This window comes from Dipodomys spectabilis, unplaced genomic scaffold, assembly GCF_019054845.1.
Source record: "Dipodomys spectabilis isolate Male_0828 unplaced genomic scaffold, ASM1905484v1 ptg000141l, whole genome shotgun sequence".
Taxonomy (NCBI): Eukaryota; Metazoa; Chordata; class Mammalia; order Rodentia; family Heteromyidae; genus Dipodomys; species Dipodomys spectabilis.
In genome coordinates this window covers 3203744-3264691 of record NW_024870818.1, presented here as the reverse complement: position 1 = coordinate 3264691, position 60948 = coordinate 3203744, and the positions used below count along the sequence as shown (strand labels likewise).

The 60948-nt window shown below is 37.1% G+C and overlaps 1 protein-coding gene across 3 annotated transcripts; it reads right to left on the bottom strand.

Moving 5' to 3' along the window:
- Positions 1-945: 945 nt before the first annotated feature.
- On the bottom strand, positions 946-54385 carry Peli1 (pellino E3 ubiquitin protein ligase 1). Of its 3 annotated transcripts, none has more exons than XM_042691219.1 (7): positions 54058-54385; positions 17535-17674; positions 13128-13257; positions 9491-9592; positions 6300-6497; positions 6021-6209; positions 946-4792 (listed from the first exon to the last, which is right to left on the bottom strand). In XM_042691219.1, the coding sequence occupies exons 2-7, from the start codon at positions 17603-17605 to the stop codon at positions 4226-4228; spliced, it is 1257 nt and encodes a 418-aa protein (XP_042547153.1). In that variant the 5' UTR covers positions 17606-17674; positions 54058-54385; the 3' UTR covers positions 946-4225. The 3 variants fall into 3 exon arrangements, with proteins under 3 accessions (XP_042547153.1, XP_042547156.1, XP_042547154.1); XM_042691222.1 differs by lacking the exon at positions 54058-54385 and adding an exon at positions 53364-53382; XM_042691220.1 differs by lacking the exon at positions 54058-54385 and adding an exon at positions 42805-42936.
- Positions 54386-60948: the final 6563 nt, after the last annotated feature.

The following is a 60948-nucleotide window of genomic DNA, read 5'->3' as shown; positions in this document are numbered from 1 at the left end:
ATTTTTTTGTTATAATTGGTATTCCTTTTCCATGTAATCCTTTTTGTTTTTTTCTGGTACTATCTATGGGCTTTCTCTTGTTGCCCTGATGAACTACTATACAGTCAGAACTACTGTATAGATCTTTCTTTGCCCCACCCCATCTTGTCCCTTGTTTAGCCAGGGGAAAGCACATTTTCTACTACAACAACTAGCTATGTCACCTTCATTTTTTTTGAACACTCAGGGTTTTGGAAGCTTAAAGTTTGAATTTTCAGTTTTCTCTCTGATCATATAAGAAAGTTTGCAAGCATCTACCTTGTGGCTCAGAAAGAAAGTCTGATGTGACATGATACATAGTATCATAGTCACAAGTACTAGTTACAACAATTACTAGGAAAACTTTTGATCTTATTTATTCCATTTCCTATTAATAATTGAGAGGCATGCTTCCTTCAGAGAAACCATATTATTATTTTTGCCAGCCCTGGGTCCTGAACTCAGGGCTGGGACACTGTCCCTGAGCTTCTTTTTGCTCAAGGCTAGTGCTCTACCACCTGAGCCACAGCACCACTTCTGGCTTTTTCTGTGCATGTGGTACTAAGGAATTGAACCTAGGGCTTCATGCATGCTAGGCGAGCACTCTACCACTGAACCACATTCCTAGCTAGAAACCAAATTATAAAAATGTACTTTTATTTTATAAGTACAAGAACTGTCGGGCGCCGGTGGCTCACACCTGTAATCCTAGCTACTCAGGAGGCTGAGATCTGAGGATCACAGTTCAAAGCCAGTCTGGGCAGGAAAGTCTGTGAGTCTCTGATCTCCAATAAACCACTACAAAACCGGAAGTGGTGCTGTAGCTAAAGCAGTAGAGTGCTTGCCTTGAGCTGAAGAGCTGAGGGACAGTGCCCAAGCCCAGAGTTCAAGCCCGACAACCGACAAAAATACCCAAAAAACAAAAACTGTTTTTCATAAGCATTTTAATATTTTAAAAATGTAAAGGAAAAGCATCCCTTGACCTAGCAGAGTTATCACTATTAAGAAGAATTTGAAACAGCAAATGATTAACATTCAAGAAAACTGAGGATTATTAATTTTTAAAAGTAGGAGCTGAATTAAAAAGTGTACTTGGGTACAGAGGAAGAAATACTGTGAAAATATTTTGGCTAAAGGAAGTTAACTGCAGTTGAAAACACAACTTCCTCAGACAGAAACTTGAAAGCCAAATAACAAAAAAGCAAGATCATCCTGCTTTTGGCAAAAATCTTGTCTGACATAGGACTCTTGGTGTGATATCCAAGTTATGGTCCACCAGTACACCCATCTCTGTTCTTTCCACGATGTCTATTTCAATAACTGGCAACTCTAGCCTTCCAGTTGCTGTGGGTGACTAAGCAGTCTTTTTGCTTTACTTTTGGTGCTGGGAATTGAACCCAAGGCCTTGCACTCTACCACTTTCCTTTGCTTTGCACACTTCTCTCTTCCCGATTAGAATACAAATTCCATGAGGGCAAGGATGTTTTTGTACTGCTGGATTACCCAGTGCTTAGAATGGTTTGGTGCACACCAGGGATTTGTACAAGCTACAAGAAGAATCAGTAGGTAACATTTGAGGACGAGGCACTTATATGAATAATTCTGAAAGTGCAGGTGTGGTGTGAGATTGTATAAAAGAAGTATGTTATGATCTGACTTGTTGCAAGGTTAATACTTACAGCATAAAGAGAAAGGAATGTATTCTATGTTGCCAAATATGACAATTTGAAGAGACAATGTTAGAATTGCTTATCTTATAAAGGAATAACGGAGGACAGTTTTTCACTGATATTCTCAGTATGTGTCAGATCCTGCATCACTCAAGGTTCTTGAGATATCTTGAAGAAAAAAAGTGGAGTACTCAAATGCTAGATTTAATTATACATCTGTATCAGAATGAGTTATTCCTACCCTGCTTTACATAAACCAGGGGACTTTTTTTTTTTGAGTGAAGTAAGCAATTGCAGCTTGAAGAGGGTAACTTGGTAAAGGATTCCTATGTCTCAGTGTTTGTCCTTCATGTTGTTATGTTTTATGACTAATATTGTAGATGAGAGGGAATTGAATTCCCTATACAAATTAAGGAACTTGTATATATGAAGATGGCTTTGATAAGAGTTAAGCCATAAAAATTACCTTTCTTGATGGTGCTTTTGGAGACACTACTTAAATAGCCTTGTATGCAATCTGTAAAGAACCAACTCTCTAAAAAAGGTCCTATAATATTGAGCTCCTAACAACTTCTTTTATTAATGAGATGATTTCCAAAGATAGATAGATGAAAGTGTGACATTAAGTACAAACTTCTTGTGTAATGTAAATGGATATTTTAAAGTGTAGTTTTCACTTCTGGTTTCCCATTCTCAGTTATGCAAAAAGGAACTCACAGAGGCAAATTCAAATATCTATTTTGAAAAGTATTTACTTAGTTTGAATAAATTAATTGCAAATAAAAATTAAGCTACAATATATAGCCTGAATAGAAATGACTAGAACAAACACAACACAGGACTTAATTTCCTTGCATTAGTCACAAATCATGTGACAATCTAAAAAACTTCAAAATCAATTATATTTCTTTGAAAAGGGTAACAGCAGTTACTGATACATCACAACTAATAAACTTATAGTACAAGTTTCCTGACATGCATTTCCTGAGTGAACCCAAATGATCATTTTTTTCAAACAAGGAATTTTGACACAGTAAAATAAAATAGTTCATGGCTTCTAAGCAACAATTTTTTTTAAAGAAAGAAAAAAAAGTGATGTAATAGAATAAAGTTATGCTACCATACAAAATTTTGCTATAGTCAATTAAGTATGATACAGTTTTTCAAACTAAAGGAAATCAAAAGACTAAAACTAAAAATGATTTGTCTAATCTAAAAGTGTACTGATTTCTACAAGTATCGAAAGGGTCTGATGTAGTGCAACTGTCTCTTCTTGTGGAGCATTTTAAAAAAGGTTGGAGAGGAACAGAAACATTTTCTTGCTTCTGAAAGCAAAGGATATCCTGGGGTTCAAGAATAAACAGACCTTGCAAGTTTGTTCCTTCCCTTTGCTGTCACTGATGCTCATCTGACAACCAAGCACTAAGCACTCATTTAAATCATACCACAGCAACTTTCCTTAGGATTCAATTCCACAGTTAAGGCTGGTCTGCTTTAATGGGGGGAGGGATGGCTCTATTGTCATCCAACCCTTTATGTCTCTATATTTTCTAATGCCTGGATAAAGCCAAATATAGAATTAACTAAGCATTTCTGTTTCTAAAAACAAATATTCACTATCTTTCCTTATTTGATGCTTTTTTACCATAGAAATGGTTTTTTTTTTCTAGAAACAGTGAACAGATGAGAACCATAGTTTATATCCAAAAAATAAACTTGCCAAATGTTGCTGATACTAAAAACAGATTAGTCATCATGGGAGAAAAATAGATAATCTAGATTAGATTGCATATTCAAAGGAGTATATAAAATGTTTTTAGCATTAAGTTTTTGTTATAGTACTACACTTGAGAGAAACATTAAGGAAAAAAATCTTCCTGATTAACTTCATTGTGTTAAAAACAAATACCTTTTAGACAATGGTAATTAATATGAATTCAGTATTACAAAGTATTTTAATTCACCAAATTCCATATTTAACAGGGTGAGGAGAGAGGCTCTCTTGTCCTTAGCTTTGCAAATCCTTGAGCTATGTGCTCACTACACTACCATTCACACTGAGAGTGTGACACCATCATTACCATGCTACTCTACCAAAAACATTCTAATATACTTTCTATCATAAAGATAAATAGAAAAAAGTTAATATACATGTTGCTATATTTTACAATGTTTGCAACAAACTGTAAACTAACATAGTTTGAACCAACAGTACCCTCAGTTATACAAAACAATTTCTCAACACTGAGGATGGGTGATTCAAAACACTAAAATGAAGGCATCAAATTAGACTATGTCTTTTTTCCTCAAAATATATTTTCAAAACTCAGAATTCAGAAGTCTGGTACTTTCAAAAATCCCTTTGCTTGAGTTTCCCAGATTTTTGCTCAGAAATTGCTACTATTTATTATAAATGTTTAAAAAAATTCTTCATCTTAATGCAAATGACCAGAGCAGAGAAACTGATGTGGACAACAGGTTGAAAAACCCAACTCACTTAGCTTATAAATTTATAATGTAGTCCTGGAGGACAACTGTTAGTCTAGAGGTCCTTGGAAAATAAGTCTGATGTAGCCTTGTTCACCAGCCAACTGATGTGCACAAAAGGGACAGGCTGCATGAAAAGTGTGAGTACCATGAGGAAGTGGGATCTGGGACCAATAGGCCGTTGTCTTTTCTGAACACACATGCCCACAGGGGCTAAACGCATGGGTTGGAGGGCCGGCGTCCACATAAAATCCAGCTTCACATCCAAGCCACAGAGGGACATAGGGACCAACAGACCTACACATAGGACATTCACGATCTTTTCCATCACGTTCTTCTTTGTTTCCCCAGTTATGATAGCCATGTACATGGCCGCAGTTTAGATAGACCCATGGTTGTTTTTCATCTACAACATCTTTCCTCTTCATACTAGGAAAGGCTAGTGTGTTGAACCCTACAGGGCACTGAGGTCTTGCTGCATTGATTTCCTGTCTTAAAGCTTCTAAATGCTTCACAGTTGGGGTGTGGGAAAGGCCTTCTGCAGTACGCCACAGCAATGTTGCACCACAGAGATCAATAAGTGAGCCATCTTGTAACTGATTGGTTTCAATTTCCACCTGGAAGAGACGAGAATCAAAAGACACATTGGTTTGGAGTTTACATCGGTTTTGGGGATTTCTCATAAACATCTCCTAGATTTCCTAGGATTACTAAGAAAGTCAAGAAACTAAAAGCCATCAGGAAAAGTTTGAAAATCAAAGATAAAATACTCAACACCAACATGTCTCTATTTTAGCCTAAAGACAACTCGTGACTTAAACACTAACCAAATTATAAACTAGTTTTTAATTTTAAACAAAAACAAACAGAAAGGTAAAAATGTGGTTAAATCTAGAAAGGCTTAAGCTTTTAAATATATGAACATAATGTGACAAAAATGTTTATTACAGACTTTTCCTAATTGAAATATTAAGAGCTCAGAGTAGTGGCTTATGTTTGTAATTCTAACTATTAAGGAGGTGAAGATCAGGATGATCACTGTTTGTGGCCAGCCCAAGCAAAAGTACAGATGTGAGAGATAGACAGGAAGATCCTAAGTTTGAGGGCTGCTTGGGCTACAAAGCTATATCTAGTTTCAGAAAAACAAAAATAATACAAAGAAGGAGGCAACAATGCTTGACAAGAAATGTACTCATGGCTGTGCACCAGCGGCTCACGCCTGTAATCCTACCTATACTCAGGAGGCTGAGATCTGAGGATCAAAGTTCAAAGGCAGCCCAGGCAGGAAAGTCTGTGAGACTCTTATCTCCAATAAACCACTAGAGAACAGGAAGTAGCACTGTGGCTCAAGTGGTAGAGCGCTTGCCTTGAGCTGAAGAGCACAGAGCCCAAGCCCAGAGTTCAAGCCCACTGACACCAACAAACAAAAACAAAAGCTATTATGGTCTTCTAGTATAGTATTTCTCAGTATCTGATAATCAAGTCAGGCTTAGTTCCCTTTGTTGGTGATATACTTAAGAGGCTTTATTTTGTTGTTTGTTTTAAAAATAAAACATATAATGATATGCTGGGTACCAGTGGTTCATGCCTGCGAACCTACCTACAAGGAGGAAAGTCCAAGAGACCTTATCTCCAATTAACCATAGAAAGCACTGGGAAAGGAGCTCCAGTGGTAAAGCACTAGTCTTGGGCAAAAATGTTCAGGGACAGTGCCCAGACCCTGAGTTCAAGCCCTAGGAACTCCTCCCCTAACCCCCAAAGCATATATATAATAATAATGCATTTAGTCCAATTTATCTCACATGTTCACTATAGTTAAATAAAAAGCTACACTTCAATAGTTACCATTTTCCCTCTCTGCTGAGCTGACCGGGTTTCACGCAGGCTAAATACATTTCCACACACTGATATTTCTCTCCATATTCCAGGCTTGGAGTCTTCGGTGAACCCATTGCGTGGATGCATCACAAGAACACCATTAGTGGTCAAGCCATCCATCTGCCCATCAGATGTCTTCCACTTGGCAGCTTTCTCCTATCAAGAGAATAATGTACTGCCATTTAGGTATAACTTGGAAATAGAAGCTGATGAAAGAATATATTGTTTAGGAAGAAAGTTTTTTACCCCAAGAAAGATATTTTTTGATGAATCAAATCCTGCAGCATAAATCCGTGCTGTATAGGGAGGATTCCGTTCACATATGATTCTACAGGCAAATCTTGATATAGTGCTCTGAACTGACTGTGTATCAGAATTACTTTGACTTCCAGGAACTGTGTCGGTTACTACGAAATCAATAGGGCTTTCAGTCGACCGACCAATCTAAAGAAAAAAGAAATATATATATAAACCTATTCAAACAACACAGTGCTAAAATCCAATCAAGAAAGGCATAATGAGATAAGAACATTAAGCTCCTGAAATTTCTAAAGCTCATATGTATCGTACTTAACTTTAGGACATCTATACCCTTGAAAACTAATCTATCAGAGTTTTTGATATACTAGTCATTTTGTGCATAGAATGAACTGGGAAATTCTGACAGAATTCATGGAACCCTTAGGGAATAAAAAATTCAGGATAGTTGAGATTTCTAGATGGCTATAAACTAACCCTTTCAGGTGTAAATATAACTACTATTTATAATTCTACCTGGATTGTTCCACAAAAAGAATTTACAATGAGTAAACGTTATACTCAATGCCATTTATATAAAGCTGAATGAAATGCAATGATGTATTTAGTTGCAGTGAAAGATATACACAAATACTGGTCTTAAGGGGTTGCATTGAGGTCTAATGTGCACTTCACAGATTTCTCTATTTGAATCTAGTAACAAGCCTTTAATTCTGGTATGAGTTGAGAAATCAAATAATCAACTAACTTCAAAGAATAGTTTCAAAAGGTTCTAGGCCTAAGAATTCTTGAGGAAGCAGAGAAAAGCCATTTTAATGTGTGGATTCTGTGGCATTTATTTTGTACACCTAGAGGTCTTCCTGAAACATCTTCCTGAGACCATTTATAACTATCAAGAGACATAAACTAAAATGTTTGTACAGGCTCTTAAGGAATCATTTTTATGGGGTTGGATGAAAGTGATGTGAAAGCCAATTAGAGAATTAGCATTAAAGAAACTCTTAACATGAATCATACTGTGCTATCTAATGACATTTGTGTAGGTTTTTTTTCTCTTTATAATACTTAGAACTTTTTTCTTTCTTCTAGCTCATATTTTTGTGAGACAGGTTTCTGGATGGGTGAGGTTATCAGAGAATTAACACCTTCAGGTGTACTAAACAGTAATTAAGTTACTTTCAGTTTGGGAATTGAAAAGAAAAAGGCAGACAGTGGAAGAAGTCACAGAGGTTAAAGTAAATATAACTATTAGTTTGTTAATGTATTTGTTACAAATTACTATCATAAAATTGAAGGATGTAGATACTAGGGGGGGGGGGAGGGAACCCCAGAATCTACAAAGATGATGCTTTTTCCTAGATAGGGAACCAATCAATGAGTACTGCCTTAGCCTACCAAATGGTATGATTAGGGGCTCATATTCTCCATGCTTTCCCAAAGATAATTCTTAAAAAGTAACTGCTTGCACTCAGGCACCAGATTACACAGGCCTTTGAAACTGAAATTATTAAAAAAAAAAAAAAAAAGATGTTCTTAGAGATGGCTTTTTTTTTTTAGAGCTAAATTTAGTTGCTTGTTGGTAAAATAAAATGTGGGAGAACATTCTAATTCTTTGAGTTAGGTTTTTGGTGAGATGCAACCTTTATCTTCATTATGTATTTAGATTTAGTAAAAGCAAGAAGACAAACACACACTCATTGTAAATCAGCTGTGGAGACACTATTCAAAAAATTCGACATCTCATTTAAAAGGGCTGAGAAAAACAAGTCCAAAGAAGTACTTTTGCTATTAAAATTAAAATTAATTTAGAAAGGTCTTTCAACTTTACTTAATATTAAAACTAGAGAAAAATGGTAAATTAACTAGAACAATAATTGTAAGAGCAACATTATCAGGCAGTTTATGTTCTAGCTTATTTTTAAGTGACCTAATATTAAGGGAGAAGAACCACAAATTTTACTAAACCTTGGGCCTAATTCTTTTATAATCTATTGGTTTATAAAAACATAAGCACTAGCCCTGTAAAAAAAAATGAGGAACTCTTTTTTTTTTTTTTTGTCGGTCATGGGACTTGAACTCTGGGCTTGGGCGCTGTCCCTCAGCTCTTCAGCTCAAGGCAGCGCTCTACCGCTTGAGCCACAGCACCACTTCCGGTTTTCGAGGGGTTTATTGGAAATAAAAGTCTCACGGACTTTCCTGCCCGGGCTGGCTTTGAAATGCGATCCTCAGATCTCAACCTCCTGAGTAGCTAGGATTACAGGCGTGAGCCACCGGCACCCACTGGCGCCCAGCAGGAACTCTTTTTTGTACCAGTAGCTTTGAGTAAAGTATGTGCTGAAAAACAGTTTTAGAATTTGTTTGTAGTTTTTGTAGTGTAGAGAAGGTGAGGTAATATTCTCCATGTCCCTCCCTTACAAAAAATTTGTAAATGTACACAGAATACTTCTGGTTTCTTTTTCTGAATATTCATACTAACATTTCCTAAGAGTTTTTAATAGGTAGCTGGCACAAATCTGAGCATTTTTCACATACAAACTCATTTAATCTTCCTAACTGTCCTGATGGAGATTCTGTTATCCTTAAAGGACACTGAGGCGTGCAGCAGCAGAGTCCATATCTTAACATGCCACAATGACTTTTATATATAAGGTTTAGAAAACAATAGTTTTGCAAGATTACGATATGGTATCCTTAATCTGAGCACAGCTAAAGTCACTGACAAGTTTTAACTGAAATGATTTTATAGTGCTTTATTTTGTTCTGTTTTTAAGAATGGTCTTTCAGAGATTCAGTGAAAAGATGAATGGCATGAGGACTAACAGGGTCAGGAGCAGTTGAGCATCTAGCAATGCAGACAGAACAAATAGAACAAGATCAACCATGTTGATAATTGAAGCCAGGTGAAGAGAAATATTTTGTACTATACTAGATTCTCTTCCTTTGGTGGTTTTTGAAGTTTCCCATAATAAAAATGCATTTTTAAAGACAACTACATAGCTAAGTCTACTTAGCAAAACATAAAAAGCTAAATATAAACACTTTATTAGAAAAATTTCAAATTTGCCACTTGCAAATTTGAAAGATTAAGAAAACATAATAACTTACAGGAAGTATGAGGATTTTGTTGGTACAGTATTGAAAACAGATTAACTTTTTTTTCAAAATTCATATTATAATACCTGAAACATATCTGTGTTGCTGTCATGAGTGTATTCAACCACAACTGTCTGGGCCCGAGACAAAGTATATGATATACTATGCTGATCCTTGTTGCTTATTGCCTGTAAATAAAAAGGTTAATAGTAAAATTATGTAGTCAATGTTTAGTAGAAAATCTTTTCACAAAAGAAGGTAAAAATATCTGTCATACATAAGACACACTATAAACATTAGAGGCTGGTGTTTTCTAGGGACTGGGTATACAGAATACTTTGAGGCAGTTATAGAATAAGAACGTAACGTAAAAAAAAAATCAAAATGACATAAAAGTTTGTGTTACCTTATAAGTATTTTTTATCAAGTGATCAAAATCAAATGCCATGGAGAAAGAAATCAATACTCAGTACCCCCTCTGATACAGAAATACAAAAATCTTATTTCTAAATAGGAATCTTATTTTTCAAGTTACCTAAATAATTATAAAGTGGTAGCAATACTCAGAAATATTTGTTTCTCTAACCATTATGTGATATAGATGACAAATCTGCCATATACTGGGCTACATACAGAAAAATTCATAGAAATGGATATAATGCTTATATTTGTACTTTTGACCTATTCCAAACTAAAAACATTTCTAAAAAGAAATTTTCAGTTTTGTTTTCAAGCATTTTCTATGTAAATGAGTTGAAGATAATATCAGAGGGGAAAAAACCTAGTCATGTACAAAGGAAGTGGAAACAGATTGTGTAAAAGGAAAACAGACACAAAGAGTGATTACACAAAGCAAAGAAGCTAAAGAAAAAAAAGTTTCTAATTAGAAGTTTGGCTTTATAAAAGTTTTTGTCTAAGGCTGCAATGCTTGGTAAGAAATGTATGCATTATCCTGCCCATGTAATTGTAACCCCTCTGTACAGTATGTTCTCAAATAAAATAAAATTAAATTAAAAAAAAATAAAAGTTTTTGTCTAGTTTTAGTTTTTAGCTAATTGGTGGTAGATAAAAGCTTTAAAGTAATAGCTTTCAGAATAAGAAAATTAATTTTCAAACCCAAAGATAATAAACAAATATTTGGGGTGCTATACTAACTAGCTGGTTTTGTCAAAGCTTATCAATGCTCCTTTTGCTTCTCACCTGTTTCTTTTAAGGAAATCACACTTTATAGACATACCTGTATCTGCCCATTTGGCTCTCTCTATTTGCCTTTCTCTAGAGGTTTATGTATTAATATATTCAACGGCACTATATATCATTATTACACAGATTTAAAAATTGATACTTGACACAACATTAATAAACAAATTTTCAAATTAATTGCTATTTTGAATTTTTTGTTTTTTGGTGGTGGAGGGCAGGGTCTTGCCATATAGCCCAGGCTGGCCTCAAACTATTGATCTTTCTGCCTCAATTGTCCAGAGTGCCATCAACGAGGCCTGAAAGTTGACTCTTAATGGCAAGCCAATTTAATTTTTTAAAAAATTAAGTGGACTTTGAGACTGAAATCTTTTCTTAGCTATTAAGCTCACTCTTAGATTGGGAATAAGAACTATGAAAAGATAAATTTGAGTTTCAGTGGATTAGAAGGCAAGATATGAATCCTTTAATCCAGATGACTGGCAGAAATTTTTTTTACAGGCTCTCACTGATATATTCATTTAAAAATTAAAAAAATTACTTTTGTTTATCTCTGATTCCTAAGGTTCTTTTTGCCTAATAAAGATGAAAAAAGCCGAGATAATGATTCCATAAAGGACTAAAAAGTATAAAAAAATGGGAAGATGGATATAAAATAGAATTTTAGAGCTGGGTGTTGGTGGCTCACACCTGTAGGAAGCTGAGATCTGAGGATCATGGTTCAAAGCCAGCCCAGGCAGGATAAGTCCATGAGACTCTGATCTCCAATTAAATACCAAACATAAACGCTGGAATGGAGCTATAGCTCAGGTAGTAGAATGCTAACCTAGAGTAAAAAAGTTTCAGGGACAATGCCCAGGCCCTGAGTTCAAGCCCCAGGACTAGCTCTACTAACTAAATACATAAAAGTTTAAAAAACAGGGGCTGGGAAGGTGACTCAGTGGTAAGAGCGCTTGCTTTGCATGCCTGAGGCCCTGGGTTCGATTCCCAGCACCACAGAAGCAAAAAGAAAAAAGCCGGAAGTGGCGCTGTGGCTCAAGTGGTAGAGCGCTAGCCTTGAGCTGAAGAGCTGAGGGACAGCGCCCAGGCCCAGAGTTCAGGCCCCACGACCGGAACCAAAAAAAAAAAAAAAAAAAAAAAAAAAGTTTAAAAAACAGAATATTTTACAAATAAGGTTAAATATTTTTCCCTGATAGTAGTTCAAAACCAGAGGTAGTATTTGCTATTTAAGGGCATTTGAAAATATGGGAATGTATTTTTTGGCTCTCTCAAGGATGTGAGGGCTCAAAAGGTACTTAGTGGGTGGGAGAAAAATATTAAATGTCTCATGTTATGGTGGAATGTCCTGCAGAAGGACTGGAACACCCAAAATGCCAAGGACACTCTTGTAAGGAAATATTTAAGAAGCTCCTCCAATTGAGATGAATAAGCTATTTACTTCTACTACCTTCTAAGCATATCCCTTATTGTAAAGGAGCAAGATGAAAAACCTTAAAAATTTCCCAAATAGTAACAAAGGAAGACTTGTCAAGGTTTGAGGCCTCTATTTTGCACCCCAAACTATATATATGAAACAAGGCTGAAAATCCTATTAATTTTGAAGACTGGACTATTATTTAAAACAGGGCAGCATATGTCAGCTTTACAGTCTCATTTATTAAATGTACAAAGACATACTCCAGATACTGCAATACTAATGGCACATCTCAGGGCTATATAGCTATACTTCAGAAGTCAAAGAACTCTAGTTTATAAAATTTGCTCATCTATAGTATCAAATTTGGCTGATCATATAATTTAGAGGACAGATAAAGATCTGAAATTCCCTCTTGTTTATCATTTTAGGAAAGTACAAGTATCCTGAAATGATGGGCAAATTTCTGGAAATTTTGGCAAAGAAAGGCAAAGAGACTAGAAGTGTGTGTGTGTGTGGGGGGGTGTGGTATTTGGAGGGGATGGGGCTATACTGTGGATATGGCTATTTGCTTCCATTGCTTTGATTCAATGTAATGATGAGGCCTACTTCATACAAGTGCAGCGAGTGGTAGAAACTCTCAAAGTTACAAAACACAAAAAGATAAATAAATAAAAACAAGAGCGTCCACAGAAACACCAATTAAAAACCTTCAGTGAAGAAATGACTTCATCTGAATGGCTTCTAAAACCTAAATGTTACATATTATAAGCCACATTCCACCATGTCAAGGGGAGGCCCTTATGGTAAAGTAGGGTGGATGGCTGTAACAAAGTAAGCCTTGGCTCTACCTCTACCTCTCTTAACAGGGAATGGGAATGGTTCCTTCTAATTTCTATCCACTGATTCTAATTTGTCATTTTTAAGTTCAGTTCCCTTTCCACACTACAGCCTGAAATATACTGTTTCCAAAGTTTCTGCTCCAATCCAAACAAAAAGAACGTTCTCAAATAGAAATGTGAGGGAAATGCTAGCAAATATAAACACATAAAAATCTTTCAGTTTCTGTTACTTATTTAGTTTTAAACTTTTTTATTTTTATTTTTTACCTTTGCGGCCTGAGGAGTACATGCAATATGCACAGTGCTGGGCTTCACCCCATTTGCCTTAGGTCTTTTAAACAAAGCAAACCTACTTTTCCTTCTTCCTCTATCGCCATTTGGGAGAGACCCATTATACCTGATGGGAGAAGAAAAAAATGTTTAGGTGATTTCTTTTAAGAATCACACAAGTATAAAATAAATGTTTTACTTTGTAGAATCAATTCTCAGTTAATTATCTATTAGCACATGTTAACCATTCGCAATTGATGACCTCTAGACCAATTGTTTTAGTGTGAAACAAAATGAGATTCTTCCTTATTATGATAGAAGTACCTTTTGTATTTCTTTTATTGAAGAACTGAGTAAGGCCTATCTGACTCTTTTTTTTTTTTAGGGTGAATGTTCTTGTGTGTGTTAATACGACCTCTAAATGTAGTGGATGTATTGTTTAAAGTAGAATCTCCAGCCAGTTACCCCAGCTCACACCTGTAAGAAGCTGAGATCTATGAGCATGGTTCTTTCAGCCATGGCAGGAAAGTCAATGAGATTTTTAATCTCCAATTAACTACCAAAAAAGAAAAAGGAAAAGGAAAAAAAGAAAGTGGAGCTGTGGCTCAAGTGGTAGAATGCTAGCCTTAGACAAAACAAACAAACAAACCCTCAGGGACAGTATCCAGGCTCTGATTTCAAGCCCTGAAACTGGTGCGTGTGTGCACGCGTGCACGCACATACACACACACTAGATTCTTTTTTTTTTTTTTGGTCTGGCCATGGGGCCTGAACTCTGGGCCTGGGCGCTGTCCCTCATCTCTTCAGATCAAGGCTAGCGCTCTACCACTTGAGCCACAGCGCCACTTCCGGCTTCTTTCTTTTTGCTTATGTGGTGCTGAGGAATCGAACCCAGGGCCTCATGCGTGCAAGGCAAGTGCTCTACCACTGAGCCATCTTCCCAGCCCTGAAAGTATGTTTTATGGTAATTTCTCCATGATCTCTCTCTCTCTCTCTAACAAGGACTGAAATAACACAGGAAAAGTTAAAAACAAACCCAGACAAGTACTATACACCAAGCACTACTGAGTTGTATTCAAATACAGCATTTCACTTAATCTTGCCTTGTAAAAACTGCCGAATTGGCATCACTGTCCACATTTTCTTTCTTTTTTTTTTTTTTCTGGTCAGTCCTGAGAATTCAGGGTCTGGGCACTGTCCCTGAGCTTCCTTTGCTCAAGGCTAGCAGTCTGCCACTTGAGTTATAGCACCACTTCCAGCTTTTTCTGTTTATGTGGTACTGAGGAATTGAACCCAAGGCTTCATGCCTGCTAGGCAAGTACTTTTACCACTAAGCCACATTCCCAGCCCAACCGTTCACGTTTTTACAAGTTAGGAAAAACGAATTATTTCGGAATGTCACAAACACGACACTGGCAAAACTAGAAAATAATTTCAAGGGTTTTTTTTGGTCATTTTTTACTTTTTCACTGAGGCATAAAGAGTAATTTAATAATAACTACTTATTGCTCCCTGTCCCTGACAAAGTTTTTGATTCTCCTATGTAGTCGGTCCATCTGAGCAGGAATGAAGCAGGGATTAGGGATGGATTTGAGGTTGGAAGAAAAAGCAATTGAAAATGGCCAGCAAATAGTTTACAAGAATGAATCATGTTTTAAAGATGAAAAGAGTTTACTCAATGATTGCCATGTATAGAAATTATACTAACCCAATATAAAACAAAGCATTACAAGGTGAGAGCTCCTGCTAATCTTGTTGGTCTTGTTCCAAGGGCAAATAGAGCTCCCCTTCATTTATACTTTAATTTTGCTATTCTGGACTATGTGTGGCCATCAGCCTTATGGTGAGCTCCTTACAGACCCTTGGCTACTGTCTTCTAAAAGTCCCTGACTCATGCTTTTTCTGGATCTGTGCTCTCAAGTTCCTAGTTTATGTTCCTAAATTCAATCCTCTTGTCTAAGCAATAGCAGGAAATAGATAACTATATCTGGTTTTACTCTTAGACTTATTGCATTTTAGGTCATTAAATATCAGATATATAGTTAATTACTACTGCTAATGATTAACTGGGAAATCTTTAGGCTAAATGAGACAGTTTAAAACTATCCGGTTCTTCAAAAATCCTTGAATTCCTTGAGGCTATACCTCCAGCCTGGTTTTTACAGGTTAGTTGGGAGAATCTTTAGGTTTTTCTGCCTGGTCTGGCTTCAAATTGATTTTTCCAGGTCTTAGCCTCTTAAGTAGCTAGGATTATAGGAGTGAGCCAACACTGCCTAGATAAAATCTTTGCTAAAAAAATTAACTCATCAGCATAGTTGTTTTTTTCTTCTTCTGGTAGTTAAAAAAGCTGTTTGTCATTAATACTATTAACAGCGATATGACCTGAAGTTATAATATTGCAATTACTAAATACTTTGATTTTTTTGGGTGGTACCAGAGTTTGAACTCAGGACCTTGCACTTGAGTCATACTCCTAAACCTTTTTTCGCTATGTTTGTTTTTAGTTGGGGTCTTGCATTATTGTCTGGGATCAGACTCTAACTTCCACACTCATATTTATCCCATTCTACTCTTATCTCCTGCCTAGCTAGGATTAGAGCCCAGATTATATGGCCATCACACCAGTCTTGTTAACTTTCTTCCAGGCCTGGTATCAAACTGTGATTTTCCAAATCTCTGCCTCCTAAGTAGCTTGGTTTACAATTGTACACCACCATGCCCATCCCAAGTTTATGATATTTAAGGGTGTTTTTTTTTTGGGGGGGGTGTATATGTATGTGTGTGTATGTGTGAGAGAGAGAGAGAGTCCTGGCGCTTGAACTGCTGTCCCTAAAGGCTAGCACTAAACCGCTTGAGCCACAGCTCCACTCCTGGCTTTTTGGTGGTTAATGAGTCAAGAGTATCACAAACTTTCCTACCCAGGTTGGCTTCCAAGGACAATCCTCAAAACTCAGCCCCTTTTATGTCTGCTTAGGAGACACCACCTTCCTTCCCCCAACCCAAATACAACGCTGAAGCCCCCAAACCTGTAACTACCTGTAACTGTTAACCACCTGTCAATCACCTGACTGGGCATCAGCAAAAAGGTCCCAGGCTCTGAGATCACTTCCACATCTGCTGAGGCCCCACCTTTCCCTATATAATCTCTCTCCACCATTAGTTAAGCTGCTACTTGCTACCTGCTACATTCCAGATGCTATTCTACAACCTGCTCGAGTCCAGCCTGGTAGTTTAGCTCTCCCAAATAAACTCTCTTCTGCCTGAACCGTGCGGTAGCAACTCTCACACTGAGTAACTACAATTATAGGCATGAGCCACTGGCACCCAGCTATCAGTTTGCTTTTTAAGATTAAAAAAAAAATGCGTTTTCAAAAGGTCTTAGAAAATGGAATCAGAGAACTTTTTTTGTTAGGCTTGTGACAGATGGGGCAGAATGATGGAAGGGGTGACACTGGTCAAGATATACTATACTCATAAAATGACATGTTGAATTGAAACTCCTTTGGACAATTACTTAAAAATTAAAAAAAGAAAAGAAAAAGAAAGAAAAAAGTCCTTAGATGATCTTGTTTAATTGTCACTGTACAGCCTATATGGTGGACTTGCCTAAGACCATACAGTTAGCTATGCTGGAATAAGCACCAGAATCTAGGATTTTCTGCTTCCAGTAAAGCTCAGTAATTTTTTCTCTCTTACCTTCTGAAACAACAGATTCTCACTTAAACAGTATCCATCTAATTCTCAAACTTACTGCAATCTCTACAGTTATTTTTTATACATAATCAGAGAAACAACAGGTGGAAAGGATATTTTGCAATTTTAGCTTTTAGGATCTCCAGTTTAGACTGCTTCCATTTTGACAGTTACAACATGTTTGGACTGAATAAACTGAAGTACTAGAGTTATCTAGTCTTCAATCCACAGCCTATTTTTCTAGGAATTAAATGAAAGAGAATACTGTGCAAGCAAGTAGCTTAGTTCTAGGCTTCTCCATCATCCTACTGTTTTTATACACCTACATACCTTTTTTTGACTAGAAATAATAGAAATATCTTAAACACAAACCAACAACTACTTCAGAGGGACAAAACAACATATAAACAGCAAGTGACAAAAAATAACTCAGAGGAGGAAAAGAATGGGGGCTTTTGGGATAGTGGGCTGAATGGTAGAAGAAAGCTTTCTAAAAGATGGGATAAAGAAAGCAAACTTTGTTCTTTTATGCATTGTTTGTGCTGTAATTAAGCCCAAATAAAATAGCACAAATGTGAAAACTCAGTTTCTTAATATGATAACATTAACCTGTAACTTTAGATTTGGGGGAGGAGGGAGTAGAAAAGACATAAATTCTAAAAGTAAGAGGATTTCTATCTCTTAATGTCCCATGAGATATAAAAATCTTACCCTAGGACAATGAGTTCTCCATATTTTACTGGTGCTTTGGAAGGATGATTTTCTTGATCAGGAGAAAACATGAGCTTGGTTGTCTTTCTCAAATCTTTGGTCACTGGTCAAGAGCCTTGGGACACTTTTTGCATTATTTCCTGTAGGGGAAAAGTTTTCATTAGTAATGTGAACAATGAATTTCAGTTTAAATATATTATTTTCCAGCAGTCCTCTGGAGCACAGTATTATGCAAATCATCACATGATATACAAAGTATGTGACATTTTCCCCATCAATGCTTATATATTTGACACAACTGGATCAAAATATAAATTAGATACAGACCAACTGAGTAGATGTACTTTTCCCTGTTATTTCTTTTTTGTTGTTGTTGGTGGTGGTGGTCATAGGTTTGAACTCTGGGCCTGAGCACTGTCCCTGAGCTCTTCAGCTCAAGGTGAGTATTCTACCACTTGAGCCACAGCATCAGTTCTGGTTTCTGGTAGTTAATTAGAGATGAGAGTCTCATGGACTTTCCTGCCTGGGCTGGCTCTGAACTTTGATTCTCAGATCTCAGCCTCCTGAGTATCTAGTTTCACAGGCATGAGCTATCAGTGTCTGGCTTTTTTCCTATTACTTCTACAGGGTACAACTAAAAACTATGGACATAAGTTTGCTGTGTTTTCCTTTTGTTCATTGTGGTGGTGGGGTTGAACATAGGGCCTTTCCATACCATACAAATGCTCTACCACTGAACTACTCCTCAGCTCTGCTTACTGGCTTGCCAGACCTAGCAAGCCAAACCTAGCAAGCCAGACCTAGCAAGCCAGCAAGCAAGCAAAGGGCCTCATGCTTGCTTGATTTTCTTGCTCATAGATGGCAATCTACTACTACTTGAGCTACACCTTTAGCCCTGCTTTTTTGTTTAAGTGGAGATAACAATCTCATGGACTTCTCTGCCTAGGCTGGCTCTGCATGGAGATCCTCTAGGTCTCAGCCTCCTGAGTAGCTAGGATGACAATTGTAAACCACCAATGCCTGGCTTTTTTTGACCAATACATCCCTAAAGAAGGCAGCAGCGTGGAAATGTCAACTAATACCATCAGTAAATCAAATAATAAATCAAACAAATAAGTAAAATGCTACAACAAAAGCTTGCTTTCTGGTTAAAGAAACATTAAAATGCCTAGAAAGATATAAAAATCTCTTTTTCTTAGTTTTGACTTTTTGGGGTTTTTTTGAGACAAAATCTCACTATGGAGCCAGGCTACCCAGGAATTAACAATTCTTCTGTCCCTGCTTCCCAAGTTGTTGATTACCACACCCAGGTTACACAGAAAACTTTTGATAGCTGTTTTACTTTAGCTCAAGACTAGAGAAACACTGCAAGTGCTAAGTGGTAAGCCCCTTGAAACACAATGAGGAAGGTAGTGTCAATGTAGGCCTAGTGGAAGCTACCACTGGTTTCAAATTTCCAGTACCAATAGACAGTTTTGGCAAAGAAATAGAAAATATAAAGAAGGGTATTAGAGGTAGAAAATATATAAGCCAAATTGAAAAGCTTACTAATCAGCTCAACTATAAAATAGAATGGACTTAATAAAGAATCAGGAAACTAGAATGATAGATATCAAATTTGAACAAAAGCGAAAAATTTGGAAGTGGGATTCTGTGAGACTAGAGGAAAAAAAAAGGTAACTTTTGTTTCATTGGAATCTCAAGGAGAGAAGAGCTAAAGAAATAAAGGCTGAAAACAAATTTGAAAAGAGAAATAATAGTAAGAAACTGCTCAAACTCCACTCAGATATTCATGTAAAGAGATTTAAAGTTCTGAAATCTAAAGGCAAAGAAAGTAGAGAAAAATCTATCCTTTACCTATGGGAGGGTAGCGGGGGTGGAAGGTGTAGTAAAGACCAGTTACAGTTAAACTGGTAGTGCAATGGTAGCAGTTTTCTCATTAGAAACAATGAGTGACAAAAAATAATGGTTTAATAACTTCTTGGTTCTAAAAAAATGTCAACAAAGAATTTTATAGCCAATAAAAATAGAGGGATAATCAAGACATTCTCAGATGGGAAAACACTAAAAGAATTTTCCAGCAGATAAAAACAGAATGGCTAGAGAAAATTCTGCAAACAGAAATGATAACATGGTAGCAAGAATATAGGGAAATGTAATAAACTTTTTTATTTTCTAAATTATACTTGATCAAAGTGAAAGCGTGACACTACCTAATCCGGATACCTTTATAAACATACACAAAGGACGTGTATGTGTGTGCAGGTCCTTGGGACTTGAACTCAGGGCCTGAGTGCTGTTCCTGAGCTTTTTATTTTTTTGGTCCGGCCATGGGGCCTGAACTCTGGGCCTCGGCGCTGTCCCTCAGCTCTTCAGATCAAGGCTAGCACTCTACCACTTGAGCCACAGCGCCACTTCCGGCTTTTATCTTTTTGCTTATGTGGTGCTGAGGAATTGAACCCAGGGCCTCATGCATGCAAGGCAAGCGCTCTATCACTGAGCCACCTTCCCAGCCCCTTCCTGAGCTTTTTAAATCAAGGTTAGCATTCTTATCACTCAGCCACAGCCCCACTTCTTGCTTCTCCCTCCTCCTCCACCCTGGGTGGCAGAATTCTTAAATGAAAGTGTAAGAGCTACACAAGAGATTAGTCTTCTAACACAGCTGAGTGGCTGTGTTTTTGTATTCATACTCTATATATCATTTTCTCTGTATTCTAAAATACGAGGCTCTAAAATAAATTCCTGAAGTTATGCACTTAAGAACCTGAATGGAATATAAAATATCCCAGCTGGGCTCTGTAATCCTAGCTACTCAGGAGGCTGAGATCTGAGGGCTGCTGTTCAAAGCCAGCCCAGGTAGTAAAGTCCATGAAACTCTCATCTTCAATTAGCCACCAGAAAACATGAAAATTGTGGCTCAAAGTGGAAGAGCTAACCTTGAGCAAAAGAGCTCAAGAACAGTGCCCAGGCCCTGAGTTCAAGCCCCACAACCAATTAAAAAAAAAATCTTAATACTTCAATTACTGGCCTCACGGGCTTCAATTCAGTTAGTTGATCTGACCCTATACAGCCCTATTCCAATGTGATCTATTGCTGAGAACATGGAATATCATTCTGAGACTGGAAAAACATTGAGAAAATCTTGCTAAGATAAACAAGATATAATAGGCTCTGCTTGATCACTGAAAATTAAGCATGTGACTTTCCTATTTAATAAGAATGGTTTTATGAATTTGACAGATCGAACAGTTTAACCATTTGTTCTGCGAAGGAAAGAAGTACCATTACTTTCTTATCACGTTTTCCCAAAAGAAAAACTTTTTTTTTTGGGGTCCGGTCATGGGGCCTGAACTCTGGGCCTGGGCACTGTCCCTCAGCTCTTCAGCACAAGGCTAGCACTCTACCACGTGAGCCACAGCGCCACTTCCGGCTTTTTTTTTTCTTATGTGGTGCTGAGGAATCGAACCCAGGGCCTCGAGCATGCAAGGCAAGTGCTCTACCACTGAGCCACCTTCCCAGCCCCAGAAAAACTTTTTACTATATGAAATCATCAGGCCAGGCGCCGGTGGCTCACGCCTGTAACACTAGCTACTTAGGAGGCTGAGATCTGAGGATCATGGTTCAAAGCCAGCCTAGGCAGGAAAGTCTGTGAGGCTCTTATCTCCGGTAATCCACCAGCAAACTCCAAGTGGTGCTGTGGCTCAAGTGGTAGAGCACTAGCCTTAAGCTGAAGAGGTCAGGGACAGCACCCAGGCCCAGAATTCAAGCCCCACCATCAACAACAACAAGAAAGAAAGAAAGAAAGAAAGAGAGAAAGAGAGAAAAAGAGAGAAAGAAAGAGAGAAAGAAAGCGAGAAAAACCATTAGCTTCACCTGGAGATGAAAAATGGGAAAACCAATCTTTGTCCCTCAAGATAACATGCTCCTTTTACTATTTACAATGCACACACCTTGTTTTACTTACTGTCTACTAACCACCAGTACAAATTTCTGAAAAGTAAAAAGAACTAAGATAAAACTAAGTAATGAAGATACCTGCTGTGGGTGCAAATTTGCACCCACATAGGACTGAACAGGCTAATTCTTATAGTAATTCTTATATAATACGAGACCTATTGGAGGATTTTTTTTTTTTTTTTTGCCGGTCATGGAGCCTGAACTCTGGGTCTGGGTGGTGTCCCTCAGCTTTTCAGCTCAAGGCTAGCGCTCTACCATTGGAGCCACAACACCACTTCCGGCTTTTTCTGTTTATGTGGTGCTGAGGAATCGAACCCAGGGCCTCATGCTTGCAAGGCATGCACTCTACCGCTGAGCTACCTTCCCAGCCCTGGGGGATCATTTATATAAGAGACCAAAAAGCATACGTGTATACGTGTATAAAACAAACCCTAAGAAAATGATACTTAAGTGTAGACAGGTAACAACTATGAATGTGAGTACTTTGTGAAATCATCTGAACCCTTTGCCACTTCCTCAATGTTCATTGCATTTGTCAATCCATTTCCTGCTGGTGACCAATATTAAAAACCTCAGTACATGAAGTGGACACATTACATACTTATTTAAAACATAGAGAGGGAAGAAATGCAAAGGAAAAACCAGAGTATTGAACTTAAACTCCTGGCTCCATTAGAAAAACATGTATTTGAAGTGAGTCAAGACAGCTTAGGGACAAAAAGCTTTATGTGCTCCTAGAATGTGACAAGCCAAAAAAGACTTCAGGGCACTATTCCTGATTGGAGAGGTGTTTGCTTAAAATAACCTTACCATTATAATCTTCCTCCAACTTCAATCACCCGAAAAGCTATTTTAAAAGTACAACTAAGAGCTCAAACATGTTTACTGCCACTGTCCTTTTCAGACCTACACTCAGCAATTTAGATTATCGAAGTTCTTAAAATGATAATATGCTTCTCAGAAAGCAAGTATAGAAGTTAGCTCCTGTATTAACCATTAAAGTAACAAACAAAATTCAGCAAAAAGCAGGAAAAAATGGTGGGATTCATCAGTTATTTGGAACAAAAACACAAGACAAAAGTACATTCATAGGAAATTGTATCATTTTCCCAAGTCAGCATCTAACACTGGTAGTCTCTTTCACAAGGGCTAACACTAGTCTAGCTCTGAGCCAAATAATGTCCTAAGCATTTTATGTGACTGATTTGAGTCTCAGAACAACCTTACAAAATAGGAAATATTTTAACTCTCATGTTACTGTAACTCTATCATTCTAGAATTGCTGAAACAGGTTTGTCTGGGGAAAAACTACATTGGGAAACTAAATTAAAAAATAAACCTAAAAAGCCCCCAAATTCTTTTCTACTATAGAGTATTACAGGGTAAGAGCTTATATAACTGATGCTATTGTCCTTAACGGGCAATTTTTTTCCCCCTGGTCCCGGTCCTGGGGCTTATAGGCTTGTACTTTGGGCCTGGGTGCTGTCAATGAACTTTTTCACTCAAGGCAAATGTTCTACCAAGCCAAAGCCCCATTTCTGGCTTTTTGGTAGGTTATTGGAGATGAGTCTCACAGACTTTCCTATCCAGGCTGGCTTTGAACCACAATCCTCAGATTACAATCTCTTGGAGTAGCTAGGATTACACAGGCATGAACTACCTGCGCCCGGCTCCCTTTTTCACTCAAGGCAAGTGCTCTACCCCTTGAGCTGTATCTCCACTTTTGGTTTGGGTGGCTAATTGGAGATAGGAATGTCACAGATTTTCCTGCATGGGGGGCTGGCTTTGAATTGCAATCCTCAAATTTTAGCTTCCAGAGTAGCTAGAATTACAGGCATGAGCCACCAGTGCCCAGCCAGAGAGCCTCTAATTATTTGGGGTGCCTAAATCACTCCCAGAAACTATATCTGGATACCTGTAGTCTTAACTTTTACTAAGATACTGAACAAGTTTACATGCATCTTATTATTTTTTAAACTAACAATAGTCAAGTATTTTTCCCCAAAATAATTACTAATTACTCAGAAGGTAGTAAGTTCATAGTGGAAGAAAACTGGCAGATACTACCTCAATCAGCTGGTCAAGTTTAACACTGCTTGTAATAAGACATTTTGATATAATTTATCTTTGATGTGATATACTGAAATATTCTATCCAAAACTTCATAACCTCAATCTAAAGACATGCAAACAATGACAAATCCAAATTGATGATTAAATGTGAGAGTGTGCTAAAAGTCCCATGATCATGAAAGGAGATTATGAAGATGCAACAATTATACACAATATAGGATCAGAAACTGGACTGTGGAACAGAAAAGGACATTAATGGAAAAGACTGGTGAAATCTGAATACTGTTCATAGTTGAGTAAATAGTATTATACTAATGCTAATCTTGATAGATACATTATGTGAGTTATTACCACTAGAGGAAGCTGAGTAAAGGGCATCTGTGAAGTTGTTTTACTAATTTTCCATGTTGTAAAAAGCAAAAAAAAAAAAAAGTTTTAAAGACAAAGTAGCTGGGTGCTAGTGGCTCACACTTGTAATCCTAGCTACTTACAAGGCTTAGATCTGAGAATCAACGTTTGAAGTCAGTAACAAGCAAAAAACCAGAAGTGGATCTATGGCTTAAGTGGTAGAGTGTAAGCCTAGATCAGAAAAGCCAAACAAGAGCCTGAGGCCCTGGCCTTCCAGCCCCAGTACCAGCCCCAGTACAAGCCCCAGGGGTTGGGGGTGGGGAGGAGGAAACACAAAAAGGACAATAAAAATAGAAAATAAAAAGCTCTTTAAACTTATTGGCATTACAAAAATGAATTCCAGATTCAAAATTTGCCCCTTTTAGCCTTCCATAATTCAAATGTGAGTTCCATGTTGTTTGGTTTTGCCCAGTCACAGTTGCATTTCTTCTTGTTCTTTTTTTGAGGAGAAATTGTACTATTCACAGCTCCTTTGGTCAGGGAAGATGTTATTTACTGCACAAGTGTGGTCACACAATGAACTGAGTGATAGGTAAGCAAAGCGACCATCTTAGTAATAATAATAGTAATAATTTTCTTAATAGTAATAGAGACATACAAGTATAATTTTAGCATTGAATGCCCCAGATGGTCTTTAAAAAAGCAATTACATCTTATATTTTGAATACCTTATGCTGAAATACTTGTATTTGAACTTGTCTCTATTCTTTAGTCCATCTATTTACATAAATTGTTTCTTTAAGAGTTTATAAAAGAGAATAGAAATAGTGGGGCTCAGAGGAGGAAGAATGAAGAAATAGCAGCATCCCTAGTTATTTTGACAAGGTTTAATTGAAAAGCTTTTAAATATAAAACCTTAAAATTCAATATTTTCTTAAATTATCACTAATTACTTTGTTATCATAGCATTTCCTTCAAACTAGAAAAGACATTTGGAAAGCCATAACTATCTAGGGCACCTGGAAGAACTTGGGTCCTTGAGTTATAAATGAAGGTCTCTATCTAGGATCCTTGTTGAGTTCTCAAATTTACAGACTAACACATGATTTTTATATACCCCAAAATGGTGCAAATTTCCCACCTCAGGACTATCATGAGGACTAAATGAGACCAATAAAGCTGTAATGAGTTGACTGTTGGGTTATGTACTTTATACTCACTTATATATACTATGTCTGGACTTAGAAATCAGGCTCACAGAGCAGGACTCAAACATATGCTGTGAGACTATTATGGCTAAAAGTTATAGTTTTTAGGAGTATCCTAAAAATATTTTAACTGTGAGATGAATATTTCCAAGAATATAATGCCATGCAAAATATCTACTCTGTATTTAATTAGCCATTAAAGTAATGCTGCCCTGTCACTTTATCCTTATTTCTCAGCATCTAAATGAATGTTTATAATCTAATCTTCATAATTTTGATACCACGTAAAAAGTTCTAGTTTTCTACTACGCTAAATACATAATAGATCATAAAACAATCAAAGATCTGTTAGTTTCATGGTTAAGTGATGTATAAACACTTCATTTTCACTAGGAGGAAACAGTACATGTAAATTAAATGAGTTATAACATGTATTCTTAGCTCTTAGAGAAATTAACATTAAATCTTTTGTTTCAAAATTCCATAATAAGCTTCTTCAGAAGGAATAAGAAAAATGAGGTTAAAAATTCAAAATTACAAATGGATCTCCAATACTGTTTCTTCAAAAGTTAGTTCTCAGTTGGACAACAGTGAGTGACAACAGTCAGTGCTTCATACCTGAAATCTTAAATTGATTTTGGAGGCCTAGAATGAGAGGATCAGGGTTTGAGGCCCAACCATGCAGAAAAACTCCCAAGACCCCCTTTTTTCAATCTATAGCTGAGCGTGGTGGTAAACACCTGTTATTCCATCTACAAATGAAATAAAAAAATCATCAGGACAAAAAAGGGCTGGGTGCGCAGTTCAAGTGGGAGTGTGCCCTCCTAGCAAGGATAAGTCCCAGAGTTCAAATCCCAGTATGTTTGTTTGTGTGTGCTCTACCAATAGAGAAATTACTATTTAAAAATGGCATTATTATTTTCACTGAAGAACTGAAGTTTCATCTTACTAGTTTTGTCTTTTTGGTTCATGAAAAGTTCTCCAAAGCAGAAATCTTTCTTTGACCAAATCATAATGTGTTCCTTATAAATTTTTATAACAGTAATTTAGAGATACTGTGTGTGGGAGGCTAAGAACATCTATTTTTCTTTTTTAGTAGAGTGAACATTCTAAATTACTCAGCATGGTATTCCTGCTTAACCCTTTTTATTAGAAAATGATAACTACATAGCTATTTCTAGTAATTTCCTCTTTTTAAAATTTATCACATTACAAATACCCCAATGCAGTAGTTATGATCTTCTCCCTAATTTTCAACTTTTCTCATCCCCGATTTATCACTCATCTTGTAAATATACAGATTAAAAACCTAAATTTTAAAAAGGTCATACATATCACTACTCTAAATCATACAAAACTTTTCACAAATTCCTATAGAAACAAAAACATTTCATTACATTTTTTCTTTTGGTAAAAACAAAATGCTTCAAAAAGAACACCGCTAGAAAATAATGACTATTCTTGTCCTGTTTTTAGACAAGAGTCCCTCTAACCAATAATCATACTTAATGTTGTTAAATCTCTTCCCACTATATCAGATCAAAACATTACTTAAAATTCTTATAAAGAACAACTGTTTATTGAGAGAAGATTTAGGGCTGATAAAGCAAAACTAACAGCTAACCAAGGATACAACTAATACAATGATAACACCATCATTCTGGGTACTAAACAATTTTCTTCAGAGAACATATAATAGTCAAATTTAATAACTTAATAGAAAACAGCCGATGACAGTATGGGCTAAAATATTTAAAAACTAAGTTCAATATCTTAGACTGCAAAAATAGTAAAAATGAACAACTTTCTAATTTTCTGTTGACCTATTATCAACAGGCAATAAATCCTGTATTTTTATTTCTTGAGCTTCCTTTAGGACTGATAGGAGATGAGATTAATAGTGCAAACCCTCCCTAAGAACTCTAACTATAGAGTTTGACTTTGATTCAGTACTAGAATGGAAGGATATTTAATTCATAAACACAATTCCAAAGCTAAATATGAAAGTGAAAAAAATTATAAATACCTTGCATAATTATGCTTCAGATCCTTCCTTTTGTATGTTTACTTTAACAGGAAGCAACAATGAAACAAACATTTAAGCCATAGAGCAACTTACCTTTTTATTCCATCTCTACTGTTACAAGCAAAAAACCCTTCTCACCAGAGAATAAAATCCAGATAGTATTAGAGCATCTGTCAGTTCCACCTGGCATCACACATTGAAGAGCTAGCTGTCTGCTCAGTGTTCTTTCACTTAAGCACTTCATAATGTGTGTGGGTGGGCCTGCACTACGCAAAATAGGTAAATACTACATAATTCTAGATTCTATTGGCGGAATGAGAATTCACGTCTCCCTCATCTCCTCCCTGACGAAGTCTGTAACCCAAAAGGGAAAAACGGAAGAGGATGCACCTACAATTGTAAAATGGGCTTAGTATCAAGTTATGGGATGAAGTACTTCAAAAGAAAAGTATTTTGTTTCTTAAAATGCTTTATAGATGTCAGAAATAGAACAATGATAACTACCATTTCATGACAGCAACACAGCCTATTTACAGTATCTGTTAGGAAGCACGCTATTAAAAAAAAATCAACAAAATGTATATGTAAAGAAAGAGTGAGTACTTTTTAGTACTATTAAAGAAATCTTGATTTTTTTTTTGGAGGGGTGGAAGGGAATACTACAATATCCTAGTAATAAAAACAGATGAAGCCAGGTGCCAATGGCTCACACCTGTAATCCTAGCTACTCAGGAGGCTGAGATCTGAGGATCGAAGTTCAAAGCCAGCCCAGGCAGGAAAGTCCCTGAGACTTTTTTTAACCACCAGCAAACTGGAAGTGGTGCTGTAGCTCAAGTGGTAGAGCACTTGTTTGAGTTTAAGAGCTCAGGGACAGTGCCCAGACCCAGAGTTTAAGCCCCATGACCGGGAAAACAAAACAAAAAACAGATGAAGATTCAACCACATTTTCAATTAATTATGCTTATTTCTACCTTTATATTTAATAATTTAAGCTAGGGATGTAGCTCAGAGGTAGAATGCTTGTCCAGCATGCCCAGTAAAGTCTTGACTTTGATTCCCTAGCATAGCAGTAGCAAAAATTAAATTAGTACACAGAAGTACATTGGGATTGGACAAGCTTCATCAAATAGCTACTGGTAGTGTGCTGTTTAATGAATTTGCTACTGTCAGATTACCCTATTTATATATCATTTTCCCATGTCCTTTTTGGAGGAAATTCTTTATGAGGAATGGTTGTATACTGAACTAGTTTATTCCTCTATAAAGACAAAAGCATTTAATTACATTTAAGATTTTTTTTTTTGAAACAGGGTCTCTCTGTAGCCAAGACTGGCTTTTCATGCTAATCTTTCTGCTTCAGCCTATCATCACAAGTGTGTGCCACCATGCCTGATATATCCCACCTGTTAAATTTAAGTTCAGCTTTTGTCAAGGTACTCATTCTTTTATAAAATTCTTTTATAAATAATATATAATTCTTTTATAAAAATTTTTAGTAGCTCTTGTGTTCAATATATTGTAAAAATAAATGCTGCACCAGAGTCCCAAAATTGATATCCATGATTTTATAGCCATAAATGTAAATAACTAGACAATTTAAGCTTTACTCAATTACAATATACTTAATAGTACTATTATTGCTAATAATGCCTAACTCAGATGTCAGTAAATATCTGTGGGAAATCAAATCTCACCAATATATACACTATCTTTGTTTAAGAGTCATGAAGAGTATTTTTGGTGGCCCTAAGTTTATCTGTAAAGCCTTCTTACAATGCCCATAGGACAACAGCTCTGATTCAGTCAAGCTATCCTTTTTAAAGAGATCAACATAGTAACATTATTTTGTCATTGATGTCTTAGAATAAAATGAACCTCCTTCTCTTACAGCTGATAAGTTTATTTCTATTATTTTTTGCATTGCATAACTGTGTCACATGCCCTGAAGCTGTTCTTCAGTAAATCTGTGTAAAATTTCTTTTGTTCTTTCTGTTGGCAGCAAGCCTACTTTGGTTACAGTGAGAATAATTTGCTCAAATATTCTGCTTAATGTCCAGTGTAAATACACATCCATACTCGCCCCCCCGCCCCCCCAAAAAAACTTACCTATAAAGATTCTACGGTCTTGCTATGTGGTGACTTGGCTTTTGTTATGTAATTCTAGGCTGATGAAATTGTTCAAGAAGCCGGACATGACAGGTTCAACACTCATACCAAATAGAATGTAGTTGTGGCTGTCTATGTCTTAAACTTGATTCCAACAACAAACCCCGAGGACCTGCTACACTTTGGACTAATGCTCTCAACTCTGGAAGTGTATTTCTTTTTCACCTTTAGTACCCCGATGAATAAAAAATAGAGCATTAGGAGTATAATAGGTTCTATGTATTTCAAGCTCTGTGTTTATATCAAATAACCCTCTCAGTAAATATATTTTTTCTTCAAGAGTTCTAGGATGACATTAAAGACAAAATATTTCCTAAGTAATTATGATGAGCTATTTTTATATTACGACAAAGACCCATCCATACTTATTGAGGAAAAGAACCAATTCTCTTATTTTTCTAAATTTCTGATTTTCTTTCTGATTTATTTATAATGATGTTTGATTAATGTCATCATAGAAGTCAGTCAAATAAAAAATAAAATGGTAACTTTAAAGTAGCTTCCTTGGGTTGTGGGAATCAAAGTTATCAAATGGCTGTGAATCTTAATGACCCTTCCAACACTCTTACATATCAGCTTACTTATGGGCTTATGGTGTTTTCCTTATCTTACTCTTTGATAAATCTGTGGCAATTATTTCCATTACGCTAAGAAAACAATAGTAAGCTTTCAGTCTCCTAAAACTTCAAAATAAAAAAAAAATTACTCTCCTTCCCAAATTAACCAAAATAAAGTACACTTACCTCACAATTTCTAGGCCCTTTCAGGTGTTTGTTTTCTTATAGTCCTATTTTTCTTATTTTTGTAGTCTAGGTTTTGTTTTCACCTTCAGACACAACTGACCTCTGAGAGCTTGCTTCTTCTCTAATGATCTCTGAATACTTAAGGATGCACTCAAAGACTCATTCCTTACAGTGTCTTTACCTTTAGCCACACCCACAGCAGGTGTGTAAATTGTTTCTTCCTTTAGTTCTATCTTATTGGTGATCTAAGGGTCATGTTCCTCTAACTCACACTGCAATTCTCTTAGATGGTATTTACTACTCTATAGTAAGTTTTTGTTTGTTAAATCCAAATAATTCCAATCTTTTTTTTTTTTTTGGTCAGTTGTGGGGCTTGAACTCTGGGCCTGGGTGCTGTCCCTGTGCTCTTCAGCTCAAGGCAAGTGCTTTACCGCTTGAGCCACAGTGCCACTTCCAGTTTTCTAGTGGTTTTATTGGAGATAAGAGTCTCATGGACTTTCCTGCCCGGGCTGGCTTTGAACTTCGATCCTCAGATCTCAGTCTCCTGAGTAGCTAGGATTACAGGTATGTGCCACCGGTGCCTGGCCTCTAATTCCAATCTTTTGTGAAAATAACATAAGGTTTAAGCTTTCCCAATAAGACAATTCTTTCTTGTTAAGGGGAAGAATAAGAAAAGTCACTAATGTTATTGCACATATATAATCACATTTTAAGGCTGAAAAGAACCTTAAAGAATATAGTTTAATTTTCCCTCTGAATTCTCTACTATTATAACTGAGAAAAATCTATATCCAGAGAAAAGTTATTTGATGAAGGTGGTGGGGCTAAGTGGACACATCTTTCAGCTTCTATGTTGAAAGAGCTTGTTTCATTAGTTCTGGAGGCAATATTCCAAGTACTAAAGAGCACAGCTGTCGGCTCACATATGATTCACACCTAGTATTATTATATGGGATGGTGAAATGTTTGCCTACTGTGTTATTCTGTTATATAACATATATATATTATAATTTGGTATCATAAGGAGAAAACTGAAAATTAGACAGAAATTCAGTGACAGGCATGCCATGAAGACATTTCTTTTAGTATACCAGATGGAGCATGCTTCCCTAAATTGGCTATTCACACTCTTACTTGATGGGCTTTGCTCACAAGCTCTCCTTAAACAAATAAGTATGAAAAGCACTGCCACAGAATTTGTCTAAGGAATCCCACATAATTGTGTAAAGAATTTTCAAATTATATTACCTGATAAAGGACTTTCAACTGGTATATTTAAGCAATAAACCAAGCAAAAATTAGCAAGGATTAGTAAAGATTAGTAAAAATTAGTAAACATTTAGTTTTTTAAAGCCTATATATAATCAGTAAGTACATGAAAAGAGATTCAGTATAATTAGTCATCAAGGAAATACAAACATAACCACAATCACTAGGATAGCTATAATTTAAAAAAAAATAAAGAAGAGGGTAATGACTAATATTGGAAAGGACACAGAAAAGTTGAAAAGTTGAAAATTTTCATTACAGGAAAATAAAATGGTACAGTCAGAAAAAGTCTGGCAGCTCCTCAAGATTAAAGATGAAATTGTAATATAACTCAATTCCTAGGTATAAACTTGCCAAAATTAAAATCAATGTACACACAAAACCTTTATCCATTTCTTTTAGTCAGTCCTGGGGCTTGAACTCTCAGCTTGGGTGCTGTCCCTGCTCTCTTCAGCTCAATGTGAGTACTCTACCACTTGAGCCATAGCACCACTTCCAGTTTTCTACTGGTTTATTGGAGATAAGAGTCTCACAGACTGGGCTGGCTTTCAACTGTGATCCTCAGATCTCCTGAGTAGCTAGGATTACAGGTGTGAGCCACCGGCACCCAGCTAACCTTCATCCATTTTCACAGCCATATTATTCATAACAGCCAAAAAGTGGAAACAACTCAAACATCATTAACTGATGAACAGATAAACAAAATGGGTATACACCAATACAATGAGATATTAATTGGTAATGAAAAGGAATGAAGTATCAGTACATGTTGCAGCACAGATGAAATCTTGTAAACTGGAAACTGCTAAGTGAAAGATGTCAATCACTGTATTTTTTGTGTGATACTATTTGTATGAAATCTAGAGTTAGAAAGTAGATTAGTGGTTGCCTGTATGTTTGTGAAGGTGGGGGAGCAGAAATTGATGAAGGGATTAGGGAAAGTGTGGCTAAATGGTACAAGTTTAATTTTTTAGGTGATGAAATTTTAAGTATTCTAAAATTGACTGTGATGGCTGCATAATTCCGTGATATACTAATACCCTAAGGTGAAGTGTTTAATTGGGTAAAACTGCATGACATGAAAAGTATACCTCAACTAAAGCTCTTAAAGGGACAAGCAAACCAACAAATAAAGCACTAGCATATTATAAAATCTCTTACAGACTCCAAGATCATCGGATGCTGACATACATCTGGAATTCAAATATTGATCCTATGTAACTTTAGAAATTACATACATTTTAAAAATTCTAGGTATTATAATTCCTACTTCTTGGGTCAGAGAAGCTAAGGGAAGCTTAAGGTGAAGAGCTGTACTTTTCAAAATCAGTCAAGTTCTTGATTGATTCAATTTTGTTTGTGAATTTTAAATATTTTATTGTTTCAGTCTATATTTCATGGCAGATACAAGTTTTAGTTTTTAAAGTATTTTTATACCTCAAGTAATCTTCAATGAAAACAACTAAGAAGCATTTTCTTTGATATCAACCAATCCTCCAATTCTCTGACAACTGGGCAGCTAACAAATTTAATTCAATTCTGATACTACCTCCTCACAGAGTAGTGTTAGATTCCCACAAGTCCCAGTCCAACAACTCTGCCCATTTCAGACACCAATTATAAGTTCTAGGTTTTGAGGTACAAATTGGGGGGTTCCCACAACCCACTTCCTGGTTCCATGATCTATTAGTACATTAACTCAAAAATGGATCAGGAGTAGTGGTGAATAACTATAACCCTAGGCATTCAGAAGGCAGAGATCAGGAGGCTTGTTCAAGGCCAGCCTGTGCAAAAAGATATCCCCCCCTCCCCCTGCCATCCCTTGCACCTCCCCGCCCCTGCCCCAGCCAAAAAGCAAGGTGCAGTGGTGGTGTGCACCTGTGGTCTCAGCTATTCAGAAAGCACAGGTAAGAGGATCAGAGTCTGAGGGTAGCTAAAACACAAAACCCAGTATGAAAAATAACTAAAACAAAAAAGGATTAGAGGTGTGACTTAAGTGGTACAGTATCTGCTTAGCAAGTTCCAGGCTCTGAGTTGAAATCCAGGCACTACAAAAACAACAAACAAAAACAACAAAAACATACCTCCCTTAAATCTCCTAGCTTATGGCAAAGATCACAATTTCAAGCCAGGTACAGGGTTTGCAAGCTATTTGGTAAGCTGAAGTAAATAATGAGTAGGGGAGTTTAAGATCAGCCTGAACAACAAAGCAAAATCATGTCTCAAGAACAACGAAAGAATATTATTCAGGAACAAGCAACTGGAAAAGGTATCTGGAAGTAGGATGTGGACAGCGGAGCTTCCATGCCTTCTACAGGCATGCCATCTTCCCAGTGCCTAGATGTGCTCACCAATCCATAAACTCAACTTCCAGTCCCCTGAATTCTCCTGTAGGCCAAGTGGGTGGAGCTGAAAGTTCCAACTTCATAGTCCGTGGTCCTTTTGGTGACCTGAGGCTATCTAGGAACCCCATTCTAAGTCACCTCAAAGGCAAAAATTCAAATGTTCTCAGAAAGGGCTTCATATTATGAATAACAAAAGACACTCCTATCATTCAGGATCCTTGCATGGCACAAACAGTATGTTTTATACCATAGCAACAAGATCAAATCAGGTTGAACACTGAAATAAACAGTTCAGTATAAGCCCACAGCTAATATAATGTGACTTAATTCCTATGAGAACAAAGGTGTTACCAAACCAACAGATGTAAAGCCTAGTGTTTTAATACAAACACCTGATTACTTGCTTACTAATTACCTAGCTTGTCTAGCTACCGTAGTCTTTTTTCTTTTTGGTGAAATAGCTAAAGTCAAAAGACCTCTAAAGAGACTTCTCTGAAGAGGAAATAAGAAGTGCCCTGCATCTTGTATATACACTTCTAATTTGTGGAGGGAAAGGGAAAAAACAAAACGCTTAAATAGGGATACAGGCTGACCCACTGTAACAATGAGATGTACAAGACACTACGTTGAAAACGAACTTTACAACTTCGGCTGGGGGGGAGGGAGAGGAGAAGTAATTAGGGAGGTAGGGAAGGAAAGGATGATAGGGAAAAAACAAAGGAAGAGGTAACAATGCTAGACAACAAATGTACTCATTACTCATGTAACTGTAACCCCTCTGTACAGTATTTTTACAATAAAAATGTATTTAAAAAAAAGAATGGCCAATAGACACATGAAGAAATATTCAATTTCTCTAGCTAGAAAAGAAATGCAAATAAAAACATTGAGATTCTACCTCACCCCACTTAGGATGGCTATAATCAAGAAATCTAGTAACAATAGATGCTGGAGGGGATGTGGCCAAAAGGGAACCCTACTGCATTGTTGGTGGGAGTGTAAACTTGTTCAACCACTTTGGAAAGCAGTATGGAGGTTCCTAAAAAGACTCCATACATAGAGCTCCCCTATGACCCAGCAATCCCACTTGCGCGCGCGCACATGTGCACACACACACACACACACACACACAATGGAATTCTATGCCTCGATTAGAAAGAATGACATTGCCCCATTTGTTAGGAAATGGAAAGACTTGGAAAAAACTATATTAAATGAAGTAAGAGGGCTGGGAAGGTGGCTCAGTGGCAGAGCGCTTGCCTTGCATGCAAGAGGCCCTGGGTTCGATTCCTTAGCACCACATAAGCAAAAAGAAAAAAGTCGGAAATGGTGCTGTGGCTCAAGTGGTAGAGCACTAGCCTTGAGCTGAAGAGCTGAGGAACAGTGCCCAGGCCCAGAGTTCAGGCCCCACAACCAGACACCCCCCCACAAAAAAAAAAAAACCAAAGAAACATGGGTCCCATGGTTTTTTTTTTTATTTGCAATAGCTAGTATATGTCTAGGACGAGCAGAAAAGGACAAAAACTATGTACATATGACCATATAAGATGAGGTTAAGTGAAAAAAACAAGACAGGGACACAAGTGGTTTTTTCTTTCTTGCTATTGTTTTTAATGTATTTATAGTGCACTATGTGATTCTTGTTTCTTTTGTATGTTCTTCCCCGTTTTCACTGTATTTGATTCCGGTGTCCTGCATATTGCATTTTTATAATTTGGGGAGGGGAAAGGATATAACAAAATCCTTAAATAAGGATACAGGTTGATCTATTGTAACAATGAGATGTACAAGACATTATACTGAAAATGAACTTTACAATTTCAGGGTGGGGGGAGGGAGGAGTTGCGGAGGTGGGGAGGGAAGGGATGGTAGGGGAAAAACAAAGGAGAAGGTAACAATGCTCCATAGGAAATGTAGTCATTACTCTTGTAACTGTAACCCCTCTGTACAGTATTTTTACAACAAAAATATATGTGAAAAAGAAAAAAAAGTCCTCTAAAAACTATTTCCAGGTTGCTAGAAATCCCAATGGTGGCGCATGACATCCTTTCACCCTCAAAGTATAATAAACTATCCTTCTAATATTCCAGGTTAGTACTTTCAAGTAAATGCTTATTAGTGATTTCTCCTATAGCATTTATGGGCTTCTTTTATGTGTCAGCTAAATTATGTTGGAGCAGTTTCCAAACTGATGTTTCTCCCTCTTTGACACTGAGACCCACCAATAATGTAATTATTAACTCAGCAAGTATTACTGAATATTCACTAAAATGTAAGAAGCTGCTAGAATATTAAAAATAATGTAAAAAGTATGATTCCTTAACTCAAATATTTGTTGACTTTATGGTTTTGAAAAAAAGTGCTAATCAGCCCAACCCAAATCAGTACAATATTAATGTTACTTAATGTTAATAATAAGTACTATGTGATTTTAAATAAAATTTTATGTGAAAGAGGAATCAGGGGAAGCTTCATAGTAGTAGAGGTATATAAGCTGTCGGACTTTGACAAATGGAGACATGAATTTTTGGTGAAAGAAACAACTACAATATGATTTTTTAAAAAATGAACCAAGGACTGGTGGCTCATGCCTGTAATCCTAGCTACTCAGGAAGCTGAGATCTGAGGATCATGGTTCAAAACCAGCCCTGGAAAGAAAGTCACTGAAATTCTTACCTCCAATTAGCCAGCCAAAAAGCTGGAAGTGGACTTGAGCTCAAGTGTTGCCTTGAGCAACAACAATAACAATAAAAAGGGCAATGCACAGGCCCTGAGTTCAAGCCCTAGGACTAGCACAAAAATAAAAGAACATAAAATAAAATAAATAAATGGCAAGGGGTGGGGGTACTATCTTGTGTACTCAGAGAAGAAGTCAGCAGGCTCAAATAGTAAAGGGTTTGGTTAAGAAACCAATAAAGACCAATTTGGTGGAAATTGAGGGCTAGGTCTTCATAAAGCCTACTGACTATCAGCAAACATGGAAAAATTATTTTAAAACCAAAGGATATACAACTAGAATGTGCCTGATACAGTGGTCCTTAATAATCATGATAGAGATTACATATCACCTAATAAAAGACTTAAAGTTTAAGTGAGGTTACAAAGAAGATAAGAAAATACATACACACAGAGCAGATATATGTTAAATTTACCCTTACTACTTTCCTATAACACATGAGGAAGTTAGGCAAAATAATTTGCTCAAGAGGGGCTGGGAAGGTGGCTCAGTGGTAGAGCGCTTGCCTTGCATGCCTGAGGCCCTGGGTTCGACTCCTCAGCACCACATAAGCAAAAAGAAAAAAGCCGGAAGTGGCGCTGTGGCTCAAGTGGTAGAGTGCTAGCCTTGGGCTGAAGAGCTGAGGGACAGCGCCCAGGCCTAGAGTTCAGGCCCACAACCGGACCCCCCCCCCCCCCAAAAAAAAAAAATTTGCTCAAGAGCTCTGAATTTAATTAAGCAAGAGTTCTGAATGTGTTCTAACATTCTACACAGCATGAATAAACAAAAGCACCAAGAAACCAAAACCAGAGTATATATTTTAAGACAAAATAATGTAATACATACAATTAAAATATATATAAGGATTACTATTTTTGAAACTGGAAAATCTAGGTGTGTCTCAGTTGACACATGAAAGCTATAGAATTTCACTGCCCTCTACCTATACTGTTAGGACTGACCAATGAACAGTTATATCCACCATTCCTTTCTTTTCAAACCATTTCTCCACTACATTTACTTTTTAACACATGTATGTATTAGACTATTGACTAGTCAATAGTTTTAGTCTAGATAGCTGAAAGAAGCAACTCTTACAATCCAGTTTCATTTCAAAAGATTTCAGCTCAGGCCAGAGTTTTATAGATAAAAAATATCAACTAGTTTTCTTCACATTCAAATCTGAGAACCTCTTTCTATCAGGACAGAAAAAAATAAATTTAGAGCCCAGGAAAATGATTCTACCTTAACCTGAAATTTCTAAAATTCAGGTTAGTTCACTTATTAAATGCCTACAGAACTGAAATGCTCTGAAGTGCTATGTCCTAAAGGAGCTAATAAAATTAGGAAATACGTTTTTTCCCCCTAGAAATTTTTGGAGATTCCTTACTTTAAGTGATACAAAAAGTTCCCACTAACATTTCTTTTTCCCCCTCACTAAAAGTCTTTTTTTTCTTTTAGAATCTTAAACATTTCCTAAAATGTTACATTTTAACCAGATCAAGTTGAACTAATGTGACATGCAAAATGAAGTTTTCTTTTTTTTTAATTCTTACTTTGCTTCTATTGTTTTCTAATTATTTGTCCTAATTATGCTTCCTTGACTTTACTGGAGTTTTACTGTTGAGTATATGACAGTACATTTAAATTTCTATTCATACAGCTTACAATTCTGGTCAAATATCTTCTCTCAAAATTTTCACATTAGCTTGTAATGTATGTTTACACAATTGTTTTCCATAACAAGAAATATAAACATGATTCTAATATACTACCTTTCTTTTTTAAGAAAAGATACATGGATGAATATAAAGTGGCTTGATACATGGATTGATAAGTTTGGAAGTTTGGCTTTTTTTTTTTAAGCCTTTCATAGGAGTATTTGGTTTATTACCATCACTGTGTTTACTGAGCCAAGTATCTACAAGAACAAATAGCAAAGCTTCCTATTCATTCTAGCAAAATCAATAAGGTTATTCATACATGTGTTGAACATTTGCCAAAGCTTTTTTTTTTTGTATCAATAAAAAGCAATCGTATAATAAAGGTTATTTTGTTCTGGAAAAAAAAAAAAAAAGCCAGGGCTCTCAAATTTGCTATATTACTTTGCAACTCTTGCATCCCTTGCCTTCAACACTGTGTGGGTGGAAGAAAGAAACCAAGATACTCAGAACAAAATGTGAAGTCAAGGGAAATTTTTAGACAGCAATAAATTGTGAAAATCACTTAAGACTTATACTCAGAACAATCTTTTTGTAGAATAATATAAATGGAGTCACTTTAGTATATCCTAGCATTCCATGTAAACAGCAGATTCAGAATACAAAAACTTAGAGATCTTATATGCTCAAACTCATAGAGCTCTTTGTTCATATAAGGCAAATAAACTGCAATTGAAACAATAATTCAACTAGATTTTGCCTAATTGCTTTTCTTACTAACTTCTAAAAAAGATGACTTTATTTAGACTCAGTTAAACTCTTAACTGTTCAGGAATCATATTGTTCCCTTTCTTACAAGTATAAAAATGTTCTTCAGTAAGTATTTGTTAACAATTTTCTAAAACCATGAATTTAAAGTCACACTGTATCTCAAGGCCTCTAATTCAAATGAATCATACTATAATGTAAAGCACACAAGAGTTTTGTAAACATCAAACAGATAAATACACTGCCAATTCTAGAAGATGCAGAATATAGACAAACAGTTGCTAGTATTGCTGGTCCACAGTCATAGGAATTTCTCAAATGATAAAAAATTAAACTATCATACCCTTTAAGGCACTACTGTATGTGTAATAAGTTTCCATGCAAATTGCTGATTATCTTCTAAAAGATACTATGTAATTTTTGTTAGAAATGATTCCCAATTCTATTACATACTAAAAGAAGGAGTATAGTAGATGAAGTAGAAAGCTCCTCATTTGACATGCTGCAATAATTCTACTAGTTTTGATTTTTAAATTTTGAATGTAAGTCAAGCACTGGTGACTCATGCCTATATTTCCAGCTACTCAGGAAGGCTGGTATCTGGAGGATCACAGTTAGGAGACAGGCTGGTTAGAAAAGTCTCTGAGACCTTGTCTCCAAAATAGCTGTCAAAGGCCTAGTTTAGTGGCATGACCCTAGTGGTAGAGCACCAGCTAGGGCAAGCAAACCAAGTGAGTGTAAAGCCCTGAATTCAAACCCTAGTATGACTTCAACAACAAAGAACTGTAATTTGGATCCACCATAATTCAGATTCTTCCCAACTATTCTCCAAGTATAAAAGTGACATAGCTGTCCCTTTTCTGTATCATATATTGACATTTTGACAAAAATGAAATTGAATATAATAAATGCTCACCAATTATTTTGTTTTGTGACAAGTACTAGAGTTGAACTCAGGACCTGTGATCTACCACTTGAGTCTCACCTTCTGTCTAGCATTTTGTTGGTTAATTGGAGATGGGATTCTCCCAGACATGTGTGTGTGTGTGTGTGTGTGTGTACACTCAGGGCCTTGCACTTATGCTAGCAGCTGTTCTACCACTTGTACCATGTGTCTAGCCCTTTTAGCTTTTGTTACGTTTTAGATAAGCTCTCCTGTTTTTGCCACAAGCTGGTCTTAGACTATGAATCCTCCTCCTTATATCTTCTGCGAAACAGGCACAAGAGTGTGGTACCACACATTGCCTGCTGGTTGGGTTCCTATTGGTGGGGTCCTACTAAATTGCCAGGGTGGCCTCAAATCACAATACTTCAAATTTTTGCTTTCCAAGTAGTAGCTGGGATAAAACCATGCACCCAACTTTCTATACTCAACTCCCTTCTGATAAAATGGTTATCATTTCCTTTCTGGAAGGAGGTTCAAGCCTATACTCTCAAACACAGGAGAGCTTCAAAACCCCCTGGCCACAGAGTTCATGAGAATCAATGAGATTTTTTGTGGAACTTCTAGGGAAAAGATGGCGACTCTTTTCAACTCATGACACAGGATTTTAGAGGCTAAGAGGATGGAGGTTATTATTTTTCTGGGTAGAGCTAGGTTATAAAGCCACCACTCAGGAAGCAGTACTAAGAAATGTACATGAAACTAAGTCTTGATAACATTATTTGAACCCTGGGTGGAGCTATTTTGAAGCCACACCTATCCTGGACCAATTTATACACACCAATACATTTCCTTTTCCCTCTTTAATCCTGTTTTGAGCTGAGTTTTCCGTTACAACAGTTTTATTGATATAAAAACTATTTCAAGTATGTTTGTTACCCAAAGTGTAAATATACAGAATGCAGTTCTAAAACACGGTAAAAACACTCTCTCACAGATTCAAAGTCTGTCTTAATTTCAAGGATCCTCTGCCCCTTGATTTCCCTGCCCTAAGTTCAAAGGCTCCAACATATTTTATCTTCTGCCTCATACTGTCTTAATAAACAGGATTTTATTTTTGTTACAAAGGAATAAGAGACAATGGATAAGAGAAAATAACAAGTAATGGGTAGCTAGAATAAGGGGAGAGCAAATAATCTACAGAACTTTACAATAGTAAGCAGACCTTTTTCAAAATTTTACTAAAGGTCTAATGAGTGTCAGACACTAAAGCATATTTTAAAAAAATCAAGTATACTCAACTACAGGGAATACAAAAGCATCAAAATACTAAATCAGAGTTTTCCTATTCAAAAAGCAGCTGATAAAAAGTAAAATCCACAAAAAACTCCTTTGGAAATTAAAATACCTTAGGACTTATTAAAACATGCAAACCACGATCCAATCATTACCCAATTTCAAAAGGTAATAATTTAAGCACACCACATAGTATGGCATATTATTGAGCACTCAACTCATGAAAATGTTTAGCAAAGACAATTACAACAACTAAATTGATGGCAACACAACATAAAACTTTACTTCCACTTTTTAGGGATTTTGGTGATTAAACTGCTAAAAGAAAGGTAGAAAAGTGAATGGAATAAAATGGAATTTACATGTATATTCTATGATTCTTAAGTCATACTTAAATGAATATTTACAGGCAAAATTTAGATCTTTTACATATAAGCACCAGGTGTGAGTGCTCCAATGAATTACTCTTGATTACAATGAGACATTAATAAGGAGTCTATATGCATGAGGACAAGATCAATCATTACTTGAGAAGAAGTAAAATAAAGTGGGTAAGGGAGTTCTTGAGTCAGACAATTTCCAACTGTTAACACCAACATTTAATAGCTGTGAAGCTTAGACCAACATCAATGTGGTTCACATTTCCTCAGTTGTTATTTATTACCTGAGATAATAAATAATAACAACCACATATGCATATCTTATCCTAAGTGCCAAGCATTTTTTCAAAGCTTTATATATTAATACTTTAATTCCTAACACTGTTATTAGATAACATCTGACATCTAGGTTAAGAACCTGTAACTGGCAATCATTACACCCTATTAAATGTTAAATTCAAAGCATTGTTATAAGACATTAACTTAGCATATAGTACTAGCTCAATAAAGCTTGCGATATCCAGGAGTTTGAGAGAAAGAAGTGGGTTTAACAGGTAGGGTATGCTTCGAAGGAGCCTTGAAAATTATCTACGACTTTTATAAATGTAGTACATGGCTACCAGTAGTAGCACATGTAGATGATTTGTAAAAAAAGCTCATTATGGGGTCAGGGAAGGTGGCTCAGTGGTAGAGAGGTAGAATGGTGGAGTGGTAGAGGGCCTTGCATGCATGAGGCCTTGGGTTTGATTCCTCAGCACCACATAAGCAGAAAAACCCGGAAGTGGCACTGTGGCTCAAGCGTTAGAACACTAACCTTGAGCTGGAGAGCTGAGGGACAGCGCCCAGGCCCAGAGTTCAGGCCCCACAACTGACCAAAAAATAAAAAAAGCTCATTAGGCATAGTGCTGTAAACCTTAATCTCAGCTCTCTAGACGCTGAGGAGGCAGGATCCTCATGTGTTTGAGGTCAGCCAGGACTACATAGATCAAGGCCAGCCTGGGCAACACAGGAAGACCTTAAGAAAAAAAAAAAAAAAAAAGACAAGGTTCACACATGTAATCCTAACTACTGAGGAGGCTAAGGTCTGAGGACTGAAGTTCAAAGCCAGCCCGGGAAAGAAAATCTGTGAGAGTCTTATCTCTAATAAAGCACCAGAAAACTGGAAGTGACGCTGTGGCTCAAGTGGTAGAGCACTTGCCTTGAGCTGAAGAGCTGAGGGACAACACCCAGGCCCAGAGTTCAAGCCCACAACCGACAAAAAGACAAAAAAAAAAAAAGACAAATACCTAGATAAAAGTGAAGAGCCTCAAGTCCTACCCAGACTTACTGAATGAGAATATGCATTTAAATATGATCCTCAGGTAACTTATATGACACATTAATGCTTGAGAAGTTACTGGCATGATATCATTAAATAGATAAAGACACTAACCCAGTTAGTTAAAAACCAGTTTGTAGAACTAGAATTCAGGCTTCTTATCGATGGATCTGTGTTTGTTCTTTTTGCTCCATGGTATACCCTCCAGATAAACACATCACTTTGAACTTCACCACCCTGAGATCTGTGCCAGAGAACATTCAGGACCTGAAATTAATTTAAATCATATTATCACTAATTGTTTTGGTTTGTTTCCATTGTATTTGGAATTTTAAGTGTCATTGTGAATTATCTTCAATCTTTGTTTTCAACATGAAAAATAAAAATGCTGGGGCTGGGAAGGTGGCTCAGTGGTAGAGTGCTTGCCTTGCATGCCTGAGGCCCTGGGTTCGATTCCTCAGCACCACATAAGCAAAAAGAAAAAAAAGCCGGAAGTGGCGCTGTGGCTCAAGTGGTAGAGCGCTAGCCTTGAGCTGAAGAGCTGAGGGACAGCGCCCAGGCCCAGAGTTCAGGCCCCACAACTGGACCCAAAAAAAAAAAATGCTATCCCTTAACACAAGGAATTCTTAAATTTATATAGTAAGTTTCAACAATGAATCTTCAATATAAAGAGACCATAGCGATTCAGAAGACAGAGACTTTATGTAGACAAATTATTGAAAGTCATGGAATCTCTGAGATAACAGACTTCATCTAGAATGCCAACTATGTAGTTTCAGATAGTACTGTAACCAAAACGGAGTCTGGCTAGGTACAGTGGAGCATGCCTACAATCTCAGCACTCAGGAGGCAGAGTAAGGGAAATTTTGAGGGTAGCCTTAGGTACACAGTTAAGACCCTTTCTCAAAAATCCCAAAGAACAGGACTGAGGATGTAGCTCAGTGGTAGAATGCTTGCCTAACATTCATAAGGCTCTGGGTCAATCCCTAGCGCAAACAAAACAATACAAAATCAAGAAGTCTGAGGTTGATTTGGGATCAGCCATTAGCTGTATGTCATAGTTGTTCCAAAAGGCTGTATGTGCTGAGGAGTAGCTAATCTTGTAAAGATAACCTATAGGATTTTGTAAAGGTAAAGAAACTAAGATTCAGAGAGGTTAAGTGAAATAAATGAAATAAATGGACCAGAAGTCTAGGTTCCCTAACTTCAGGTAGAGTGGCTTTTATCCTGTACATAAATGCCTCTCCCTTCCAATACATGCTTTCAATAAAAATGTTCATTTTATGTAACATAATAAAAGCCAACCCAATCAAAACTCAACTCAGAATACCTTAGAAAGTTTTATTAGGTTATTATAGGACTTACAATCCTATAATAAGGGCATTTATGTACATTCAAAGATTTAAGTGAAGCCCACAATCTGTATGTTCTATGACTATGATCAATGAGTGGTCTGACTCAGGTTGTTTCCTGACAATTATACTTCACAGTAAATTTTTCCATATGACAATTCTTTAGAGTGGAGCAATGATGACTCAAGGTACCTAGATGTTATGAAGAAGCTTTCAAGTTAGGGGTAGGAGGAAAATGAGGGGGCTTACTGAATCATTAACAGCCTACTCCTTTATGGAACCTAGCAAATCCTTTCTGGAAGCCATTTAAAAGATAGCTTAGGAGGTATTTCTGGCTAAAGCCTTAATGGGCTGATCTTTAAGAGGTGAACTACATGCAAACAAATCACTATGCTATTTCTAGTATTTATTTTTTTGGTCGTGGGGCTTGAACTCTCAGCCTGGGCACTATCCCTCAGCTCTTCAGCTCAAGGCAAGTGCTCTACCACTTGAGCCACAGCGCCACTTCCAATCACCATGCTATTTCTAAAAGAGACAAAGCCAAGAGAAGTCTTTAGCAAAATGTGGTTATTTTTTTTGGTTGGTGTCAGTGATAAATTAGAAAATTATTTGCTATCAATTGAAATCACAAATCCTTAAGAGACCACCTCAAAAACTGTCATAGCTCCTTTGGTACATTGATATGACCACTTCAGAGACTAAACTATTTTGAGTGCAAATTACAAAAAAGCAATGTATATTTAAAAAGTTTTCTGAAGCAAGGTATGGAGGGTCACATCTGTAATCCCAGCTAAGACTGGGAAAATTACAATTGGAGACCAGCCTGGGAAAAAATATTTGAGAGATTCAATCTCAATCAAAGCTGAACAATGTGGTATGTGCTGTCATCACAATTATGAGGGAAGCATAAATAGGAGGATTGTGTTCTGTACCAGACCAAGCAAAAACAAGACACTAACCAAAACACAAGGAAGCAGGCACTGGTGGCTCATACCTGTAATCCTAGCTACGCAGGAGGCTGAGATCGGAGGAACATGGTTCGAAGCTATTCCAGGCAGGAAAAGTCCAGGAGATTTTATTTCCAATGAAGCACCACATATAAATGAATGAATGAATGAATAAATAATAAGGAAAACAAATAAAGCTGAGGGCATGGCTCAACTGATAGAGCACCTGCGTTGCAAATACAAGCCCTTCCATTTAAACGCTACTATAGCAAAAAGGAAAAAAGCAAGCAAGAAAAGAAAGTGCTTTCTGTTACATGACTTATGCCTATAAATATGGCTGTGATTTCTGTTTAGAAGGAGCCACTACGTTATGAATGTCACATCTTTTTACACATTTTCTCATAAATGGTAAACTTAACTAATTTGGATGTTTTGGTCCTTTGATGGTAAATTTATAGGATGGTGGTGAAAAGTAATTCAAACAAAAATCCATTAAGTTAACCATAGGGGAAAATGAAAGAAAAGTCAGTACTGGCAGAAGAAACACAAGAAGGACTGTGCATAGTTATCTGTCAAGAACCAGGAATACTATACAACATTCAGGTCTTGAAGAACCAACAAAGCACTTCCAATATTTTCACTGATTGTTAAAAATAAAAATGAACTTAACTGTACCTTCTAAATAGTAGGTCAACTGGTTTGTTGAGCACAACAACAAACAACTAGAACACAATCAGGGACAATCACTTTGTATTTCATTCTTATGGAAAGAAGTTTGAAAGAAAACCACATTACTGGTCTTTTCATCTTTTCTGTGAGAAAGAAGTTCAATTGAAATCCAGACAGTCTTCCTGTAAGGCCATGTATGTTATTAGAGTGCTGATAAAATTTCCATTTTAAATTTTTGGAAAAGACAACAAACACTAAGAACTGAAGACAGCCTTTGAAATTATGCTACCAAATTTTTCTTACATGTCAAAAAGTTATCTCTTAGTGTCTAATGGAATATCATGTTCAACAGCCCCATTCCCTCACACACATAAAAGACAAAGGAAGTTTAATATATATATATATATATAACTTATTATACATATGTACACACATATATATGTGTGTGTAGCAATAGATACAGTAATGAAGAGACAGAAATGAGAAAAGCAATGACACAGAATTAGAAATGCCTTGCAAGGCTTAAGCTTAGAATAGCAAACTGGAATTTACTACTGCAAAAATTTGGTAACAGACTGAATAAATCTTAGTTATTGTTCATCATTGTTATTTCCAAAATTAAGTGCAGTTTTTTACCATAGTCATACTTTTTAAGTCAACATAGTAATATGTCCCTTTCGCAAAGCACTAGTTTTCTTTCAATGTAGTTGTACTGCTTCTATTCTCTACTGAATTTATATGTTTATGTCTTAACTCATTAGACTTTAGTAGATCCAAGTTATCAGAACTGTTCATGGCCATGTTTACCTATTGTGTGAGAATTTATTTTTAAAAATTCCTTCTCTTGATCTCTACCCCCTTCTCTTCCATTATAAAATTTTTATTTCACAAAAATGGAAATAAAACATTCATAATCCAAACACCAAATCAATAGACTGAAAGCTATTTCTAAAACAAGCCACACATGGGTACAGTTAGCATAGAATTTCAAGTCTTTCATTAAAAACTACTGCCACTTTTAATTTTATAGATAGTTTTTAAAATACTTTCAGAATTAATAGCAAGATGGGCTATGTGTTCCATGCTAATAGGCTAATGTTTAAAACATATTAAATAATTCAACCTGTACAGTATGTGAATAGGTCTGGCTGTCTATACATACATATGAATACATATATGCAAATACTGACGAGCTAGATTTCTAACAACTTACTGAAAAATGTTTAAAATAGGAAGCTTTGTTAAAGTTATAAACAGTTATATACACATAGTCTGGGGGGGGGGGGGGGGGGGGCGGACAGTTGTGGGGCTTGAACTCACACTTTAAACCACAGCTCCAGTTCTGTTTTTTGGATGGTTAATTGGGGAGAGTCTCATAGACTTTCCTGCCTAGATTGGCTTTGAATTGCAATCCTTGCATATCAGCCTCCTAATTAGCTAGGATTACAGGCGTGAGCCACCAGCATCTGGCCTCATAGTTTTAATAGTCACTCTAGTGACTGTAGTCACTATATAATTTAGTGTACAGTAAAAGTTCTCAAATTCTACTTGATGCCATCAAATTCTAAATAATCCTGGTTAAAAACACGAATAAGAAAAGTGATTCTCAATCATTAGACATAATTAACTAGAAAAGGAATTGTCTTCACCTATTTTTATCAGTAGAGTGAAAAACCATGGAAGTTTATTTTCTTGGGTTTGAAATATTAACCCCATAAACAATTGAACTGGCATAATAATTATTTAAAACTAGTAATGTCTACATGAACATTGTCCTATGAACAGATTTTCCAAAAGTACATATTGAGAACTTTCCAAGCATTTAAACATTTGAGGTCTAATTTTTCAATACTTCTAATACAAGATTAAAACTTTGAAACAAATGAGGGAGGGGGTAACAAGTTCAACAAGAAATATACTCACTACCTTAATATGTAACTGGAACCCCCCTATATATCACCTTAACAATTAAATTAAAAAACTGAAACAATTACTTTTCTGAGAAATTAAGCATGAATACAAAATTTGAAAGCCAGAGTCATCTCTTCACATTAAACATGTTATTCTTTCAGTTCCCCAACTCTATGCCATAGCAACAAGAAAGTTGTACGGTTTTAATTTTAAAATAAATACTCACTCTTACTGAAGCATATATATATATATATATATATATAAACATGTATGTTTTAATGTTTAGAAAAAATTCCAAATGTTACAAATGTCCAGAACAGTACTAAAACTCTTTTTCAGTATAGGAGAGGATCTGATTTTTAGAAACAGTAATTGCTTTTTCAGAGTGCATCTGTTATTTAGAAATAGCCTCAACTTACTTCCTATTTTCTTTCTGTCAAAATCTTGAATCATACGCAAAAAAATAATATGAAGTACCTTATAGGCAAATAACCCCCCTTTCCTTAAAAACAAGGGTACTGGGAACAAATACAAAATGATGAGCTACTTTCATGTGTGGCTCTTTGACTTAGAAGGTAATTAAGAAAGTTCTAAAAATATTCTGAATAATCAGTCTTGTTGAGTAAGTATAAGGCTTTCAGTTACTAAAGTAGACTTACGTTAGACAACTGTTTACTTTTAAAACAAGATGGATAGTCATCTTTAACACAACCCATACTTCACTCTATCCACCAAAGCTTTACCATTCTGACTTTTTATGCCCCGCTACTCTGATCTAGACACTGCTGTCTTCTTGTAGTTCCCTGCAGTTTAGCATGCTTGCACCTCAGGGGCAGTGTATTGGCTGGTCTTTCTGAAATTTCTTTCCCCAAGATTACCTACCAGACACATTTTCTTCTTCAGCTCTAATCAAATTTATGCCTCATCTTATCAAGAAGTCTTTTCTGACTACCCTTTACAAACTGCATTTTCCTGACTCCATTCTCAGCTCTCACATACTCCCTTCCTTTCTTATTAATTTATTTGTATGTATACATTTTAATGGAAATTTTCCAACAGACACAGAAGTAGAAAGAAAGAAGTTTCATGTATCTATCTGTATGACATTAACAATTTTCAACATAAGGCCAATCACATTTCATGTTTCCCTTCCAAATTATTGTTAAGCCCCAAATTCAGACATTATATTTTAATTCATAATTCATTTTATTATATATCTCTACAAGGAAGGACTTTTCAATAAACATACACATATATGCACCACATTATCACACCTAAAAGTTTGACAATTCATTTTCATTAAATAACCCATATCCAAACAAACCATTTTTCACAAATGTCTTTTTACAGTTACCTTGCTCAAAGTAGAATCTAAATTCCAAATGTCACCTTTGGTGGCTATGCCTCTTAAGTTTCTCTTAAATCTTATTGTTTTTCCTTACTCTTTATTTGCTGGTATTATTCTTTGAAGAAACTAGGTAAACTAGGTCATTTCTTCTTGAAGCATTTGAAGCACTTAGGATCAAATTCAGGGCCTCATATATGATAGACAAACACTCTATCACTAAAGTACAATCCTAGCCCTACTTTTTTTTTTGTCCAGGTCTTAGGATTAGATTGTAAACACACTGGAAGGCACACAGTCTATACCTACACCAGTGCCTGATATATAAAAAGTACCCAGTAAACACTGAATGAATATCTGGCATTTATGCCCCAAGTCTAGTAGCAAAAAATGCTAATCCTAGCACTCTTTCCTACTAAGTGGAAAAGCATATCTCAGTAACCACAGAACAATCAGATTTGATACTTAAGGAAGTATCTACTTGATTGATATTCCTACTTACGCCTCCTTCAAAAGTGTACTCTTCTCCCAGAGTAGAACGAAACACGAAACACGTACGGTGAATTTTAGCTGAAACTTAAGTTTACGGGAGAAGAAAACGACAGCAAAAAAAAACAAAAACAAATAAAAGAAAAACGGCGGGGCATTGGTTGCTCATGCCTGTAAGTCTAGCTATTCAAGAGGCTGAGATCTGAGGATTGTGGTTCAAACCTATCTCCCACGGGAAAGTCTCTCTTAATTCCAACTGACCATCAAAGATCTAAAAGTGAAGCTGTAGCTCAAAGTTGTAGAGCACTAACCTTGAGCAATGTACTTAGGCCCTGAGTTCAAGCCCCACGACTCAGGGTACAGACAGATGGACACCTAGAAAAAGAATGAAGAAGATTGTGGGGAGCTGGGGATACTGCATATTTCTTAAATTAGAAACATCCCAAGAGGTTCATTATAAAATAAAATCAGCAAGAAATGCTCTGTAAAGGAAGTAAACTACATACATATTGAATTATTTTTTTTTTTGGGTCCGGTCATGGGCCTGAACTCTGGGACTGGGCGCTGTCCCTCAGCTCTTCAGCTCAAGGCTAGCACCCTACCACTTGAGCCATAGCACCACTTCCGGTTTTTTTTTTTCTGCTTATGGGGTGCTGAGGAATCAAACCCAGGGCCTCATGCATGCAAGGCAAGCGCTCTACCACTGAGCCACTTTCTCAGCCCTTGAATTAATTTTTTTAACTACATAACTGGTCAAGAGTAATTGGCAGTATGACAAATGTCAGGATTCTCCCATTTGTAAGCCTCAACAATATATTCTATTTTCTGTAAATGATATTTTGAGGCATAAAAGCATTATGGGGTGATATAAGAGTATTATGTAGAGCTCTATTTCTCTGAAATAGCTTTCAGTGGCAAACAAACAAAACCCTAAACTACAACACTTCGTACAATATTCTGAAAAAAAGAAAAAGGTCTTCTTAGAATCATTTGCAATTCACTTCTCTTAATTACCTGATGGATTTTTTTGTTGTTGTTGCGACAATAAATTTATAACAGAAAAAAATACAAGATTTGAGTGAATATCAGACAAATTGGTGCTTTTTCCCCCCTTTTTAACAGAAATAAGTAATCAAAGCTTATTTTGAAATTAGAGAAATGCTGTTGGGGAGGGGGGGCTGTTCACATTTGTAATCCCAGCACTAGAGAGGCAAAAGTGTAAGGAAGGATATGGAGTTCAAGGAAGGCCTGGGCTACACAGCAAGATCTTGTCTTAAAAAAAAAATTGAATCAAATGCATGTTTTGATTCTTATTTCCATTAAAAAAAGAAAGGAATTTCCCTTATATTCACATAAGCAACTGTGCTTTCTCTTTATTATAAATGCATTCAGGAACAGCAAAAATTTAGGACATACAAAGTATAACATGTCTGGCAATTATTTTCAATCTCTGAAGGCAAAACTAAAGAAGTGATCTGCTTAAGATAACATTTTTAAAAAGCTAATAGCAGAAGATCGTATCTAGATCTTTGAGTGACCAATATTTCTTCTCTGGAGTTTCCCAACATTAATCTGGGGAAAATCTTTCTCTAGAATAAACCAAACTTTAATCAATAAACTGCCCACTACCACAAATGTAAAAACTAAAAGTCCAGAAACACAAATCCCTTGAAAGAATGACTTCTATTTACGTGCTATGTATAATATATTTAGAGAAAATCTGGGAAAGGTGGCTAAAAAAAAATTCTGTAAACAGAAAGTGCTAAGTAGAATTCACTGCTAGAATTTTGATACCTGTTTATAAATGCTGCCAGAAATCTTTAATATTAGACTCTTTAAAGTATCATCATCATTTTTTTTCACTGTTGATTTTTTTGTTTCCTTCACTGGTTCCTATATCTATTTTCTTCAGCTAAACGATATTAATTTGAATATGATTTTTCAAAGGAATTCCTAAAACCATCTCATTGACATCATAAATTGGTCATTAGGAAATTTTCATATATACAGTTAAAATACATGTATGATAATTTCAGTAAACTGATTCAAGTGATAGGTCTATATTAATGTTCAATGGTAAAATGTATGGTGCATGTTAGACATTAGGAAGATAGTTTTCAATATTAAGTCTTAAACTAACGTCTTTCCCAGATAAAGGTTTTATGGAAAACCTGAGCTGTTCACAAAGTAGTAGTTTTATAGTCCTTGTATCATCTGAGCTACTAGAAACCCACAATAAAGCATATTCTGAAATGACAACTTTTACAATTGACATTTTGATAACCCCAAAGGAAGCAGAAACTAAGTCAAATGGAAACATCCTTAGATTTCCCCTGGACACTTGCCTCATTAGTACTCACCTCAGTTTTCTGCCCGCCCTCCTTCCTCCAGCCGTCTCCGCCCCCTCCCCCCAGGCTTCATTATTTGTTTTGAGGCATCCCAAAGAAACTGGGAAACCTACAAAGCCCGGCTTCAACAGTCGACTTTTGCCTTTAGACTCCAGGATTTGAGTAAAGGCACTGAGTGGATTCCTCAAAGTACAAATGACTCTGATAAATCTAGTTGGTAAGTACTAAGAAATAAAGTTCAACATAACGTGACTGTAAGATAAAATGTCAATCTTCAGGAGCACAAAATCCTGAAATCTGCCACTATAAGAGATTTCAAGCTTACTTTTTTCAAATCAATAAATATGACACTACTGACCAAGATCATAAAAATCTAGGAGATAGTTCCCTTTTTTTAAAGCTTTAAATTTATTCGTTGAGGAATCATAATCACTTTACAACACATTACCTTCCACACACTTAACATTCTATTTTCCAACTGTTTGTGTTAAACCCAGGGTCTCTTAAATTATAGAAAGAGGTAAGTTAGAAGACTGTGGAAAAAAGTACAAAGCAATACATGTCTCACTTTCATTTTGTGATGCAACCACCAGAAAGTATAATCTAGGGGCAGCTGTACAATACAAATTTCTAAAGTAAAAGTATTTGCTTTTGCTATAACTCTGTTCATTCTCATCTCAATAAAAATCTGTTAGAAATGATTTAATTTTTTGGTACCTTTCAGTTTGGTACCCCAGAACAAAAAGTACCAAAATAAATAAAATTGCCCTTTAAAGGATTTTGCTCTACAAGTTCTGAATAAAAAAATAAATAATTCCTGTGCTGTATTTACACAATCATGACGTTTTGAGGCACATAAGTCTGATTATGCTCGGAAAATATTTTTCTGCTATGAAGAAAACGTATCATAAGCTGAAATAGTACTGCAGAAACAGAACCTTCCCAAAATTCAAAGACTAAAATTCACACTCCTATTGAAACTGAATAATAAACTCATTTCTCCTCTGCAGATTCAATGTAGAAGACAATGCTGTATCTGAAACAAAAGATCTCCTGCTATGAAAGCAAAGTAACATTGGGAAGACTAAGAAAAAGTAAACCGCTTTTGATCCAAAACAAATAGGTAATCTTTTAATATATTTAAACACGTTTCATTTCTTGTTCAAAAACGACTCTTTATAAAGGGCTCAGAAATGTTTTCTGAATAGACTGATAATCAAGGGATGGGAGGGAAGTAACGCTCAAACCAAGGCACGTTCTGTGGTGCATAATGACTAAAACGTATTGCATTTTAAAAACGATCCCAACACTCTACTTCCCCACCCCCGCCACCACTGCTCTCTAGTTTCCTAAAAGACTCGCACGTATTAAGATTAAAAAAAAAAAAAACAAAAAAACAGATAAGCTGAGTGGGTGATTTTCTGTATCTTCTCCCCTCCGAACGTTTTTCAAGAAGTCCTTTGAGGTTTCAAGACTCGAATTCAAACTCTGTGTGAAAAAGAACTATTGTCTGAACTACCTAACAATTACCCCAGACTTCTTTCATACTTTGGTTCACCTGTGAGCAAAATGAGCATCTTTAACTTTTCCACGGCGAGTTATTATTACTCACCAACGCCTTCGGAGCCTCGGACAGCAGGCGCGGCAGACCAAGCATCCCCATCAATTACACAGCTTTCTGGACCTCAGTTTACCCACTTACGGAAACGGGCATGTATGTAGGTATGTATGTATGTACTCGCGCTGCTTGGGCCTCGGAGATGAAATTAGTGTTTTCTTTATAAATGCTCTGAGGTCCAAAGATGAAAGGAATTAGAGAGAGAGACGCGCAGAGATGATGACAATAATCCCAGCAATAAAAAAGAATGACTAACTTGGAAGTCCGCGTTACGTAAGGATGCAGAAACAAGTTCCCAGCTCCGCACACACAAAAGGAAAGCCCACTCCAGGCCCCCTTTGTTTCTCTTTCCCGGCGCTGGGCCTCCCCGCCCGCAGCCCGGCGCACGGGGCGCTCGGGGCTCCGGGCCGGACGCCGCTCGGCCGCGGCGGGGGAGGGCGGGCGCGCCGCGCCGCGCCGCGCCTGACAAAGGCGCTTCCTCCGGCGAAGGCGCGGGATGCAGGCGCCGCAAACTCGGCTCCCGCCGCCTCCCCGACTCGACGTCGCCCAGGCGGGGGCGGGAGGACCCAGGAGCCCGAGCGAACAGCACGCTCGGCCGCGGAGAAAGCCGCCGAGCAAGTTGCGCTCCCGCCGGCCCCCGGCCCCGCCGCGACCCCTCCCCGCAGCTCGCGTCGCCCCGCACACTCACCGGACAATTCCTGGTGGCCCGAATGTCAGCACGGCCACCCCCCCCCACCCGAGACCCGGCGCGCGGGGGCCGAGGGTGAGTGCGCGGGCCACGCGAACGGGCAGCCCCGGCGTTCGTTCTGCCGCCGCCACTGCCGCCGCCGCCGCCTTCCTTCCCCGCCAGCCGCCCAGCCCCGCCAGGCGAAGTTGGCCGCGTAGTCGAGCGCTCGAGAGCCGTTGGTGAGGAAAAGGCGAAGGGCCGGCTTTGTGGTGCGCTCCAGGCAGATCCGGCCGCGCCGCAAGGCTGGGGCTGCTGCTGCTGCTGCTGCTGTAGCCGCCGCCGCCGCTGCTGCTGCTGCTGTAGCTGCTGCTGCTGCTGTAGCTGTTGCTGCTGCTGGCGGAGGCGGCGGCGCGCCCCCCCCGCCCCCCCCGCAACGGTCTCCCCGCCTCGCGCCGCCTCTGGGTCACTGACACACACACACGGAGGGAGGGGAGGAGACTAGCAGGAGGGCGGGGCCTGAGGTTGGAGCCCTGGGCAGGACGACAGCGGGAAGGCGGCGACGCCGCACCGCGAGGGCTCTTGGGAATTGTAGTTCTTCGACGGAGTGGGGGGGGAGGAAATGGGATACATTGTGGAGGATAGGGTCGCACTCCCTCTGCACTGCGCATGGTCGGAGGGATGGGGGGGGGGGGGCCGCCGTTGCCATGGTCACCAGCTCCCCTAGCGAGTGTGTTCTGTACTGCTGTTGACTAAACAAGGCCGTTCTTGTATCTCAGAGCTGTTGAGGATCCAGCTCATGGCCAATCCTTCCTACTTAGCTCCACTCCCAACAACTAGCTTCACCTCTCACAAGTGCTCAGGGAAATTTGTCTTCCTCCGGGTAGTTCATCCTTTATTGTTGCTTAATTTTCTTCCCTAAGTCCTAAATCACAAATACACTTTTCTCTGGACTTAAGTGAATCCTTTCTTAATTCAGATTTCTTTATTCAAGACATTGAAATCTGGCTGCTTCCAGTAATTTAGTTTATAGAATTTTTAGGAACATCACCATGAACAGAATCTCATAATCTCATAATTTCTTTGCTCAATTACTCACGTCCAACTAGCATCAGCAAAGGTAACGTGAATGATGCACATCACTGTATTTTACTTGATCAGTATAAAATGTTCCAGATTTGTTCGTCTTAAGACCTAGCTTTTTTTTTTTTTTCTGCTTGTGTGATGCTGAGGAATCGAACCCAGGGCCTCGTGCATGCAAGGCAAGCGCTCTACCACTGAGCCACCTTCCCAGCCCCGACCTACCATTTTTAAGAGATAAAAATTTCATAAAATTCAAAAGATGACTAGAAAGTTTTAAATTGTTTGTGTATATGTATTGGCCAACTTTCATTTGGCAATGTAAAACCTGAACCAACGTATAAGAGTATGTTGTTGGGCTGGTCAGCTAAGTCTACACCCATTCTGGGCATTCAGGTATGTATAAGTGATGCTGAGAAAGGCAGAGAAAGCCAGGACTCATTACTAACTCTTCAGAGGGCTAGAGATAACCTGCTCCTAAGCTCTTTGATTTCCCCTCTCAGTTTACCTAGAAGTCAACACTGTGGAAGAAAAGGGGTCATGCCCAGGAAGCAGACACACATTTACAGAAGAAAGAGTTGGCTTCCAAAGAATCTCAGGATCAGTAATTCTGATGCCTGCAGACCACATAATTATTTGCTTACTGGAAAAATATGTATTGAATGTTTGCTATGTACCAGGCACTTTATTAGGGCTTAGAAATAGAGATAGAAAACTGTAAACAAAACATACCTTTTTTTTTTTCAAAATGGTTATTCTACAAAAGAGATGAATAGATTCCATGTGGCAAGTACTGTAATAGGAAAGTGCATACTAATCCAGACTCTAGAAAGGCCAGGAAATGCTTTAAAGCTCATATGAATGTGAAGATTACTAGGACTTTGTGTATTTTAGTGGGGAAGGAGAGAGAGATGTGAGAGCACTGTAAAGTGGGGAGAACAGCAAGTACATCTTTTCCCAGAAGCCTTAATAAGTGAGTCACATGTCTACACATAAACTAAAAATGGTGGCCAGTAGATGGCATGAAGCTAATTATCTCCAGATGATGACATCTACCTACTCCTCAAGAAAAAGGAGGCAGTGTCCTCAAAACTGTGATGAGGTGTGGATTAAGAAAGTTGAGGCAAGCCAGGCACCAGTGGCTTACGCCTGTAATCCTAGCTGTGCAGGAGGCTGAGATTTGGGGATCCTGGTTCAAAGCCAGCCCAGGCAGGAAAGTCTGCAGAAAACCGGAAGTGATGCTGTACCTCAAGTGGTAGAGTGCTCACCTTGAGCTGAAGAGCTGAGGGACAGTGCCCAGGCCCAGAGTTTAGGCCCCACAACTGACGAAAACAAACAAACAAACAAAAGTTGAAGCAATTACCCAGAATAAGAATAGGAGCTGGCAAGCAATCATAAATCCACTAGAAGGAAGAAGCCAAGAATGACTCCCAGATTTTTGGTTTGTGTAATTACCATCTAGAGGAACCATTCACTGAGTCACGGAATACAGGAGTTGAACAGCTATGAGGGGGAATTTAACGAATTCTCTTTGGATATGTGGAGTTTGAGATGAGATGACTCTGGGGTATCTAGATAGAAAAGTAAGTGTAGTAGTAGGTTACATATATGACTTGGGTTCTAGAAAGAAGATTAGAGCAGTATAAGAGCATTATGGGAATAAATACTATTGTAGCATAGTATGCTCAGCAGAAAAGTAATCAATAATAGAACCCACATAGACACCAGCCCTTCAGATGTACGCAGGTAGATCATGAAAATGCCTGGGAGGAGACAAGAACACTAGGGTACACAAAGAAGCACTGAAATGTAATCTATAGACAAGAATAAAGTCAATCTACATAAAGCCACAAGTGCACATGACAGAATTAGCAGTTGACAATGTGAAAATGGGCACAATAACCACACTGCATATACAGGAGAAATTAAATTCATAAAAACTAGAACCTAGAGATTAAAATTATAAATTCTGAAATAAAATTTACAGGATAGGATTAGCGAGGCAAATTAGACACTGAACAAATGAAGACACTCAAAAAAGTACATTACAAAGCAATAGAATCTAACCAAATAAAGCACAGAATAAAAATGGTACAGAGAAAAAAGAAAGAACCTCAGCGATTTGTAGGATAATACCAAGTTTCTAAACCTTGCATAATTGCAGTTCCAGGTGAAAGAAGGGATGCAGCAAGAGGGATGGTGGAGGTGACACACAAAAAAAGAGACATCCTTATCAAACTGTTGAAAGCCAACGACAAAGAGAAAATACTAAGAGCCGCCAGAGGAACAAGACATATTATGTAGACAGGAACAAAATAAGAATTTAGTATACTTCCAATAAAAATTCAAGGCAGACTACAATAAAAGGCATATTTTTAGGGCTCAAAGGAAAAAAATTGTCATGTAAAATACTGTTTTTAGACAAAATAGTTTTCAAAAATGAAGGCTAAAGAAAACAAAAGCTTAGACAATGTCTTCAGCAGAACTGAACTAAAGAAAGGTTAAGACAACTTTTCGGCATAAGAAAAATGAGACTGCAAGGAAATTGGATTTATGCTAAAGGAAAAGAGTGCCAGAAATGGTACATATAAGTAAATGAGTAAATGCAAAACTTTTCTCCTTCGTTGAAAAGTTTTTGAAAGATAATTTAAAAGAAAAATAATTTAAAGTGTACTGTAGGATCATAATGTATGTGGAAGAAAAATGTTTGACAAATTGCTTAAAGGATGGAAGGAGGAAATGGAATTATATAGAAAGGTCTTACAATATACATGAATGTTTGCTACTGTGTGAAATTATAATAAATTGAAATTCATACTCCAAACCTTAGAACATCTTTCAAAAACAAAGCAAACAAGGTCTGGGACCATGGCTCCAGTAGTAGGGCAGCTATGTAAGAAGCATCAGGCTCTGAGTTCGAATGCCAGTATTTCTAAACAATGTTAACCACAAAAATAACAGATTAGCTAATAAGTCTGCAGTGAATATAAAATGACATCCTAAAACAATACCTTGAAGACAAAAACATTAATATATTTAAGAAATTGTGTCCCTAATGACCATGAAGCTGCAATACTAGCTGTAGACTCTACCTCCTGACTTTAAGTTCACAGAAAAGCAAACTTCTATCTTGTTTGATGGCATTACTGTCTTACAGTCTACATTATGGACTGCTGAACCTAATCAGAGAAGTGACAAGCATATAGTAGTTTCATGAAATAGAATAAATATATTTCTTAGAATTAAGAAGACCCACACATTGCCAGTAAATTCACCATACTTCCTCAGCTCTATCCTTGACACTAAGTTCTTTTGTATAACATGATTTACTATTGGTTCATTTAGCTTTTCTTGAAGGAGAAATTATGTTCAAATGCTTAAAAAAGACCTTAGGGGACAGTAACATGATCAATATACTGTACTTTCAACTGAGTCAGTATCAGAGATATATGCTGGGGTTTGTGCTAAAAATTCAGGTTAGAAAATGAAGGTTATATTCATTTATATGTCAAAATCTAAGAAGCTTCTCCTCTCCACTTTTTTTGTGCCAGGCCTGGGGCTTGAACTCAGGACCTGAGTGCTGTCCCTGATCTTTTTTGCTTAAGGCTAGCACTATTCCATTTGAGCCTCCACCTTTTTTTTTTTTTTTTGTAGGTGTGTGCTTAATTGGAGAGGGTCTCACAAACTTTCCTGCTGCCCTGAGATACTTAGATCTCAGCCTCCTGAGTAGGCATGAGCCACTAGCTCTTGGCTGAGAAATCCTTTTTAAAATTATGACTTTACTTTCACCACACAGTTCTACATAGTCCTATGCAATCTGCAATCATTTGAATTCAGAACAGTTCAGTCATGGAAAGTGAGTGGGCCTCCAAATACCATCCACTCAGTCTATATACATAGTTGCTTATGTGTAGCTTCAAAGTTGGTATATACAGAAATCTAGTCATTTCAGTAAGAAAGTAAATTCTTGGAACTCAGGTTTTAGATTTAAAAAAGAAAATTAAGTGGATTTCTTAAAAAAGTTTTGATCTGGGACAGCCAGGCGCTGGTGGCTCATGCCTGTAATCCTAGCTACTCAGGAGGCTGAGATCTGAAGAGCATGGTTCAATGTCAGCCCGGGGAGGAAAATCCATGAGTCTCTTATCTCCAATAAACCACTCAGAAAACCAGAAGTGGCCCTATGGCTCAAGTGGTAGAGTGCTAGCCTTGAGCTAGAGCTCAAGGACAGTGCCCAGGTCCAGAGTTCAAGCCCTATGACCAACAACAAAAAAAAGTTTTGATCTGGGAAGTTGATTGGAAAAATTCAAGAAGTTTCTTGTACCTATCGTCTGACTATGTCAAAATCAACTAAAATTCTGTTTCTACTCTTTCTACTAAAGAAATGCAGAAAACAGAGTTTATGGTATGAACATAAGGTTTTTGTTAACATAGTAGGAATACCTGTGTTAGTTTGCTTTCCATAATTACAACAAATATCTGAAAACATCAGCATAGAGAGAAAAGGTCGATTTTGACTCATAGTTTTGGGAGTTTCAGTCCATGATCATTATCCTCATTGTCTTTGGACCTAGAAAGAGGTAGCACATCATTGAGCAGAACATACGGGGATGGAGAGCAGAACCACTCACTTCATGGCCAGAAAACAAAGAAAAAAACAGGGAAGGGCTGGAGTTCCACTGCCCTCTTCAAAGGCATACTCTCAATCCCCTAAACTAGGACTCACTTCTTAAATGTCCCACCACTTCCTGCTTGCTTGGGAAGCAAGCCTTTACACATGGACCTTCGATGAATACTTAAGGTGCAGTACTTTTCTCTAGAACAACATTCAATAAATATAATTTGTTGGTAAATGATACAGAGGAAATTGGACATACCAGTTTTGTTTTTTTATATAACTTGGAGAAACTGTTGGAAACACTTTTCTTCTTTCATGGCAAATGTTTCCTCTGCTGCAAATGAACATATCTGTTCTGGTTTAGTCCAAAATGTTCATAGTTTATACTGGCAAAAGATTATATCCTTTGAGTTGGTTGAAAGTTGGTTTTTTTACCAAAAATTCCAAGCAGACTTCTTTTTTAGGACCAGGAGAACCTAAGTTACATATTAAACTCTTGCTGAGACTCTTGGATTTAAGATTGATAAGATTGTGAGTGTGTGTGTGTGTGTGTGTGTGTGTGTGTGTGTGTGTGTGTGTGTTCATTTTAATATTCAGATTCTCAGTAGATAATCTCTCCTAGCTTCTACCTTTCACATTCTTCTGAAAATAAAATTATTTGCTTCTAATCTTCTCAGTCTCCAAATAGCTCATAGTCAGTGTAGACTATGTTCCTATTTTAAACCTGTGAATGGCACACAATTTGAAGGCCTGGGCTTTCACTCAAAAGATTTGTAGGCCCCAAATGCTGGCTCTGACATTTTAGTTATATTTGGGAAATGTCAAAGACAAGCTAGTAAGATTTTAATGTTTTAAAGAAATATGCTTGAACACCAAAGAATAGCCTAGCACATATGTATGCAAACAGTTATTTTGGAGTAGCAAAAAGAAAATACTGTGAAAAGAGAGAAATGGAAAGCTGACAAGATTTAGATTGTGTTTCCATCCCTAAAATTGGTTTGAGTATGGACTAATTGCACATATTTTTGCATCTCAGATTTTATTCTTTCATCAAATAGTTATTGACCATATCCACTGATTTCAGGCTATGGATATGGAAATTATTCACTTATTATCAAGTGAATAGATAAAGTACAATAAACGTTTATAGCCACTGTCTTAGAAATATATTTTGTGAGAAATTAGAATGAATGTAGAGAAAAAAGTCATCAGTTTTGTGT

Coding starts and splice junctions, on each gene's coding strand:
- Peli1 (XM_042691219.1), bottom strand. CDS start 17,605: ATGTTTTCTCCTGATCAAGAAAATCATCCTTCCAAAGCACCAGTAAAA. Junction 13,258..17,534: donor GGAGAACTCATTGTCCTAGG/GTAAGATTTTTA, acceptor TTCTCCCATCAG/GTATAATGGGTCTCTCCCAA. Junction 4,793..6,020: donor CTCAGCAGAGAGGGAAAATG/GTAACTATTGAA, acceptor CGTCTCTTCCAG/GTGGAAATTGAAACCAATCA.